The sequence below is a fragment of the Coenobita brevimanus genome, chromosome 40, assembly GCF_032717465.1.
Source record: "Coenobita brevimanus isolate Jiangsu-jjx chromosome 40, ASM3271746v2, whole genome shotgun sequence".
Lineage (NCBI taxonomy): Eukaryota > Metazoa > Arthropoda > Malacostraca > Decapoda > Coenobitidae > Coenobita > Coenobita brevimanus.
In genome coordinates this window covers 61,261,386-61,322,333 of record NC_136993.1, presented here as the reverse complement: position 1 = coordinate 61,322,333, position 60,948 = coordinate 61,261,386, and the positions used below count along the sequence as shown (strand labels likewise).

The 60,948-nt window shown below is 41.1% G+C and overlaps 2 protein-coding genes across 5 annotated transcripts; both read left to right on the top strand.

The window, feature by feature from the left end:
- The first annotated feature begins 228 nt into the window (after positions 1–228).
- Positions 229–49,761, top strand: LOC145397210 (uncharacterized). 4 transcript variants are annotated; one of them, XM_080270404.1, is made up of 6 exons: positions 229–312; positions 4,620–4,717; positions 12,818–12,942; positions 14,172–14,320; positions 14,500–14,535; positions 49,234–49,761. In XM_080270404.1, exons 1-6 carry the CDS (start codon positions 261–263, stop codon positions 49,236–49,238), a joined length of 465 nt encoding a protein of 154 aa, XP_080126530.1. In that variant the 5' UTR covers positions 229–260; the 3' UTR covers positions 49,239–49,761. The 4 variants fall into 4 exon arrangements, with proteins under 4 accessions (XP_080126530.1, XP_080126528.1, XP_080126529.1 ...); XM_080270402.1 differs by lacking the exon at positions 49,234–49,761 and adding an exon at positions 15,049–15,359 and having other exon boundaries at positions 14,500–14,549; XM_080270403.1 differs by lacking the exon at positions 49,234–49,761 and adding an exon at positions 15,049–15,358.
- Positions 34,324–48,494, top strand: LOC145397236 (uncharacterized). The gene is made up of 4 exons (XM_080270431.1): positions 34,324–34,407; positions 38,791–38,888; positions 46,995–47,119; positions 48,347–48,494. Exons 1-4 carry the CDS (start codon positions 34,356–34,358, stop codon positions 48,492–48,494), a joined length of 423 nt encoding a protein of 140 aa, XP_080126557.1. The 5' UTR covers positions 34,324–34,355.
- Positions 49,762–60,948: the final 11,187 nt, after the last annotated feature.

Sequence of the window (60,948 nt, the reverse complement as noted above, 5' to 3'; positions counted from 1 at the left end):
TTGGTTTTTATAATCAGTAAGCTAAATATACCTGGTATCTCATCACGAAAAGTTAACTGCTCAGTGAATTCGCGTGTTAGACAAATTAACGTTCAACCTGCGTTTATTGATAAGGTTATGACTGTCAATGAATATACGTGCTTGAAAAATCAACGTTTAGCCAAAATTTATTAATACTAAAAAAGGAAACCTCCGAGTCTGAAATGAAAAACTCTACAACTCAGAGTTTGGGCGGTCTGATATAAGCAAGTCTGAGGCGGATGGAAGCTCACTTGCCAGCCAGAACGATATCCACTTTGCTCATCCACACAGGTGAGGGTTGAATGTATCCTTGCTTTTATCGGTCTGTTTTCATCTGATGGAACCTCTGGCCCAGCAAACACAAAATGCTTGGGCCATTATTGCTCCTATGCTGGCACTCCGACCTTTAATATTTAGGACAAGTGATGTAAACTCTGGCTTCCGATGTGGTCCGACTTATATCTGATATCCGTTTGCACCGCGGGATGTATCGGTACAATTCGTAATGGGCCAATGATGGAAGCCTTAATCGTGTCTTAATCGGGTGTAAGTAATCGGACCAATTTACAAGCAGGTGTGTCTGGATAGCTTGAAATTAACAGATCTTGAAACTGACTTTTTCTTCCTTTTAATGAATAACATCGTAAACTTTTAGCTTTTCAATGCTTCTTAAAAAATTATAATAATAATCGGGATTCGAACCTTTGTCCTCCGAACGCCTACCGTACTGTACAATCAACACATCCGGCAGGTGAATTAGTGAGTGAAGTCTCTCTTACCCAAGTGTTGCTATCTCAGTATCTCCTTATGTCCCGAATTGCTGCTAAGTGATGGAATGTCTGAAATGAAACAAAAATTAACTGCTTAGGGTGGGGCTCGAACCTGTGCCTCCAACACACCAGATTTGTGCATGATACCACTACGCCACAGACGATCTCCGTAATCAGAAGTGCAACTCTGACCGTTTTATAGACCCCGTTGTATATATTTTGTGTGTCTACCAATGCCCCTTTAATATTAATATTATCAGTTATGATCTAGTAAGCTGAAAACCAGTTCCACAAATACACTATCAAAAAATAAGACTTTTGTTTTATAACAAGACAGTTGCCTGTGGAAAACTCCCGTCTCCGTCGAAATTACGGTATTATATAAAATATATTTAACTTATCAAATATATGAAAATGATCTGTGATGGATGATGTATAATTATATCACTCAGCTGTTAGCTGCTTGACTGGCGTGATCAGCAGTACATAGAATGGGTCAACAATTTATTACCATTCTTGACCCAGTTTTCGAAAAAAGTTATATTTATTTATCAGTCCAGTACTTGTTTTTACATCAATAGGCCCATTATATATATATATATATATATGAAGCTCCCATCATATGCGAATCCTCTGTGGTACAGTGGTAAAGTGTGTGTTATCGTACACTGAAGAACGAGGGTTCGCGTCCCGCCAGGGTGATAAATTTTGGGAGCGTTCTTCAGGCCACATACTGCATTGTTGGACGCAAGGGGTGCTGTGGTTGAACCATTGTCGCATACTATGAAGTCTGCTTACACCCAGTCGGCTTGTGCGGCCCGATTACATTTGGTTCACAGACTACACACACATCCAAAGCCACTCCAACACTACAATTAAACTTACAAGCACTTCTCATCCTACGCAGAAGCCACTTGATAGAGATACATCGGCTGTATCGTCCCCACTTCGGTCAGGATAGGGTGGTCCTGCAGTGGACACTCAAACGGCTGATGAGATGAGATATACATATAAATGGCCTATTGATGTACAACATATATTGGACGGATATATATAAAATAGGGCTATTGATGTACAACATGCATTCATGTATTGGACGATATATATATATATATATATATATATATATATATATATAATATATATATATATATATATATATATATATATATATATATATAACCATTACTGCCAGGAATCCGTCCAGTGTATGGTTGCCGTTTCAGCCCAGTGTCGGGAAAACCTAAGCTTACTAATACCAATTCGGATCACTTCTAAAACAGCTCCAAGCTGGCGCAGGGGGCTGGGCATTGGAGTGACGTCACTAGCACGAAACCCCAGCAGCGCTCCCACTTCTGGGGATTTTGTCCCCAGATTGGAGCTTTTTAGTGCATCTAGGGATAAATCTGGGGAAATGAGCTTTCTGGGGATTTTCTGGGGAATTCTGGTCATGCTTAGTGACAATTTAGGGATTTATGCCTAAAATGATGAATTCATTTCCACTGAAGGGTAGCACATTTATGGGAGGGAGGCGATCGCCCAAGAGTTTAGTGGTCAGCTGTTTTGTGAGCTATATTTTTTATCGAGAATTTTCATTGGCTAATGAAGTCAAACATTTTGACATCTCAGCCAATCACAGTCCATCTCTGTTCTCGGCTCGGCCTCGGTGCCGGTTTGTTTACATTGATCCTCCACATGTTGGACTCCGTCATACGCTGAGTAAGAGCATGATTTATTATTGATATTATTTTGAGTTATCATCAAATATAGCTTCATATCAGTCCTGCATAAAAGTGAATAGAGCTTGTATGTTAAGTGTACTTGTAACAGGATGTCGTGTGGTAATAGGATATCATGAAATAAACCCACGTTAAAATGAAAGGTGTACTGTACAGCCATACACCGTTTCTACCCGGCTTGGGGTCCCTCTCCAGGTAGGCTAGTGACAAACTAAGTACAAAAACAGCGTATATATAATAGGAATGGGTAGATGGGGGGAGTAGAGAGTAAGGGAGGAGTGGTGGCGGCCGTTAGCAGTTGCTTTGAAAGCACACAGTGGATATTATATTTGTATTATTATGTATCTGATGATAGAATGAGCTGAAACGAAAATTACATTCGTTTCCGTATTTTTTTTTTTTTCCGTGAGGTACGGTGCATACAAAAACAAATTATTGGAATGCCTGGGTAATATATCGTGTCGACAGCCCATTCTTCTATCAAAGAAAATGGATTTAGCATCCCATTTTCTTCTATGAACTTAATTTGGTCATCTATAACAAAATGAAACTTTTCATATTTCTTGAGAACATAAAGGGCTTTTTTTTTTTTTCTTTCTTTGTTCTTTAAGGTCAGAAAACAATGCTTTATTTTCTTTTACTTATACCAAAGCTATGTAAACCAAAAGATTACTGTATAATGAAAAATGAATCTCATAAGTATAAACCACCCATTTCGTCTTATGATTTAAAAAAAAAAAATGATTTTCTTAAGTACATTTAAATATATAATTTTAATCTGGGGACTTTTTGTCCAATCTGGGGATTTTTCGGCCCAAGTCTAGGGAATTACTGATCTCCTCTTGTGAGAGCCCTGAACCCCAGTTTAGTGGACTCCTGACCATGGTGGTGAGTGGATGTTAGCACTACTCACCAGATCATGACATTTTCAAACCGAAGAAGTAAGGGAAGGGACTGAAATGTGTGAGGGAAGGTGTGGGGGTGTCAGGGAGGATATGAGGGTGTGAAGGAAGGTGTGGGGTGTGAGGGAGGATATGATAGTGTTAGGGATGGTGTGGAGTGTGAGGGAAGGTGTGGGGGTGTGATGGAAGGTGCAGGAGTGTGAGGGAACCTACTGCAATATTATAGGGTAAAACAAGTCCATGCTTCTTCCCCTTCTTCGTTTTCCCTTATTATTAATGTTTTATTTGAGTCTTCCTTTTTATACATTTTCTGTTACTTAAGCCAACTGACGTCACACACAAGCCACGCCTCCCTATGCCCTGAGGGAAAGTGATCTGAACTGGTATTAATAGACTTAGGGGAAAAGAATGTTATTTATATATCGACCCAACACAAGTTTTACATCAATTGGCCCGATATAAACAGAATATTATGGCCAGTAATCGGTCCAAAGCATGGTTGCCGTTTCAGTCCAGTGCCGAAAAACAACTTTTATTTATATATCGGCCCAACACAAGTTTTACCTCAATTGGCCTGATAAAAACAGAATATTACGGGCAGGAATCGGTCCAGTGTTGTTGATGTTCCGTTATATGCCAGTGGTGGCCTGTCATTTCAGTGTTTGCTGGGGCCAAGCAGTTTGTTATTTTATTTTTATTTATTTTTTTTTTTTTGGGGGGGACTGCTCTTGGTTGTCTTACATTTTTTAGACATTCTGTGATCGAAGGTATGGATTCCAGTGTGGTAAATAGTGTGAGTTTCGATCTTTTATAGTGTGTAAACATAAAGACTTGAAGAGGGAGTCTTTTTTTTTTTTTTTTTTTAAGAATTAAATGTATCTTCAAAGCATCACTTCGAGGAAAAATAGCCAAATGGAAGGCGACATGGAGGCGATTTGTTTGTGGCCACCCCTTGCCCTGATTCTGTAAAGAGTGGCCACAAACAGTCTCCTTGTTATCCTGTTCTGTGTCATTTGGCTGTCCTTGCTCCAACTCACACCTCTCATATAGCTGTCCACTCCATCCTTCCAACTCCTCCTTGGTCTCCCCCTTCTCCTCTCCCCGTCCATCTCATTCACATACAGTACTCTTTTAGTCTGTCTGATTCTCCATTCTCCACCTATTATGCCACCCTTATTTCATTTCAGAGTTGGTCAACAATCAGCACAGCAAAAAGGCAGCCCAAACCGCCAAGATGAAAGTGCTTCTCTGTCTGACCGTCTTGTTGGGAGTATCTCAGGCTGCGGTGAGTCTTGCACACACACACACACACAGACACACACACACACACACACACAAATATAGGCATTACATCACTTGGGCTGTCACAAGCATCACTCACTACAAACGCTCCCATTCTTTCCCATTCGTGTTTTGCAAGCCTGAGGAAAGGTTAATTCTGGCTACCACTCCCCCTCCAAGGCTATAGTCAAGATCTGCAGTGAATCTTCTTATGATTTATTAACAGGTATAGTCAGTGGCGCAGCCACGATTTGTCCAAGGGGTGGGGAGTAACCTGCCCCCTGTGACGAGTAAAATCGTATGGCGTTAGCCAGAGATCCAGAGAAAAATACCAAGTGCGTCTACGTGGCTAAGAGGGTAAAGGAGATAGTTTTTAACCTGTAAGGCCAAAAATGACCTAAATAACAGTGTTTTACTCACTTCTCTGGAGATCATCATAAAAGTCCAGAAAAGGGCCAATTATATCCACTGACCGTCAATGCGTCCAAAAAGGCTGGTGGAAGTGGAAACTGAACTAAAGACGGGACGGGACCCGGTGTAGCACGAATTCCTGACTCCTTGCGTTCATTTTACATGCGCCGAGCGTACGCCGTCGGCTGCCAGACACATGCCAGACGTACAACTCATTCACACTAACTCTGGAGAGGAACTTGTAACTGGCTATTTCGTCTCTCCGTGAATTCGGGCTAGGGAATTTCACCCACGATAATGTCGACTAATTTATATTGCTAAGCCCCATCATTTTTATAATTTTAGAATCTTGATCTCATGTTTAGTCTCTCTTAGTCGTAATGTATGATAGACGTTATTGTACAGTCGTGGTCTTAAACATCTATTTTCCTGTACCCCGTGCTGAGGCTGGCTCACATACAGTATGCTCGGCAAGTCATACTGGAGTAAGAGGGGTTGAGAGGGAGGGGCCAGAGAGAAGGAAAAGTGGGAGGAGGGACGAGTGATGGTTTGGAGGTGAAGTGAGAGTTGGTAGGTGAGAAAGAGATGCAAAGTGATTGCCACATAATTTGTCTATTTTCTTTCATTCAGGGTATCATATGAGGCCCTTATTAACAGAGTTCGTCAAGCACCGAAAATAAAAAATGGAGAAAAACGCAATCAAAGTTTCGCGACTTTCAAAATGCCATATCTCGGTAGCCAGCAAAGATATCTGAGTGATTATTTATTTATTTTTTTGTTTTGTAGCTTTATGTATGTCCTTTAATGTCATTATAATCATACAATGGCATATTGAAAGCTGAAACAGTGATTGCGTTTTTTGTCGACCCCTGTCTCAAACAACACCATACTGTACTAAAATGGTTAATAACACCTACAGTGTTAAGTGATATCGCTATTATTTTCATGTATGTTTAAGTTAAAGACATATACATAAGTGCCAGCATATCATAACTTTGTAAAGAAAACCATATTTCACTGTGGGCAAGGTAAAACCATAGTCAGGATACCAGTACTCCAGGCCGCAATTCCTCCTCATCTTGGCAACATTCTGCTTCCACTTCTCAGGATGGCGGCCTCCCTTCCTCTGGATGGTCCTGCATCATCACTGGTGTAATACCAGGAAATGTTATCCCACCAGGTTGACACCAGTGTAACGGTAGGAATTTCTATTCTCACCGTTATTGTTCATCCAGTGTAATGATAGTGATATTTATATTCTTACCTGTTGTGGGTACGGATCAGTTCATCCGTGGGTATACAAGTGGTACTCGACTTAGTATAACAGTTTATAGTAAATGTTTATGCAAAGAAAGAATTGTGGTAGCGTTTACAGTTTTTGGCCGAGTTTAGATTTAATCAGTACCACGGGTGGTCGTCCTTCCCTCAGCGAAGGAATCTTGAATTGGAAGGGGAGTGAATTTGGCTTGAGGATATAATTTCCTGGATTAGGTACACTAATAAAGAAAAGAAAATGATATATATTTTTACTCTACTTAAATAATTGTTAATTTCCACAAAACATTTTTTTAATTACATAACCCTTTTTAGTATGAGAGAAGATTGTATATGTTACCAAGGTTTTTGGGTGGTCATTCCTCTAACATTATTACCAGACGTAAACAATTTGATACACACGAGGTATGGAGTTGTTGTTCTTTACTTTCCTTTTGACCGTTACTCTTGGACTCAACAATAGCCTCAAGACCGGGACCTTTTTACGGGCATGAATTGTTTGTTCGGGCTGGCATAGCCTCGAACCAATAAGAATGATTATCTGTGTTCATCTTTCATCCATTTAATATATTCTCCTCATGTAATTTTCTCGATTCCCACATCGTCAGTATTATTTACAGTTCATGATCGACAATGTTATATAGTTACTAGAAATACATAATCTCTCGGGCTTGCCTAGCCTCGAGGAATAATTAAAAAAAAAATATATAATTACCAAGAATACCCAATCATTCGGGCTTGTTTAGCCTCGAAGTACAATTCAAATATCACATTAATGCTCACAATTACTAAGTTCCTTTCCACGCTCCTGATTTTTCTAAAACATTAATATTAAAGAAAGAGGACGGTTACTGAATTTGAATTTCACCTTTCCGTTAAAAATCATAACACTTTTAAATTTCTACTCCTTATCTACAAAAAAAGAAGTTCACTTGATAGGATCATTAATACCATATCAACTACTTTCGGTTTGTAAAATAACTCGTGGGTAGTGTGTGTATGTAAGAGTCTACGGGCAATACCACGAGAAGGTCTCGTGCACACTTTGACGTCGCCGGTGTCTGGGGACTGAACGAACGTCCATTAGATACGACGTCTGGGGCTCGAGTGACTACGTTGGGCAGCCACTGCTTAGTCAAATGAGATGGTGTTTTTGAAATATGGAGGGTCTCAATTCTCTTTACAATTTATTTAGCAGTGTACCCATGACGCCAAGACTTTTGATTGAATTGGGGAAAATTTGGGATTTATTCCTCACTAAATTTAGATACTGATTCTATCACTATCTCAATTTGAATCTGAGAGCAGCTCATGCCATCTAGTGACGGCCAAGATAAACGGGACTTTAAATCCTCACAAATGACATTATTTAGGCCTTTTGGACTGTCAATCTTACATATTTGGGTTCTAGCAGCTTCATTAGCAAACATTTCACAACTAGGTTACAGAAAGAATTGTATATTCATCATTATTCTGTTTAAGGTTTAAACTCGGCGCCCGGCAACGACGCACAAAGGAAGGGGATAAGCTGCTCGCATATGTCTTTCATTACTCGGCCAGATGGGGAATTCCCATAGCTCAACATCCACAATTACATCACCCACTGCATAGATACAGAGATACATACATGTAAAAATAAAGTTAACCCTACATTAATCATTAACATATGAATTACTACTTCGAGTAGGAACTTATAAACTAATATTCAGGTTACACCCTATCTAACTTAAAATTACAGTACTACTAAACACATACATGAATGTCAAATGTGTGGCACTACACTGGCACTACTGGTATCCGCCATAATAACGGGGAATGCCGATTTCCCACGAAAATATCGCTCAAAATCAGGGAAGCGAAGCTGTGAGTACATCCAGGGCTGGGTGTTAACACGGAACTGAAGACCGCGCCGTCTCACGCAGTCTGTGATTGGCCGAGAGAAGCCAACACGGTACACAACGCGGCACGCCATTGGCTCGTTCAGCCAGTCATGGCGGCCTTTGACGTCAAGGCGCTTAGCCAAATCTGTGGCTAACAATCAGAACTCTGGGGAGTGGCGAGACGGTAGTGACAGTAAAAAATGTGCCTGTATTGGATTTTCGACCTTATGACCGTTGGTATGGTTAGTCCAGCCTTCTGTCTCGATGATGGAGACTGCCTGCTGAATCATGTCCCACTAGCATAGCAACCATGCCATTCATTGGGGCGACGGTAGCCAAGTGTGTAGAAAAGAAAGGGGGTGAGGTTGCGATACGGACCACCACTACCTTTATAGAAATGCTATTTTCGACCTTCTGCTGGCTGCATAACCAAACTGTGTTTCACAGGATACTAGGATTGTCACTTGGTCATGATGTATTTAAGTAAATTTTGAGAAAAGTGGCACATGACCTACTCTGTGAATAGGGGCCTCATATAAAGAAGTTAATATTCGGTAGATAAAGCTGCATTACACCTTGTATCGCGGCGACAGATAACATGTTTTAGATAGGTGGTGATAGGAAGGGCTGGCTCGTGAGTGAAATATACTGTACTGTATATACTTGACAAATGACAGACTAAACATTAGTGCGGTGCCAGATCTTTTGTGTTTATCCGCATATTTTGACTTTGGATGCAGAATGGAATCTGGATGGCTTTGACTTCTGTAAAGTTTGTGCAAGAAAAGTGCTCTACCCTTTCATGTAATTAATTTTTGGAAGTAAATATCATATACAACCTTTGACATGGCTGTGTCCACAGTGAATATGATCATTTCAGTATACACTTCCTCCATACAGTCACAATTATGTTCACTATTTTACCATCAACCACTCACTTGATGTAGTGCTGCCTACTTCTTCCTTAGCCTCTATCATTCTTTTTCTGTGCCTGCCCTCCTCTCTTCCTATTTCTCCCATCTTTCCTGTCACTACTTAATGCTTTTCTTTCCATTACATGTGACTTTACATTGAGTGACAAGCCAAATGGTTTCCTGTAAGCCAAGAAACCATTTACAACGCTGGGTGGTAACCATATAACTAAACCATACGTGCTCCCTATGTGTCAAGTGGGTTGGTGGAGGGTTAGTGCCCCTCCCTGTAAAACAAATAACTCAGAGTCAAATGGCCACCCCGTATGGGGTTATGGCGTCTGGCAATAGATAGATAGATAGATAGTATATGAAAAGTTTATTTAAAATAATTTTGCATAAAAGGTAAATAAATTTGATGTCTATGGACATAGGATATAATAACGGTATCTCTCATAATCTGTAAGGAGAATTAAACCAAACCCTACCCAAACCCCCATAACATATCTGTGTCAATGTTAACAGACACTGGTCAAGGGAAACTAACTAGGAAAGCCTTAGTAAATAGTTCAGTGACCTCCTGCCTCAATCTCTCGCAGTCTTCGCGTCACTGAGGAAACAATGTTGTTGATGGTTTGCTGGTTTTTTCTGAACTACTCCCACTCACCCTTGGTGTGCTGGAGGAGGCGAGCCGTGTCCTCTCGTTTGTTGGCTTCCATGCGTTGACAATGTGGGCCCACACAATCTCGATGGCTCTGCACTAATATTTGATCTGTCACGTCAGTATATTCCTCTCACGAGCCAGCCCTTGATATCACCACCTATCAAAAGCTTGTTATCTGATGCCGCTATACAAGGTATAATGCAGCTTTATCTACCGAATATTAACTCCCTTACAGTTTATCCTGCCCTGAATGAAAGAAAATAGACAAATTATGTGGCTACCACAGTGCACATCATTCTCTCTTCCATACCTCCCCTCCCTCCCCTCCCTCACTCCACCTCAGCACCATCGCTTGTCCCCTCACTCACCTTCCCTTCTCTCTCTGGCCCCTCCCTCTCACTTCAGTGTGACTTGCCGTACATAAAGGAGCCAGCCTGAGGGACGGGGTACCGGACAATAGGTGATTATTTATGACCACGACTGTACGTGTGGAATTGCGCCAATACAACTGTTGAAACATGGAACTGTATGAAATAATATCACTGATATTTCCATGTTATTTCCACGAATGGGTGGAAACAGTGGTGGTTGCCCATGATGCTAGGCGCTATTTGGAATCTCGACCTCAGAGTCAAAGGGGGGCGGATGGCATCGTGCCCCCCCTCCCCCTGGCTGTGCCACTGGGTATAGTGATGTTTTTGTCATTACTAGCGGTTCTTGTTCAGATCAGAGATAAATTGTATCTAGTTACGTTCTTGATGAATAGATTGAACTCAGACCAACTTCCGTAGTCTGACCTCAGGGCGCGTCCACACGTGTACTCAAACATATGTTGGCAACACAGCTAGCAACATGCTCGGGAACATGTTTGCTGCAGTATTTGGACAGATGTATGCAAACATGTTTCAGTGCAGCTTCGAACACTAGCACCAGAGGTGATGGCATAAGTGTGTCCATACGAGGCAGTTGAGACTTCATGATCTTGCCAACATGATCTGGACGCTGCTGTTCCCAGCATGTTTGCAGCGTGTTCGTTACTGTGTTGCTTACATGTTGCCAACACTTGTTTGAGCACATGTGTGGATGCGCTCTTAGAGGTGAATTCTAGAGTTACTTATATTTATTCATTTTTTCATATATTTATTACCTTGTTCAATTCAGAGATAAACTGGGTCTAGTTACAAGTACACACCATGATGAATAGTTTGAACTGAAAAAATGAACACCATAATTTGACATTACATTTGCATTTTGGAGTTATTTATGTATTTGTTTATTATATTTTATTTACTGAACATAGAGAGTGGAAGTAATGCTAATATAAGTGGCTGGGGAATGGCTGGGAGAAGGAGGGAGGTGAGAAGACAGAAAGAAATCAGTAGGACTGAAGTTGTGGAAGCAATGAAGAAAGACAAATTTGGGAAAGGCCCAGGAATTGATGGAGTGTGTGATGAAATGCTGAAGCATGGGGGAAAGATAGCAGTAGAATGGATGTGGAAGATGTGCAGATTGGCCTGGGAGGAAAGTAGAGTCCCAGAGGATTGGAAATCAGGTATAATTATTCCCTTGTACAAAGGAAAAGGGGATAAAGAAGTGTGTGGTAATCATGTGAGCATTTGTCATCTTAGTGTAATAGTAAAAGTATATGGTAGGATACTTATTGACAGAGTCAGGGAAATAACAGAGGAATTAGTTGGAGAAGAACAAGGAGGCTTTAGGAAGGGAAGAGGTTGTGTAGATCAGATATTCATTCTTAGATCTTTAGTGGAAAAGTTTCTAGAGAAGGGAAAGAAGTTGTATGCGGCTTTCATGGATTTGGAGAAAGCATATGACAGGGTGGATAGACAAGGATTGTGGAAAGTATTAAGAATATATGGAATAGATGGGAAGTTGTCGAATGCTGTGAAGAGTATGTATGATGGTGCTAAGGCTGCAGTGCGTGTGGATGGTGGTGAACCGAGTGAATTTTTCTCTTTGAAGGTTAGGTTGAAACAGGGATGTGTCATGTCTCCATGGTTGTTCAATCTGTACATGGATAGGGTAATAAAAGCGATACAAGGTAGAGCAGTGGATGTTGGAGTGGCCCTAGTGAGAGAGGTTAGTGTTTGGAAACTCCCTGTACTGTTGTTTGCAGATGATACTGTGTTGTTAAGTGAAGACGAAGGGGAGCTGCAAGGCTTGGTGAATGAGTTTGGGAGAGTGTGTAAGAAACGGAATCTAAAGGTGGATATAGGAAAGAGTAAAGTGATGGTCTTTGAGAGAGGTGAAGTCAGTGTATGTACAGTGAGGTTGGATGGTGAGGAAACAGATAATGTGAGTATGTTTAAGTACTTGGGGAGTGTGATGAGTAAGGATGGAAGTTTGGAGGGTGAAGTGCCTTAAAGGGTACAACAAGGAAGAAAGGTTGCTGGTTCCTTGAAGCAGTGGTAAGAAACAGGGAAGTGAGCATGGAAGTAAAAAAATTACATGACAATATTGTGATACCAACTCTAACGTATGGAAGTGAAGCTTGGACGTTGTTGGAAGGATACAAGTCAAGAGTGAGAGCAGTGGAAATGAGTTATTTAAGAGGAGCCTGTGGAGACACATGGAGAAACAGGCTGACAAATGAGGATATAAAGAAGCGTTGTGGTGTGGATGTGGATGTGATAGGAAGCTTTAGGAGGAACACACTGAGGTGGTTTGGCCATGTGGAGAGGATTGAGGGTGAGAGACTGACGAGGAGAGTGTATGTGAGTGAGGTGGAGGGGGGGAGAGGGAGGGGGAGGCCGAGGATGAGATGGAGGGATGGAGTGGAGAGGTATATGAAAGAGGGGGTGTGAGTTGGGAGCAGGGCAGTGAAATGGTGGAGGACAGGGCGATGTGGAGGAGATTTGTTTGAGGCCACGCCGTACGCGATTAAGGCGTCTGGCAATAGATAGACAGATAGATTTACTTCGATAACGCATACTTTTGTGTCGCAGAATCTTATGACAAAGGAACAAGGGAATATCGAGGAGGATGACGACACTCAGCTGCAACTTGAAGAGAGGCAGATCGCCATCTTAAACCCGGACATCATACTCCCACAGAATTGCATCGCCGGACCGTAAGTGACATTAAACTCTTGGTGGCACAGGAAGTGTCGTTGCACATGTTCTTAAGCGATTTATTTTGCATATTAGACATTACTCGTCTTGGATGCTATGACAAAGGGCGAGTGATATTCGGATTCTAGTACATACGTAGCCTACCAGATAAATGTGAGATATTATGGGACTTAGCCAGTGAAGAGCCCTGTCCCGTATTCTCTTCGGTTAAGGAAGCTCCCTAACACCTCTTCCTTAGCGATTTAATTGTGAATACAGCTGGTTAATATCTTTTTATAAGTCATTTATGCAGAGTATGGCGATAGTGGAAGGATTTATATCACAGAAAAGGACGATACGGCGAAATAAACGAAAACAATAAGTCGCTTAGGAAAAGTGTTGAGGAGCTTCCTTGCCCAACGAGAATTTGACCCTTGTGTGTAAAATCTTATGCAGCTAAAGTGAAGCCTCATACAGAGCTTCACTTGCACCTTTCATGTGATTATCCTTAGGGTGGGACTGGCTGACTGGGGAAGGGAATGGAAGGGCAGGTAGGGAGGGTAAAAGACGGGAGGGCAGGCTAGGGGAGGTTAGGGCAGGGGAGGGAAAGGTATTAGAAGGGCAGGGTAGGGGAGAGCAGAGGAGGAGAGGGCAAGGCGGGGGAGGGCAGCGCTTCAGGAGACACTCCCACATCAAAAACTACATCATCAGGTTCAAGGACTCAGTAATTACTCAATCCACTGAGCCAGAGAGCATCGTTTTGGATTTTATTCGAACCATCTCACGATTTCCTTTAACTTATGATGGACATTTGGAAATGGGAGTTTAGATACGGCATTAATATATTTCTTCAGTATGAGACGCCTTTCCTAAGATCAGTAAAATCATCAGTTAGCAGCAAGAATAGACTGAACAGCACATCATCCTGGTTGAGGGGGTTCGCAATTTGTCTTTCAACTCAGCTTGGAAGGTCTGATTGTGCTGGAGCCACTGAGCAGTAGTATCTTTGTGTCTGACCTCCTCCCCCTTAGCTCACAAGCTACAACTAAACTGTCTGAAAGTACGCACTAACTATTCACGCAGGCAACCCAGCATTCCTCTCAGCTCGGCAAATCAGAGTATGATATAGCCAACAGACAATGTCATCTTCATGCCAAATCCCCCACTTCGAAATGCCTTTACTAAGATGAATAAAAAAAAACTCATAACTATGCACATAAGTAATCCAACCTTCCTCTCAACTCTGCAGGGTTACACCGTGTTTCTGGGCAGGTGGGGTGTGCTATCCTCTTTGGTTGAAGCGGAACGTTAATGTGAACTGCTTGTATTCGGCATTGAACGCATCCTGTGGCTCCCCTGGCTGTGTCTGCTACCGTTGTTCACCGTTCCCCCCTATAGGTGAGCACTAACTCCTTAGTCTCTCTCTCTCTCTCTCTCTCTCTCTCTCTCTCTCTCTCTCTCATGCTGTACATAGTTTTTATGTGAGAAGTGTACCTACACGTGTGTATAGATGTATCTCTACCTTAAAAGTATCATCCTCAGTCAGAAAGAAGATAGCCTACTCTTTTTTGCTACAGAATGTCCGCCAGGTCAACTGTGTCCTCTTATAGCTGGTAAGATGTAAGAAGTAAGACCCTCCCCTGTCCTAATGTCCAGGTGGCAGTGACTTGTAAGCACAGTAATCATTTTTCTTCTTTAAGTTGACAAAGAATTCTCCCACACCAATGTGGGAATATAACTAGAAGACTACATTATTTTTAATCGTGCACAATATTGTTGTTTTTCTGGCCCATGGCACATCTAAAATGTAAATTCCGTGGACTGCAGCCTTAAACTGCCCTTCTTCAGTCCACCATCCTCCTTTTGGGAGGATGGGGAAGATGTTAAGGGACATTTGCATAACCAGGCAGTATAGCTACACAGTTTTTCAGGATCTGCCATATTAAACAACCACTAGTGTCTGTCTTTAGAAACCCTTTCACTACTAGGGTACTCTCCTAAGCTGAATGTAAGGTTCTGGAAAAAAAAAAATAATGTCCTCGGGCAGAATGCGTTAATATTATAGTACAAATCAAATGGTAAACTTAATTATCTTTGGTATTAAATTAGACTACCTCTGATTACAGAATGAGAGCTGTTGTCGTTGAAGGCGTGGACACCACGTCACTGGACATCGATACGAACCCAATCACTGAACATGGATAATGGATATGGACCTAATCACTGAACTCAAATACAGACTTCTGACCTCTTCACAGTTGTACTACTCTTCCATAAATGCATAACTGGCACTTCAGGAATTTTTGTTAAATTTTTGAAAAGGAAATTTTATCTAACAGGGCCATTGTTTAACTTTCATTAGTTGCTTTTTGCTTGTATACATCCACGTACCTATAAGTTTCTGTTGGCAATTTCTATAATGTTATCACAGCTATTATTTTCGACCAATATACCATATATTTAAATATTAAAAAAAAAAAAAGCCCATTCACTACAAGTCTGTCTCTCTTAATATTGTTGATAAGCTTTAATCTGATATTATCCAGAAAACCTTTCAGAACATAAGCTAAGTAATTTTCGGTGTAAGATTTTATAGAGCTACAGCAACAGTTATAAGTTTCAGCATTTGATGACGTGTCATTCTTCCAAACCATTACTAATGTTAAAAAAAAGTACATGTAAAGAAACTAAAGGGGAGGGGGGGGGAGACAAAGAGTGGGTTGGTTGAGAACAAAAGAACTAATAAGAATCCTGTGTGGATGAAATTAGCGAGATGCACAGGACATTAAGCACACATGAATCACTAGTCAGTATTTACACATAGTAAAAAAATCTTAAACATTTCCAGCGCAAATATATATTTTTTTTCCTACATCTTAAGTTGGCTATGATGTGAAAGTAAAGCCATAATCATTTAAACTATCTGTAGTACCAGCTCAGTGCAGGCCTTGTTATACCATCACAAGATAAAGTTTGCCTGCTCTTCTACAGCGTGTACTTCACACTTGGAGAATGTCCATTATTTTCTTCCCTAGCACATCATAGGAAAAGAAAATCCATGGGCAGAGAAGCACGCGCGAGAGTCTCAGCTTACTCTTGCACTGACTTTGAGGATTTCCAAACAGCAGAGTAATAGTACTCTTCCTTTAATTTCCCACCGTTTATATGCTAATGGACGCTTGTTTAACTTGGTAGCGACGTGTGAAGTAAAGTTAAAATATACATAACAGCCACTGAAAAGTTATTTTACTCTAGTTACATGGCTTACATCATCTGACTGTGTCTGACTTGTTTCTTCCCAATTTTCATATGCTTACATTTTGACTAACAAGAAATCCTCGAAACTGAAATATGTTGACATGGCTGTCAAGGAATAATGTTCGCAAATAAAAAGTACGACATCATCATTTCTCTGTTTTTCTTAGCAATGCTAATATGAAATAAAAATTACCTAATACGTTCTACTCCATCAAACATCTTGCTTCTGCCCGTCTGACTGCTATGCTGTCGTTGTTGGATTTTTTTTATTTTTTAGAGCACAGGGTACTTGTAGAAAGTGATAGGAGCACAAAGTGTGTGGTAGTGTGTGGTTATTTACATGGATGGTCAAAGTAAATTATCTTAGAGGGAAACGAGGGGATTACGGTTCACTCGGCGTGGAAGGCCACGTCTTCCTTTCCATCCTTCCTCTTCTATCTTAGTTTCATTCATTCTTTCCTCTTCCTTCTGTCTATGGGTAACTCTACACTGAGTGACAAGCAAAGTGGTTTCCTATACACCAGCAAACCATTTACTATGCTGGGTGGTAACCATATAGCCAAATTATGGCGCCTGGTGGTTTAGTGGGCAATTAAGTCGCTCCCTTCAGATCAAGCCGGTGCAGGTTTATATCCAAGGGATGGTTGGGGTTTATTGCCCACGTAATGCCACTCAGGGATGAGAAAGGGTTGTCACTCTCATCTGAAATGTTTGGAACAACTTGCCCAGCCCCGAGCTACTACACTCATGTGGAAACAATGGATTGCATGATGATGATGATGATAAGTATTAACTTCAGTCTGCTTGGTTGACCAGACGGATAAACAGAGAAGCTATCGTCCATGAAGGGCTGGTCCATGCAGTGATCCAGTGTTTCCTTATGCGGGGAAGAGTCTGGAGATTCGGTTCCTAGATGGACGCCACATATGTGTCCCAACACAGTTAACAGGGGCACCATAGTAGTCTTCAAATCACCCTGGTATTTGGTTATTTGGTTACCACCCCAGTGTTGTAAATGGCTTCCAGGGTTTCAGGAAAACATTAGGTTTATCACGCACTGTAAAGACACCTGAACGAAGACGAAAGAGTATTAAAAAGTGACTAGAAGAATGGAAGAAATGGAAAGAGAGGGGGGCAGACACAGAAAGAGAATGATAAAGATGAAGGAAAAGGTAGGCAGCACTACATTAAGTGAGAAAATGATAGTCTCCAATAGCTACCCTAGAAGTGTTTAACAATGATATGTAGATGCGTGAAAGTACCATAACGTATTACGAGCAGTGAAGACAGAACAGATAAATAAATTTGGGCTACAAAGACAAAAGACGCAAGTGATACAAATGAGGGATGCACAGTAACGCCATCCACTAATTAAAAAGACTACTTAGACTGTATAGCCAAAGAGGCAGAACTGATATAACTGGTGGTGGAAAGATATGTGAGTGACGTAGACCTGGTGGGCCAATAAGATAATAGCCTACGGTGAGTGTTTGCGAGAGAGGAAGCGGAGGAAGCAAGAGACCTGAGTAAATGAAAGGAATAAATAGATCCAGTTTCTAAGGAATATGACTTGGGCAATTTCCCTTTTATTTTTTTTTTACCCGACTGACGTTAACAGCTCCACCCTACAGCTTTAACATGCTGTAGGTAACAAAGCCTACATGTCAGAGTTAGGGTATTTAAAGGCATGGCTAATAAGTGTCAGAAGGTACGTATCATTTCATTCAGCACTGTTCTGTGCGTAATCTCTTTTTTCCAATATACTGGTACTTTTCTTCATGCTGGATCTTAGCCACGCATCAATGATAAAATGATAACCAACATCAGATGACGACCAAGTACCAGATGCTCTCTGTTTGCCCACTACTGTGCTGACATCTTTTTATACTTGGTTTAAAACAGATATCACATATATTCTTTACTTATCATCTGCTGACTTGGAATGTGAGAGCTTCCACTTTTAAGAATGAGATCATTGTAATGAAACTTCAGATGACACTGACAGGACAGCTTTTCTTACTAGACATATACCATTTATAAAACCACTGATTGAGCCGGTGCAGGTTTATATCACAGGGATGGTGGGGGTTTATTGCTCACGTAATGCACTTAGGGATGAGTGAGGGTGGTTACTCTCATCTTAAATGTCAGGACTAACTTGCCTAGCCCCAGGCTCCTACGCTCATTATGGGGCAACACAAGGTTATATGATGGATGGATGGACGGATGCTCTAGTAACATTAAGGGAATAACTGTGGACTCAGGCACATCCAGTAATGCACACATAAACTGACCACCAATGATACAAAACTTGTTTATCCAAAAGCTTCATTACACAGCAATTAATTGTAATGGTAAATAGAATGCCATATTATCAAGATATATTTGTAACAAACCTTAATTTTCATTCATAGGTGAAAATAACTCTTAAAATGCAAGTCGCACCCTGAAAGACTTCAGGAACATAAGATGAACAAAATGGAATTCTTTTACTCTACTGGATACCAACTTTACTTCACTGTAAAGTTGGGATGTGAAATTATTTCCATTTAAAAGATGTAATGAATGTTTGAATTATATTTTTCCTGTCATCGAGCATTACTCTCAGCTGTCATTATCTTCTTGATTTCCTTGAAAAAATTAATCGCCATCGTGTGACAATTAGATGTTCTTGGTGTGATTCAATGTGTGCTAACCCATATCACTTCTACTACCAAAATAACTTACACACGGACCACAGTCAAGGTTCATCCTACCAGGGTGAATCAGTATGTGTTTCCTGAGGTCTCGTTTCCTAGCATATAGTTTTTCACACTCAGTATATTTGAAGTTTCTAATTCTACTATGGGTCAACTGGTGCTCATAAAGGAAACTTTTATGAAGAAACGCCACACCACACTCATCACACCTAAAGCCTTTCTGTCCTGACTGTGTACTGAGACTACATTTCTTTGTAAACACTTTCCCACATTCCTCACATCCATAGCTATACTTGAGGGCAGTGTGTTATTACGTGCTCATCCAGGTTATCCTTTCTTGCAGACAGTTTACCACATTGATTGCAATGGAAGCTTTTCTCTCCTATTTGTGTGGCTATGCTTGGACATGTCTCTTTTCCTAGCAAACAGTTTACCAGTCATCACACTTGAATCTCTTGACCCCCTGATGAATTAGTAAGTGCTCATGATGGTAACTTTTACGTAAGAACTCTTTGCCACATTCTTCACGAACAAGCTTTTCTTTCCTGTGTGAGAGAGTGTGTGTCGAGCAAGGCTACTCTTCTGTGAGAATTTTTTCCACACTGATCACAAGAGAATTTATCTTTGCTGAATGTGTTATCATGTGGTCAGTGAGGTTGCTTCTGCATGGAAATAATCTACCATACTCATCACAGTGGAAACATTTCACTCCAGTGTGAACAAATGAATGTATGGTAAGGCTGCTGTTTTTGGTGAAAAGTTTTCCACATTCATGGCAATTATAATGATGCTTCACCTTGGCATGAACCTGAAGGTGCTCAATCAGATTACTCTTGTGAGCAAACCGTCTCCCACACTGATCACATTCAATGTTCTCGCCTTCTGTGTGAAGAAGTGAGCGCCTGTTGTCATTTTACTAATGAATTGTCTTCCACAATGATGATATTCAAATTTCACACAATGAGTCACTCACTTGATGTAGTGCTGCCTACTTCTTCCTTAGCCTTTATCATTCTTTTTCTGTGCCTGCCTTCTTCTCTTCCTATATCTCCCATCTTTCCTGTCACTTCTTATTGCTCTTCTTTCCTTTACAGGTGGCTTTACATTGAGTGACAAGCCAAATGGTTCTCTGTAAGCCAAGAAACCATTTACAACGCTGGGTGGTAACCATATAACCAACCCATACGTGCTCCCTACGTGTCAACAAGTGGGTTGGTGGAGGGTTAGTGCCCCTCCCCGTAAAACCAATAACTCAAAGTCAAATGGCCACCCCGTACGGGATTATGGCGTCTGACAATAGATAGATAGATAGATGGAGTTTCTTCAGCTCCAGCCATCACAGCACTTTACCTTATTGGGTCATACCTTTCATCCCTGAATAAAAAATAATCTTGACATAGGAGGACAATATTAAGAATCTACTTGTCTCATGTCAAGATAATCCAATAACACAAATATAAGGTATGGACACATGACACCAGAACCATAATAATACAAATCCTCATATGGAACTATAACATAGATTTAACCCGCGGCGTCCCGTCGACGTACTTCCACGTCCTCACGTTTTGTCACTGCCAATCCCGTTGACGTACTTCAACGTCCTGCAATTGCAAGGTTCATAATTTCCACAATTTTCAAAATTCGTGCGAGATTTTCGATTCGCCCTCCTACCCAACCCTCCCCTACCTGCCGCCAGGCGGGCAGTGTCCCAGACCCCGCATGACCCGCGCTCGCCCTTGTCTCGGTCACTCACCTGTTAGCAGTGACCCAAGTCAGACATGGCGCGGAAAGGTCTCTCAGACGATGAAATAGCATCCGTCCTGGAGGCCTTCACTGGAGATAGTGATTCTCCACTTGATGATGATGTGGTGGATCGAGATTACGTCCAGCCAGAGGAAGAAATAACAAGCAGTGATGAGGAGGTCCCTTTGCCCCGGAAAAAGTGATATGTGACATATCGTAAGGCAAGGGAAGGCCAACCTGCACCCAAACCACCTGCACAGACCTCTCTCCATCCCCTAGAGAGAGATTCTGATGAGGACGAGGGCGAGGACGAGGACGGCGGCTTAGGACGTGATGTTGCCTCGTGGTTGGGGAAGAAAAAAATCTCACCCCGAGGATCAGAAGGTGGGGCGAGAAGGCAAATAAGGTATGGTCCTAGTGTTTTGTCTGGGAAAGGCGAAAGTGGTGTGGTGGGAGTGCGGGGTGAAAGGGAAAGTGGTGTGGCGGGAGTGCGGGGTGAAAGGGAAAGTGGTGTGAGGGAGGCAGCATGAGCACGTGGTGCACGTAGGCCTAGGGGGGAGGAGGTGGAGCCACTCCCCAGCACGTCTTTCGCCACACAATATTCCCAAACTTCCTCCCCACAGCCCCAGGATGTGGGGAAAGGAAGGAAAGGGAAGGGAAAGGGTAAAGGAAAAGGGAGAGGGAAGAGAAGTGCGAGTGATGAAAGGCGCCGCTTTCCACCTCCCCAACCTCCCCCATCACCACCAATGTTGCATTGTGCCTTCAGCCATGTTTCAGAGAGTACCATAACTTCCTACACTACCGAAACTGTGTGGGATGGCGATATGACGCTCAGTATAATGGTAAGGCCAGTCAGTATTTTCTAAGTCTTATATAAAGTTGAAACGGGTGTAATGTTTGCAGGAAAGTAATGTATAAGTTGAGAAATAGTGTAAGTTGAAAGAAGTGATATCAAAACTACACCCACTGTGTAAATCTGCGAAAATATGACGCTCAGTATAACACTCTGGTCAGTAAATATGTGATAGCAAGAATATAAAGTGGAAACGGGTGTAATGTTAGCAGGAAAGTAACGTATAAGTTGAAAAATAGTGTAAGTTGTAACAAATGATGTCACGAGTACACCCACTGTGTAAATCTGCGAAAATATTATGCTCAGTAGAACATTCTGGTCTGTAAGTATGTGATAGGAATGATATAAAGTGGAAAAGGGTGTAATGTTAGTAGGAAAGTAATTTATAAGTTGAATACTAGTGTAAGATGAAACAAATGATATCGCGATAACACTCACTGTGTAAATATGCGATAATATGACGCTCAGTAGAATAGTAAGGTCTCCTATTAGGTGATAGCCATTATATCAAGTGGAAACATGTGTAATGTTAGTGGAGAAGTATTATATAAGTACAAAAATATGTTGTAAGTTGAAATAATACTCATAGCGACTTCACCCTCTGTGTTATTATGCGCTATTATTACGCTAAATATTTACGTAAGGCCTGAAACTATCTCAAAACAGTTCTCTAAAGTGGAAAAGTGTATAATGTTATTAGGAAAGTATTATGTAAGTTGAAAAAACACAATACGAGTTGAAACAACAGTCACAGCGAGTTCACTCACTACCTAAATAAGCGGTAACATTACGCTAAATGTTATCGTAAGGCCTGTGAATACGTAAAAACAGTTCAATAAAATGTAAAATGGTATAATGTTATTGGAGATGTATTATATAAGTAGATAAAATGATATGTATCATGATTCAGCAATGTTAGCGATTCATCGTGAACAGATTGGCCGATTTCACTCGGTTCGCCCGATGGTACAATGCTTATTTCACCTCTATTTTTGTATAAAATCCAATTTACTCTTGTATCACATGTTTTTATGTTTGTATTAAATACATATCTACTTACTTTCATTGGTTTCCTAATCTTATAATACCATAGAAAACGTGAGAGCCTCAGACCACCTACAGAGAACACGGTACCAGGTGTGATGAAGGTATACCTGTTTAGGCAACTTATGGATCCCGGTGAACACTTTCTTCGTGATTGACCATTGTTTCTGACCAAAAGCGAAAGTTTTAGCAAAAAAAATTTGGGTCCAAAAATAGTCGGGATTGGGGGGTACCAGTGGTGAAAAAGTGGTCGGGACGGGGCGGGTTAAAGAGTAAATATTTGCTGTAGAAATTATGGGTACTAGCGCAATACACATTTTACAGTCAGGGGCACCACACAGACACAGTGACTCAAGCATGAGACAAAGCAGTGAAGAGAAGCCTTTCTTTCCATGATAAAGTTAAATAGGTAATCAACTTTGTCACGACCATGACTTTTTTGTCTTCTGCATCTGCTCCCTTCCTCTTGGAGCCCAGCTTATGGTCTGCACGTGAAGCAAAGTCTGTCATTAACTCCAATCTTCACACCATATATCATACACAATTACAATAACATCCCCTAGTTACTGTCTAGGGGCCTCCACAATTACATCCATGTAAGAAGACTGTTGCAATGTAACCATACTATGTAACTGTAACCATGCTCTGTAACCATACATTGTAACCCTATATGTAACCATACATTCATAATATCTTAAAGTTGCAAACTATAACTAACAGTATATAAGTTAACAGTATTTTTTTTTTTTTTTTTTTTTTATGTGTCCGACTCTGGGCATAGGCTTCACAGCCTGCTATCAAGGCCCAGCAGTCCTCCTACATACCATACACCTCTACATGTCACCACTTCGGCGCTAACACCTACCGTCCATATTGAATACATGCTAGGGCTGTCTCATACAGGACTGGTGTATTGGTATTAGCGGGGGTATTTTTACGACATGTCGGCGGGTCTTCTGGTAGATCAGTAAAGCCTGATTTAATGAAATTCAAATCCTTAAACTGTTCCCTGCCCCAGCCGGTATGTATCTACTAGTGAGTGTCTACGTGGCCAAAAGTGCATCCATCAACTGATTTCATAAACTGCACAGCAAGCCTGCCGGCTGCCGGCTCCCTCACTGCCCTCGCTGGTGGGCAGTTGTCGGGCTGGTATAGAACGGGTTGGACCTGTGTTTTTCTCCTCCAAATAAACTCCCGTTGTAAATACGCCAAGACCTCTGGATTACTCCTAACTAAGGATACGAGAGGGATGGAACAAATTGGTGACAGCGGTGAGTCGGATCTCTTTCACATCGTCTCCGTACAGTATATTCCCAGTGATAGCCCCTTGGCTACACTTCGCTTGTGCCGATGCTTTGTTCCTGCTCCAGTCTACACACCTACCACACACCTCTTCGTTCACCTGCCTTGTGATTGTGTCGCCTACGTATTTCTGGGTGAGATCTTCCAACAGTAGGTCCCTGATGTCTGTGTCTACACCGGTCTTCAGTCCCCATCAGTCTTCACCAACAGCTATACAGCTAAAAACAATCAGTAAACCACTCACTATCGAATCCCAGTTCTCACGCCAGTCCTGTTTTAGAAAATTATATATGATAATTTTACCCCACCACACCCCAACCGCCTAGCTCTCATCCCCCCTCACGCTTTGCTGATCTAGTCCCCCACCCGCCAGCCAGCCCCATACCCACGCCCAGAAACCGCCACACCACACCACCACCTCCATCCCTGGGTCCATGGCCAGCCAATCAGTGCACTCTACGTCATCCCTACCTACTTATATCAACGTGTTTGTGGTGATCATCTGATACTCCAGGTCGCATATGATTGGTCGACTTCACTTGTGACGTCATTCTCCACCCAGCGTCTCGGCTCATCTGTGTGGGAGGGACTACCATTACTGAAGTTGCTACTGAAGTTGCTTTTCCAGCCAACCTAACTTCGCTCCATTCTGCAATGCTTCGGTATTCAGTACATGTAAAAATATAGTTTAATTTCATCTACCCATACCGTGACTTTCTATAGAGATTATTCTACGGATTTTCTCTACAGATTGTGACTCATATTACCATTCTTGTGCTTTCATTCACTGTCTTGCATCTCCTATATTCATCAAGCCTCTCTCCCACTTCATCCGTCACGCTCCTCTCACACTTAAATTTATTCTTCACCCAAACCATTTTCTTTCATATTCGCTTTCATTGTGCATATTCCCCGTTCGTTATCATTGTAAATATTACAGATTCCCTCATCCTCTCACTGTATAGGTAAAATTTTCATTCTCATAACTATTAATTCTATTGTATAGTATTTGAACAGAGGAAGTGATATAGGCTTAAAGTTAAGCAATACAGTATCCAAATTTGCATATTATGGTACACTGGAAGTGCACTCTTCTAATATGACGGCATATTAATAATTAATTAAGAATAATAAAGTAATTGAGTTGTCTTCCAAATGGCAGACACTTTGTAACTTGAGTGTTAATTTTTTTGTTACGTACTGGGTCTTAAAAACATTTCTGAATATGCGATGATGACAAAAACACAGCGTAAATGTGCAATCCCACCGTCAACAGCAGGCACTGAAACAGAGAGGCTCACAGTAAACGCATATAATACCACGGTTATCCCTAAGGAATGTGTCTTTACTAATAGCATAGTTTGCTCTAAAACTGTTTTCTGTAACACTTTTCGCAATTCATCACCATCATCATCATCTCTCCGGGGCCAAGCTGCACCATGCCCACCGATAGAGAGTTAGAGACTGGGACACACACACACGCACACACACACACACACACACACACAATCATGTCAAATACAATGAGATTCATGTTTCAGAAAACGAAAATACTCACATATCGGCAAAGAAACGGTTTTTCCTCTGTATAGAAGGTTAATCAGACAAGCTCTAGAATTCTCAATTAATAACTGAATTGGTCTATTCACAATTTGTTCAAGGGCAGATTACTCAATTAATTCCCTCATTAAAAACATAAAACTATGAAGAATGAGAAAACTGAAATTATCTTTCTTTTAGAAAGTGGGCTAAGATAAACTGATGGGTTTAAAAATTGTAAAAGGATTTAACAATGTTGAAATAGAAATATTGTCCCCAATATCTCCTAAGCATCCCCCTGTAAGTAATGGCCTAAAGTTAGGTTAGTTAATAATACGCATCTATGCAACAATTAACCTATCTAGGGTTAAAGGCAGGTTCATTAACTGCTTGTATGCTGGTGCCACTGTATATCTTTTTCATCACCATCTTAATGTAGATGTTGTCCATCAATAAGATTAACCAGAATATGTAATGAAGGAATGCTATATGAACCACATTATTTCTCCTTTAATATACGGTACTAAAGGGAAAAAAAAAAGATGCACCAGAAAATAAATACACAGTTAAGGTATGCTCATTGTATAAAGTTCTTTGAATATTAGGACGGCAGGAAAACACTTTTAATTTTTGTTTTGCTTTGCAATGCAAGTTTTTCTGTTATTTTCTCCCTGTATCGCTAATGGCTAGGCTATTTATGCTGAACGAAGAGTCTTCATGCTGTTATAATTACTATATGTCTGCTAATTCTGTTTATATTATTAATATCGGACAACCACATTGAACTATAAGGTGTGTGTGGCCTATGTGCCTTATTATCTTAAAGTAATTACTAACAATTCACACAGAGCACAAAACTGTCTAAAATTATTGTGCTTTGGGTTGGCACGGGACGCTGACCTGGTGTTCCTGCTTCTTTGTGTAACACTGTTTACAGAATGTGCATATTTGCAGTAGCCTAATGTAAACAGTTGCTTTTATTTTCAATCACTAGATTCTTATGCCTTCTAGTACCACTTCTGTAATTCTTTTTAACCATATCCAGATGCGACCGATTAGGAAGGACTAGTAATCGAAGTTCTGAATGCGATACTTGAAGCTGCAAAGGAACGAGATCATTGCATTGTCTTTATTACAGATAATTACTTGGTACGAATTTTCTTATTATACTGTAGGTGCATTTGATAATGGTCTCCTGCATTTTAATGCTTCAGTACGAATTTGCAATCCAATATGATATGAGTCAGAGGATAAGAAATTGCTGTTCTAATAATTTACAGTTAGTGGTGTAAGTGAAATGCCAGCGCCAGGGTGTGGGTGTGTTCAAAGTGGCGGCGAGTGGTCAGGATGCTAACGTGACGCACGCACAGCTCTCCCAAGTGGTTGGCCAGGCGGGCTTTGTAAGTTAACGTTCACACTTTACTGCTGAGGAGGGTGGGCCACTCGTCCGTCATCAGTACGGTAATCAAACCTCGATGCGGATTTGGGATCAGATATGAGACTACAAATGACAGTGAAGGAAAAAAAATCGAAACATGCCCCCAAGGGTTAACATATTAATATTTATTGTTGGATTTTCATAACAGATTCAACAACGACTGTCACAACGAATATTCTTTCACGGCATACGGGAAACGAAGATTAAAAAAATACAACTAACCCATTAATTTCCAAGGACAAAAAAAAAAAAAAAAAAATGAAAGATAAATTATTGCGTACGATCATATAAAACCCCTCCCCTACTTCATTTCAGTATATAAAAAGAAGAGGGGCACCCTGCTTTGTTGTGTGCTTTGAAGAATGCCAATGTCGTTTCCAGCATCAGAATCCTTTCATCGAACACCTGGAGATGGGATGAGGTACAGCCCATATTCTTAAAAAATGAAAAAAAAAAAAAAAAATCACGAAAAACGCCCAATATAGTGGGCAAAACATTTACCCTTCATTTAGACCATCAGACTCTTGTCTCCACTCAACACTAGTAAACTTTGTAATTTTTTCCTTTATAGATTTACTTACACATAAACCTTTCAAAGTGGGCCAATCTGTTCAGTCACTCTGAAAAAAGGTCTGACACACCCTTGGTCATGCCCTTCTCCACAAATACACTATCTCATCCAACTTGTGATTTCTGTACGAGAGTGTGAGTCTGAGGAGGGCGCGTCCACTACGTAATATTAGCCAGGGATCCAAGGTGGCTGATACACTTGGTCTAGCCGTCACACCCTGCACGGGCCGACTGCCTCACGCGCCTCTGCCTGACCATCACCTCTCTGCTGGTGAGGCTGGAGAGTGTGGCGTCTTGCCGGTGTGGCTGACAGTGTTAGTGTGGTGGTGGTGGTGGTGAGGGTGACGGTGTTAGTGTGGTGGTGGTGAGGGTGACAGTGTTAGTCTGGTGGTGGTGAGGGTGACGGTGTTAGTGTGGTGATGGTGTGGCTGACGGTGTAAGTGTAGTGATGGTGTGGCTGACGGTGTTAGTGTGGTGCTGGTGTGGCTGGCTGTGTTAGTGTGGTGCTGATGTAGTTCGTCTGTGGTGATGCATGCGTAGTCGTCAAACATCCCAAAATGGATGATAAAAACAGATAATAAAAGGATCAAGAAGAGAGACAATGAAGCAATCACCTATGAAAGGGATTTTACCTATTACAGTGTTTCGTGGAGAGAGAGAGAGAGAGAGAGAGAGAGAGAGAGAGAGAGAGAGAGAGAGAGAGAGAGAGAGAAACGTTTTGCAGACGCTACGCACACTTGCTGAGCCAACATGTACACTGAAGAGCATGAGATTTATAAAACGGCAAATGTCCTGAGGGTAAACTTGGGAAAACTATGGCCCTCTGCTAGTTATTCTTTTTTTAATCATTTCATCATTAGCCATACATGTTACATAATACACATTATAGTCGCGGCGCGCGACTCTGAGGTTGTTATCGTGCCCTGGCAACCTATCATTCAAAAGTGCGTCTAATTTCGTGTATAATACTTATGAGACGCATGTGATTCGTGTATAATATGTTCGTATTTTATAATATTTGTGTATAATATATTCATGCATAATAATATAATTCGTGTATAATATGATACAAAATAGGACGCACATTTTGAATGATAGGTTGCCAGGGTACGATAATGACAGCCTCAGAGTCGTGCGCCGCGACTACAGTATCCTCTTGTATTAACTAGTGCAAACTATAGCCATTGTAAATGACAGAAATCATAAATCAGAGATTAACAAGGTGTATATCCATAGTAAATAATAAAGGAAAAGATGTTGCAGACTAGTTCAGCCACAATGTGATAACTTGTAACACGAGTACTTGAAAAACAAGGGGTCGATCCTTTGTTTTCAGGCCCGTAATATATCTCAGAACAGGCTGTACGGTCGTGGCAATCAACGTTATTCTTTACATACTGTTATGAACGCTAGAAAAGTCTTGTTTATATGCACAAACATTCTGCCACAAAAGCTTGCAGTTTATGTGACGACAAAAATCATAATGCAAGGAAAAATGGTTGAAGGCTGTGTATGTGTGTGTGTGTGTGTGTGTGTGTGTAGAAAGAGGTTTTAGAGAAGAATGGATAATGGGAAACTGAATTTAGCTGTAGCATCGTGAAATGTTAAGGAAAATGTAGGGTAGCAACATTCGGAATTCTCAGGTAGACAGAGGAACGGTCAGAATGGAAATGTTTCAGGGAGAAAATGAAAAGAAGCTCAAAGAAACACAAAGATATGATGAAGGTGTGGTGACAAATGAAATTAAAGGTTAAAACTTTAAAAATTAATTCACATAATGGAATCCAAACCCCCATTTTTTTATGGTGCTTTAGGTAACGCCTGTGGTTATTAGATATGGTTAGTCTGCATTCCACGATACAAGGTGCAGTCAGCAGGTATACAGGAAGGCCACATATGTTGTATCTTCGTATCGTGCGTCGTAAATTAGCGTCGGAAATTGGGAGTTTTCATTCCACTTCTCGATTTTAGGTTTAAACATTTGATCCTGTCTCTCACTGCGATGAAGGATTGCTTTCATTATTGTTAACTTCGGAGGATATCATTGAACCCAAATTATCCTTTTCCAACTGAAGTGTATAAAATTAGTCTCTTAAACCCTGTCGGGAAACTGGCGCTATGTATTTTATTTATTTTGCCACCAGATATTTTTTCACTTCACACACACACACACACACACACACACACACACACACACACAAATATTTCGCTTACTTTAATCTTGATATTTAGCTAAGGAGAGAGACTTCAAACTGACAGAGTCATTTACAGCCTTCATTTAATTCCATCCTACAGTAGTTAACAACTCTGGTTTAACATTATAGTCTGACAGTATAATGGATGAGTGAAAAAGAGGAGCAATCGTATACTTAATGCCATTGTGTCACTGTTGTGACAAGAGGTCTGTATATTTTCATTAAAGCAGAGAGTTTGTGCTTCGTCAGAGCTGATCCCTGATTCGTTTCGTTCATCCATTAATAACAGGAATATAAACCTTAAGTGTTTATAATGTAAGACTTAAACTGCCACGTTAATATGAATTAATGGACGTCCAAAACCACACACAACCTGTGTTAACGATAAACAACCGTATGTCCTAGTAGCACAAGGTCCAACTTGCAGTGCATATGTCACGAACAGCTTACAACAGGATAAAATAGTTGGCAGGTATACCGAAGTACTGTATGTTATTGATTTGTTGGTGCTTAATACAGAGGTGTATGATAATGTTAATATGATCAATACCTGTCGGATCATGTCATCATTATCATTGTTTATGTTGGTTAACAATGGATGGGAGTGGGGGACGACAGGGTATGACAGGAGACAGGAACCCAGAGAGAAGCGTGGTGGAGGTGGGAGTGAGAATGTATGAGAAAAGACATCGCATCTTTCAACACATGCTGTTCACTACGAGTATACTATACTTATAAGAATAGAAGATAAGTATATAGACAATAACACATAATACATTGGTCTTTTTTCATTTTCGTGCCTTTCTCATATGTTGTGGAAAACAGCATAGTATTACACATTAAATGTCTTTATATACTTACCCCTACTGGTTCTGATTGTCTATACCAAAAATCATGACACATTGTAACATCCAGCTTTGGCCGTTCCTCATCTATCCAACAACGTTTACACTGGGTTTGGGGGAGGGGCGGTGGGTGTGGCGTGTTAGATCGCCATGCGCTCACTGGCCGCGACTTCGGCTGCTAGGGGGTGAGAAATTAGTGCTTTCGTACGTATAGAAATCGGAATAAGTTCGTTTCCTTTCTCGTGGACTAAGGCGTTTGTACCACTGCACGGTGAACAGCTATCCCCTCCTACTCCCTTCCTCATAGTCCCATACTCCCACCCAAACCCCCACTTTTCTCTCCCACCCAATAACCCCACCCGGTACCCTCCATAGTCTAGCTCACAGCCAGCTGGGAGTTACTGTACTTCCTGCACCTCTCTAATTATGTGTAGTCCGAACAACTAACAAAGGAAGAGTACAGTATATATATATATATATATATATATATATATATATATATATATATATATATATATATATATATATATCATAAACCAAGTTAGGAAAAGGTATCATAAACCAAGTTAGGAAAAGGTTTACTACATCGTGAGAGAGGGAAAAAATAAATCCGCTGTGATTAAATATTTCGGTAGTAGCCACCTCTTTTACACACACACACACACACACACACACACACACACATACACATACACACACACACACACTACACACACACACACACGTATAGCGTACACTGGTGATCTACGACCATTGGGATATCGCACCTTATCAGTTACGGCGACGTTAATAATTTCTGTTGGTAAGGACAAGGGTGTGGGTGTGGGTGGAGCTGTTGCACAAAACCCAGAGTGGGTCCTTATCTGTTCTTCACACCTGCTGGCATAATTACCTTCCTCATATCATCACCAGCCAGGGTCACGCACAGACACCCTCCCGCTCGCTGCTCTAATTTTCCCTACATCGACCGTGTGCAGTGTTGCCAGTGTAGCCCATTTACCGCTAGATCAAGAAATAATTACCTCTAACTAGCAGAAAATATGACATCGAGTGACATGAATGCTAGCTATTTTCGCGGGAATTAGGCTAACCCTTGTTATCCTTTATTGTAGGGGATGCACCCATTTGTCTATAGAGATTCCAGCATTATATGCCATATAACAATAAAGGCGGTGGCTCAATCGGTAGAGAGGTGGCCTGCAGTCCTAACGGACCCGGGTTCAAATCCAGCTGGAGCAGGGAACAGTTTAAGGACTTTAATTTCATAAAAATCAGACTTTACTGATCTACTAGAAGACCCGCCGACATGTCGTAAAAGTACCCCCGCTAATACCAATACACCAGTCCTCTATGAGACAGCCCTAGCATGTATTCAATATGGACGGTGGGTGTTAGTGCCGAAGTGGTGACATGCAGAGGTGTGCGGTACATAGGAGGGCTACTGGACCTTGAAAGTAGGCTGTGAAGCCTATGGCCAGAGTCGGACACACACAAAAAAAAATCTAGTGATTTAGGGGACTAATCTAGCGGACTATTGTGTGTATGTATTGGTAACGCTGACTTTTTCAACAGCTGATGCCGTCCCACAAGCCCGAATCTCAATACCCCTGTCACTCCTCCCACCTCTGTCAGAGTAACAAATAACTTCCCAGTATATAAGATACGCGGTACGACTTCGTGGGATAAGAGACATGCCGTTCACGCGATATCCAGAACTGCTGCGACCACTGGGATATTGAAATAGATCTCCAGCGCCAGAAATTGCTCTTGGAATAGCCGATACACACTCTATATATATATATATATATATATATATATATATATATATATATATATATATGAGAGAGAGAGAGAGGAAGCGCGGGGGAGATGCACTAATTTAAAGTATAGTATTCGCCAAAAAACAGTGCATATAAGGATGACTACAGAGCTACATACAGATTTAATTACTACTGAAACTCGAAAGGTTCATACCGAAGCATTGTAAAGGGAGTACAGTTATCTCTCCCTCACAAAGATACCGAACCCACCCGCGTTAAGTTGAGTATCCCTATCGTTGGATCAGGCTCGGCAACATGACAAAGTTGCTCTCCGGGGGCAAACAGTTGGACTGAAGCCTCTGGGACTGAAGCCTTTGGGAAAGGAGATGCGTGGAAGATGGCTGTCGAAAGAGATGTTTATGATACTGTTTATTCTATTATTAGTTATTCGGACTACACGTAGTTAGAGAGGTGTAAGAAGTATAGCAACCCCTAGCTGGTTGTGAGCGAAAGTATGGAGGGTACCGGGTGGGGTTATGGGATGATAGAAAATAGTGGGGGGTTTGGGTGGGAGTACGGGACTATGAGGAAGGGAGGAGGGGATAGCTCTCCACCGTGCATTGGTACAAACACCTTAGTCCACGGAAAAGGAACTTATTCCGACGTCTGTTCATATATGACTCGGAGAACATAAACATTTATGATTTTGGTGAAGACTGATAGGAGCTGGGTTACATAAATTGCATAACAGTTCAATCATTCATTCATTCGCTTATACATTAAGACAGTAATCAGAAAAAAAGTAGGTAAAAAGAGAAAACAGGAACAGGATTAACGTAGGTGGGGAGAAAGCACGTGGGAGTCGGACATTAGTAAGATAACCTACGTCACTGACATGAAACACTTGCACACATCCCACCGCCTTGGATGGTTACCTCACTGCCATCTCGTCACCTTAAAAGACGCCTCTAACATCATCATCATCAGCGACAGAAAATAGATACATAGATCGACAGGCAGACAGACAAGGAAAGAGTGGGCATAAGAACGTGTGTATGTGAAAAATAGTTCCCACACACGTATACACCCGCTCATGCCAATCCAAGTGCTTACAGAGGTCAACAAGTGTTCAGCCCGGCAACTCAGATCAAGGTGTGTAGTCTGCCTAAGGAACTAGTTAGCGTCCCGTTATCAAATTAAGCGCGGTGTTTAATCTTAAGAAGCGGTACTGGCACCTGACGAAACCTGTTAATTACACCTGTTCCTCTCCATAAATTTGTTGAGTCACTACTGGAGCAATGACCTTTGGGGAGTTAAGGCAGATGTAGGGAAGGGATGATGGAGAGAGAGAGAGAGAGAGAGAGAGAGAGAGAGAGAAGGAAGGAAGGAAGAAGGAAGGGAAATATTAGAGAAAGCAGGAGTGAGGAGAAGAGAAGGATGAAGGAAGCGTACGTGAGAAAGAGTGGGTATCAACCTTGCCATCTCACACGCAAAGGTAAATATTATTCTTGCTTCAGCTGTGGATACACAAAAAATATTATTAAATCAGTTTATTATGTTTGATAGGGGCGATTAAGAGATATATCTAATGAGGTATCAAAAATTTTACCGTACATTGCAACACTGACGGCAGGCATCAAATTACCCACTACGCTAACCAGCCTTTACCCAATAAATTTTCTGGTCATGTTAATTGCCGAAACCGATATTTAGATATTTTTCTTAAGACCCAGGTATGAATAGTTTATCTGCACTGATTATTTCCACTTACTGCATCTTATGGCGATGCTTGTTGCCGATAGTGACTTTTTTTTATTGCTTCTAATGAGACCTAAATATGTGTGGGATTTTTCTCACGATAAGTTAAATGCTGCCTTTGAATCTTCATATCCGAAAGATTAACGTTCAGCCACTTTTTTTTTTATTGGTTTTTATAATCAGTAAGCTAAATATACCTGGTATCTCATCACGAAAAGTTAACTGCTCAGTGAATTCGCGTGTTAGACAAATTAACGTTCAACCTGCGTTTATTGATAAGGTTATGACTGTCAATGAATATACGTGCTTGAAAAATCAACGTTTAGCCAAAATTTATTAATACTAAAAAAGGAAACCTCCGAGTCTGAAATGAAAAACTCTACAACTCAGAGTTTGGGCGGTCTGATATAAGCAAGTCTGAGGCGGATGGAAGCTCACTTGCCAGCCAGAACGATATCCACTTTGCTCATCCACACAGGTGAGGGTTGAATGTATCCTTGCTTTTATCGGTCTGTTTTCATCTGATGGAACCTCTGGCCCAGCAAACACAAAATGCTTGGGCCATTATTGCTCCTATGCTGGCACTCCGACCTTTAATATTTAGGACAAGTGATGTAAACTCTGGCTTCCGATGTGGTCCGACTTATATCTGATATCCGTTTGCACCGCGGGATGTATCGGTACAATTCGTAATGGGCCAATGATGGAAGCCTTAATCGTGTCTTAATCGGGTGTAAGTAATCGGACCAATTTACAAGCAAGTGTGTCTGGATAGCTTGAAATTAACAGATCTTGAAACTGACTTTTTCTTCCTTTTAATGAATAACATCGTAAACTTTTAGCTTTTCAATGCTTCTTAAAAAATTATAATAATAATCGGGATTCGAACCTTTGTCCTCCGAACGCCTACCGTACTGTACAATCAACACATCCGGCAGGTGAATTAGTGAGTGGAGTCTCTCTTACCCAAGTGTTGCTATCTCAGTATCTCCTTATGTCCCGAATTGCTGCTAAGTGATGGAATGTCTGAAATGAAACAAAAATTAACTGCTTAGGGTGGGGCTCGAACCTGCGCCTCCAACACACCAGATTTGTGCATGATACCACTACGCCACGGACGACCTCCGTAATCAGTAGTGCAACTCTGACCGTTTTATGGACCCCGTTGTATATATTTTGTGTGTCTACCAATGCCCCTTTAATATTAATATTATCAGTTATGATCTAGTAAGCTGAAAACCAGTTCCACAAATACACTACCAAAAAATAAGACTTTTGTTTTATAAAAAGACAGTTGCCTGTGGAAAACTCCCGTCTCCGTCGAAATTACGGTATTATATAAAATATATTTAACTTATCAAATATATGAAAATGATCTGTGATGGATGATGTATAATTATATCACTCAGCTGTTAGCTGCTTGACTGGCGTGATCAGCAGTACATAGAATGGGTCAACAATTTATTACCATTCTTGACCCAGTTTTCGAAAAAAGTTATATTTATTTATCAGTCCAGTACTTGTTTTTACATCAATAGGCCCATTATATATATATATATATATATATGAAGCTCCCATCATATGCGAATCTTCTGTGGTACAGTGGTAAAGTGTGTGTTATCGTACACTGAAGAACGAGGGTTCGCGTCCCGCCAGGGTGACAAATTTTGGGAGCGTTCTTCAGGCCACATACTGCATTGTTGGACGCAAGGGGTGCTGTGGTTGAACCATTGTCGCATACTATGAAGTCTGCTTACACCCAGTCGGCTTGTGCGGCCCGATTACATTTGGTTCACAGACTACACACACATCCAAAGCCACTCCAACACTACAATTAAACTTACAAGCACTTCTCATCCTACGCAGAAGCCACTTGATAGAGATACATCGGCTGTATCGTCCCCACTTCGGTCAGGATAGGGTGGTCCTGCAGTGGACACTCAAACGGCTGATGAGATGAGATATACATATAAATGGCCTATTGATGTACAACATATATTGGACGGATATATATATATATATATAAAATAGGGCTATTGATGTACAACATGCATTCATGTATTGGACGATATATATATATATATATATATATATATATATATATATATATATACTGTATATATATATATATATATATATATATATATATATATATATAACCATTACTGCCAGGAATCCGTCCAGTGTATGGTTGCCGTTTCAGCCCAGTGTCGGGAAAACCTAAGCTTACTAATACCAATTCGGATCACTTCTAAAACAGCTCCAAGCTGGCGCAGGGGGCGGGGCATCGGAGTGACGTCACTGGCACGAAACCCCAGCAGCGCTCCCACTTCTGGGGATTTTGTCCCCAGATTGGAACTTTTTAGTGCATCTAGGGATAAATCTGGGGAAATGAGCTTTCTGGGGATTTTCTGGGGAATTCTGGTCATGCTTAGTGACAATTTAGGGATTTATGCCTAAAATGATTAATTCATTTCCACTGAAGGGTAGCACATTTATGGGAGGGAGGCGATCGCCCAAGAGTTTAGTGGTCAGCTGTTTTGTGAGCTATATTTTTTATCGAGAATTTTCATTGGCTAATGAAGTCAAACATTTTGACATCTCAGCCAATCACAGTCCATCTCTGTTCTCGGCTCGGCCTCGGTGCCGGTTTGTTTACATTGATCCTCCACATGTTGGACTCCGTCATGCGCTGAGTAAGAGCATGATTTATTATTGATATTATTTTGAGTTATCATCAAATATAGCTTCATATCAGTCCTGCATAAAAGTGAATAGAGCTTGTATGTTAAGTGTACTTGTAACAGGATGTCATGTGGTAATAGGATATCATGAAATAAACCCACGTTAAAATGAAAGGTGTACTGTACAGCCATACACCGTTTCTACCCGGCTTGGGGTCCCTCTCCAGGTAGGCTAGTGACAAACTAAGTACAAAAACAGCGTATATATAATAGGAATGGGTAGATGGGGGGAGTAGAGAGTAAGGGAGGAGTGGTGGCGGCCGTTAGCAGTTGCTTTGAAAGCACACAGTGGATATTATATTTGTATTATTATGTATCTGATGATAGAATGAGCTGAAACGAAAATTACATTCGTTTCCGTATTTTTTTTTTTTTCCGTGAGGTACGGTGCATACAAAAACAAATTATTGGAATGCCTGGGTAATATATCGTGTCGACAGCCCATTCTTCTATCAAAGAAAATGGATTTAGCATCCCATTTTCTTCTATGAACTTAATTTGGTCATCTATACCAAAATGAAACTTTTCATATTTCTTGAGAACATAAAGGGCTTTTTTTTTTTCTTTCTTTGTTCTTTAAGGTCAGAAAACAATGCTTTATTTTCTTTTACTTATACCTAAGCTATGTAAACCAAAAGATTACTGTATAATGAAAAATGAATCTCATAAGTATAAACCACCCATTTCGTCTTATGATTAAAAAAAAAAAATGATTTTCTTAAGTACATTTAAATATATAATTTTAATCTGGGGACTTTTTGTCCAATCTGGGGATTTTTCATCCCAAGTCTAGGGAATTACTGATCTCCTCTTGTGAGAGCCCTGAACCCCAGTTTAGTGGACTCCTGACCATGGTGGTGAGTGGATGTTAGCACTACTCACCAGATCATGACATTTTCAAACCGGAGAAGTAAGGGAAGGGACTGAAATGTGTGAGGGAAGGTGTGGGGGTGTCAGGGAGGATATGAGGGTGTGAAGGAAGGTGTGGGGTGTCAGGGAGGATATGATAGTGTTAGGGATGGTGTGGTGTGTGAGGGAAGGTGTGGGGTGTGAGGGAGGATATGATAGTGTTAGGGATGGTGTGGTGTGTGAGGGAAGGTGTGGGGGTGTGATGGAAGGTGCAGGAGTGTGAGGGAACCTACTGCAATATTATAGGGTAAAACAAGTCCATGCTTCTTCCCCTTCTTCGTTTTCCCTTATTATTAATGTTTTATTTGAGTCTTCCTTTTTATACATTTTCTGTTACTTAAGCCAACTGACGTCACACACAAGCCACGCCTCCCTATGCCCTGAGGGAAAGTGATCTGAACTGGTATTAATAGACTTAGGGGAAAAGAATGTTATTTATATATCGACCCAACACAAGTTTTACATAAATTGGCCCGATGTAAACAGAATATTATGGCCAGTAATCGGTCCAACGCATGGTTGCCGTTTCAGTCCAGTGTCGAAAAACAAGTTTTATTTATATATCGGCCCAACACAAGTTTTACCTCAATTGGCCCGATAAAAACAGAATATTACGGGCAGGAATCGGTCCAGTGTTGTTGATGTTCCGTTATATGCCAGTGGTGGCCTGTCATTTCAGTGTTTGCTGGGGCCAAGCAGTTTGTTATTTTATTTTTATTTTTATTTTTTTTTTTGGGGGGGGACTGCTCTTGGTTGTCTTACATTTTTTAGACATTCTGTGATCGAAGGTATGGATTCCAGTGTGGTAAATAGTGTGAGTTTCGATCTTTTATAGTGTGTAAACATAAAGACTTGAAGAGGGAGTCTTTTTTTTTTTTTTTTTTAAAGAATTAAATGTATCTTCAAAGCATCACTTCGAGGAAGAATAGCCAAATGGAAGGCGACATGGAGGCGATTTGTTTGTGGCCACCCCTTGCCCTGATTCTGTAAAGAGTGGCCACAAACAGTCTCCTTGTTATCCTGTTCTGTGTCATTTGGCTGTCCTTGCTCCAACTCACACCTCTCATATAGCTGTCCACTCCATCCTTCCAACTCCTCCTTGGTCTCCCCCTTCTCCTCTCCCCGTCCATCTCATTCACATACAGTACTCTTTTAGTCTGTCTGATTCTCCATTCTCCACCTATTATGCCACCCTTATTTCATTTCAGAGTTGGTCAACAATCAGCACAGCAAAAAGGCAGCCCAAACCGCCAAGATGAAAGTGCTTCTCTGTCTGACCGTCTTGTTGGGAGTATCTCAGGCTGCGGTGAGTCTTGCACACACACACACACAGACACACACACACACACACAAATATAGGCATTACATCACTTGGGCTGTCACAAGCATCACTCACTACAAACGCTCCCATTCTTTCCCATTCGTGTTTTGCCAGCCTGAGGAAAGGTTAATTCTGGCTACCACTCCCCCTCCAAGGCTATAGTCAAGATCTGCAGTGAATCTTCTTATGATTTATTAACAGGTATAGTCAGTGGCGCAGCCACGATTTGTCCAAGGGGTGGGGAGTAACCTGCCCCCTGTGACGAGTAAAATCGTATGGCGTTAGCCAGAGATCCAGAGAAAAATACCAAGTGCGTCTACGTGGCTAAGAGGGTAAAGGAGATAGTTCTTAACCTGTAAGGCCAAAAATGACCTAAATAATAATGTTTTACTCACTTCTCTGGAGATGATTATAAAAGTCCAGAAAAGGGCCAATTATATCCACTGACCGTCAATGCGTCCAAAAAGGCTGGTGGAAGTGGAAACTGAACTAAAGACGGGACGGGACCCGGTGTAGCACGAATTCCTGACTCCTTGCGTTCATTTTGCATGTGCCGAGCGTACGCCGTCGGCTGCCAGACACATGCCAGACGTACAACTCATTCACACTAACTCTGGAGAGGAACTTGTAACTGGCTATTTCGTCTCTCCGTGAATTCGGGCTAGGGAATTTCACCCACGATAATGTCGACTAATATATATTGCTAAGCCCCATCATTTTTATAATTTTAGAATCTTGATCTCATGTTTAGTCTCTCTTAGTCGTAATGTATGATAGACGTTATTGTACAGTCGTGGTCTTAAACATCTATTTTCCTGTACCCCGTGCCTCAGGCTGGCTCACATACAGTATGCTCGGCAAGTCATACTGGAGTAAGAGGGGCTGAGAGGGAGGAGCCAGAGAGAAGGAAAAGTGGGAGGAGGGACGAGTGAAGGTTTGGAGGTGAAGTGAGAGTTGGTAGGTGAGAAAGAGATGCGAAGTGATTGCCACATAATTTGTCTATTTTCTTTCATTCAGGGTATCATATGAGGCCCTTATTAACATGGTTCGTCAAGCACCGAAAATAAAAAATGGAGAAAAACGCAATCAAAGTTTCGCGACTTTCAAAATGCCATATCTCGGTAGCCAGCAAAGATATCTGAGTGATTATTTATTTATTTTGTTTTGTAGCTTTATGTATGTCCTTTAATGTCATTATAATCATACAATGGCATATTGAAAGCTGAAACAGTGATTGCGTTTTTTGTCGACCCCTGTCTCAAACAACACCATACTGTACTAAAATGGTTAATAACACCTACAGTGTTAGTGATATCGCTATTATTTTCATGTATGTTTAAGTTAAAGACATATACATAAGTGCCAGCATATCATAACTTTGTAAAGAAAACCATATTTCACTGTGGGCAAGGTAAAACCATAGTCAGGATACCAGTACTCCAGGCCGCAATTCCTCCTCATCTTGGCAACATTCTGCTTCCACTTCTCAGGATGGCGGCCTCCCTTCCTCTGGATGGTCCTGCATCATCACTGGTGTAATACCAGGAAATGTTATCCCACCAGGTTGACACCAGTGTAACGGTAGGAATTTCTATTCTCACCGTTATTGTTCATCCAGTGTAATGATAGTGATATTTATATTCTTACCTGTTGTGGGTACGGATCAGTTCATCCGTGGGTATACAAGTGGTACTCGACTTAGTATAACAGTTTATAGTAAATGTTTATGCAAAGAAAGAATTGTGGTAGCGTTTACAGTTTTTGGCCGAGTTTAGATTTAATCAGTACCACGGGTGGTCGTCCTTCCCTCAGCGAAGGAATCTTGAATTGGAAGGGGAGTGAATTTGGCTTGAGGATATAATTTCCTGGATTAGGTACACTAATAAAGAAAAGAAAATGATATATATTTTTACTCTACTTAAATAATTCTGTTAATTTCCACAAAACATTTTTTTAATTACATGACCCTTTTTAGTATGAGAGAAGATTGTATATGTTACCAAGGTTTTTGGGTGGTCATTCCTCTAACATTATTACCAGACGTAAACAATTTGATACACACGAGGTATGGAGTTGTTGTTCTTTACTTTCCTTTTGACCGTTACTCTTGGACTCAACAATAGCCTCAAGACCGGGACCTTTTTACGGGCATGAATTGTTTGTTCGGGCTGGCATAGCCTCGAACCAATAAGAATGATTATCTGTGTTCATCTTTCATCCATTTAATATATTCTCCTCATGTAATTTTCTCGATTCCCACATCGTCAGTATTATTTACAGTTCATGATCGACAATGTTATATAGTTACTAGAAATACATAATCTCTCGGGCTTGCCTAGCCTCGAGGAATAATTAAAAAAAAAAGAAATATAATTACCAAGAATACCCAATCATTCGGGCTTGTTTAGCCTCGAAGTACAATTCAAATATCACATTAATGCTCACAATTACTAAGTTCCTTTCCACGCTCCTGATTTTTCTAAAACATTAATATTAAAGAAAGAGGACGGTTACTGAATTTGAATTTCACCTTTCCGTTAAAAATCATAACACTTTTAAATTTCTACTCCTTATCTACAAAAAAAGAAGTTCACTTGATAGGATCATTAATACCATATCAACTACTTTCGGTTTGTAAAATAACTCGTGGGTAGTGTAAGTGTGTATGTAAGAGTCTACGGGCAATACCACGAGAAGGCCTCGTGCACACTTTGACGTCGCCGGTGTCTGGGGACTGAACGAACGTCCATTAGATACGACGTCTGGGGCTCGAGTGACTACGTTGGGCAGCCACTGCTTAGTCAAATGAGATGGTGTTTTTGAAATATGGAGGGTCTCAATTCTCTTTACAATTTATTTAGCAGTGTACACATGACGCCAAGACTTTTGATTGAATTGGGGAAAATTTGGGATTTATTCCTCACTAAATTTAGATACTGATTCTATCACTATCTCAATTTGAATCTGAGAGCAGCTCATGCCATCTAGTGACGGCCAAGATAAACGGGACTTTAAATCCTCACAAATGACATTATTTAGGCCTTTTGGACTGTCAATCTTACATATTTGGGTTCTAGCAGCTTCATTAGCAAACATTTCACAACTAGGTTACAGAAAGAATTGTATATTCATCATTATTCTGTTTAAGGTTTAAACTCGGCGCCCGGCAACGACGCACAAAGGAAGGGGATAAGCTGCTCGCATATGTCTTTCATTACTCGGCCAGATGGGGAATTCCCATAGCTCAACATCCACAATTACATCACCCACTGCATAGATACAGAGATACATACATGTAAAAATAAAGTTAACCCTACACTAATCATTAACATATGAATTACTACTTCGAGTAGGAACTTATAAACTAATATTCAGGTTACACCCTATCTAACTTAAAATTACAGTACTACTAAACACATACATGAATGTCAAATGTGTGGCACTACACTGGCACTACTGGTATCCGCCATAATAACAGGGAATGCCGATTTCCCACGAAAATATCGCTCAAAATCAGGGAAGCGAAGCTGTGAGTACATCCAGGGCTGGGTGTAAACACGGAACTGAAGACCGCGCCGTCTCACGCAGTCTGTGATTGGCCGAGAGAAGCCTACACGGTACACAACGCGGCACGCCATTGGCTCGTTCAGCCAGTCATGGCGGCCTTTGACGTCAAGGCGCTTAGCCAAATCTGTGGCTAACAATCAGAACTCTGGGGAGTGGCGAGACGGTAGTGACAGTAAAAAATGTGCCTGTATTGGATTTTCGACCTTATGACCGTTGGTATGGTTAGTCCAGCCTTCTGTCTCGATGATGGAGACTGCCTGCTGAATCATGTCCCACTAGCATAGCAACCATACCATTCATTGGGGCGACGGTAGCCAAGTGTGTAGAAAAGAAAGGGGGTGAGGTTGCGATACGGACCACCACTACCTTTATAGAAATGCTATTTTCGACCTTCTGCTGGCTGCATAACCAAACTGTGTTCCACAGGATACTAGGATTGTGTCATTTTGGCCATGATGTATTTAACTCAATTTTGAGAAAAGTGGCACATGACCTACTCTGTGAATAGGGGCCTCATATAAAGAAGTTAATATTCGGTAGATAAAGCTGCATTACACCTTGTATCGCGGCGACAGATAACATGCTTTAGGTAGGTGGTGATAGGAAGGGCTGGCTCGTGAGTGAAATATACTGTACTGTATATACTTGACAAATGACAGACTAAACATCAGTGCGGTGCCAGATCTTTTGTGTTTATCCGCATATTTTGACTTTGGATGCAGAATGGAATCTGGGTGGCTTTGACTTCTGTAAAGTTTGTGCAAGAAAAGTGCTCTACCCTTTCATGTAATTAATTTTTGGAAATAAATATCATATACAACCTTTGACATGGCTGTGTTCACAGTGAATATGATCATTTCAGTATACACTTCCTCCATACAGTCACAATTATGTTAACTATTTTACCATCATCCACTCACTTGATGTAGTGCTGCCTACTTCTTCCTTAGCCTTTATCATTCTTTTTCTGTGCCTGCCCTCCTCTTCCTATTTCTCCCATCTTCCCTGTCACTACTTAATGCTTTTCTTTCCATTACAGGTGACTTTACATTGAGTGACAAGCCAAATGGTTTCCTGTAAGCCAAGAAACCATTTGCAACGCTGAGTGGTAACCATATAACTAAACCATACGTGCTGCCTATGTGTCAAGTGGGTTGGTGGAGGGTTAGTGCCCCTCCCTATAAAACAAATAACTCAGAGTCAAATGGCCACCCCGTATGGGATTATGGCGTCTGGCAATAGATAGATAGATAGATAGTATATGAAAAGTTTATTTAAAATAATTTTGCATAAAAGGTAAATAAATTTGATGTCTATGGACATAGGATATAATAAATGTATCTCTTATAATCTGTTAGAAGGAAAATTAAACCAAACCCTACCCAAACCCCCATAACATATCTGTGTCAATGTTAACAGACACTGGTCAAGCGAAACTAACTAGGAAAGCCTTAGTAAATAGTCCAGTGACCTCCTGCCTCAATCTCTCGCAGTCTTCGCGTCACTGAGGAAACAATGTTGTTGATGGTTTGCTGGTTTTTTCTGAACTACTCCCACTCACCCTTGGTGTGCTGGAGGAGGCGAGCCGTGTCCTCCCGTTTGTTGGCTTCCATGCGTTGACAATGTGGGCCCACACAATCTCGATGGCTCTGCACTAATAATTGATCTGTCACGTCAGTATATTCCTCTCACGAGCCAGCCCTTGATATCACCACCTATCAAGAGCTTGTTATCTGATGCCGCTATACAAGGTATAATGCAGCTTTATCTACCGAATATTAACTCCCTTACAGTTTATCCTGCCCTGAATGAAAGAAAATAGACAAATTATGTGGCCACCACAGTGCACATCATTCTCTCTCCCATACCTACCCTCCCTCCCCTCCCTCACTCCACCCCAGCACCACCGCTTGTCCCCTCACTCACCTTCCCTTCTCTCTCTGGCCCCTCCCTCTCACTTCAGTGTGACTTGCCGTGCATAAAGGAGCCAGCCTGAGGGACGGGGTACCGGACGATAGGTGATTATTTATGACCACGACTGTACGTGTGGAATTGCGCCAATACAACTGTTGAAACATGGAACTGTATGAAATAATATCACTGATATTTCCATGTTATTTCCACGAATGGGTGGAAACAGTGGTGGTTGCCCATGATGCTAGGCGCTATTTGGAATCTCGACCTCAGAGTCAAAAGGGGGAAATGGCATCGTGGCCCCCCCCCTCCCCCTGGCTGTGCCACTGGGTAATGTTTTTGTCATTACTAGCGGTTCTTGTTCAGTTCAGAGATAAATTGTATCTAGTTACGTTCTTGATTAATAGATTGAACTCAGACCAACTTCCGTAGTCTGACCTCAGGGCGCGTCCACACGTGTACTCAAACATATGTTGGCAACACAGCTAGCAACATGCTCGGGAACATGTTTGCAGCAGTATTTGTACAGATGTATGCAAACATGTTTCAGTGCAGCTTCGAACGCTATCACCAGAGGTGATGGGATAAGTGTGCCTATACGAGGCAGTTGAGACTTCATGATCTTGCCAACATGATCTGGACGCTGCTGTTCCCAGCATGTTTGCAGCGTGTTCGTTACTGTGTTGCTTACATGTTGCCAACACTTGTTTGAGCACATGTGTGGATGCGCCCTTAGAGGTGAATTCTAGAGTTACTTATATTTATTCATTTTTTCATATATTTATTACCTTGTTCAATTCAGAGATAAACTGGGTCTAGTTACAAGTACACATCATGATGAATAGTTTGAACTGAAAAAATGAACACGATATTTTGATATTACATTTGCATTTTGGAGTTACTCATTTATGTATTTGTTTATTATATTTTATTAACTGAACATAGAGAGTGGAAGTAATGCGAATATAGGTGGCTGGGGAATGGCTGGGAGAAGGAGGGAGGTGAGAAGACAGGAAGAAATCAGTAGGACTGAAGTTGTGGAAGCAATGAAGAAAGACAAATTGGGGAAAGCCCCAGGAATTGATGGAGTCTGTGGTGAAATGCTGAATCATGGGGGAGAGATAGTAGTAGAATGGATGTGGAAGACGTGCAGATTGGCCTGGGAGGAAAGTAGAGTCCCAGAGGATTGGAAATCAGGTATAATTATTCCCTTGTACAAAGGAAAAGGGGAAAAAGAAGTGTGTGGTAATCATAGGGGCATTTGTCATCTTAGTGTAATAGTAAAAGTATATGGTAGGATACTTATTGACAGAGTCAGGAAAATAACAGAGGAATTAGTTGGAGAAGAACAGGGAGGCTTTAGGAAGGGAAGAGGTTGTGTAGATCAGATATTCATTCTTAGATCTTTAGTGGAAAAGTTTCTAGAGAAGGGAAAGAAGTTGTATGCGGCTTTCATGGATTTGGAGAAAGCATATGACAGGGTGGATAGACAAGGATTGTGGAAAGTATTAAGAATATATGGAGTAGATGGGAAGTTGTCGAATGCTGTGAAGAGTATGTATGATGGTGCTAAGGCTGCAGTGCGTGTGGATGGTGGTGAACTGAGTGAATTTTTCTCTTTGAAGGTTAGGTTGAAACAGGTATGTGTCATGTCTCCATGGTTGTTCAATCTGTACATGGATAGGGTAATAAAAGAGATACAAGGTAGAGCAGTGGATGTTGGAGTGGCCCTAGTGAGAAAGGTTAGTGTTTGGAAACTCCTTGTACTGTTGTTTGCAGATGATACTGTGTTGTTAAGTGAAGAAGAAGGAGAGCTGCAAGGCTTGGGGGATGAGTTTGGGAGAGTGTGTAAGAAACGGAATCTAATGGTGGATATAGGAAAGAGTAAAGTGATGGTCTTTGAGAGAGGTGAAGTCAGTGTATGTACAGTGAGGTTGGATGGTGAGGAAACAGATAATGTGAGTACGTTTAAGTACTTGGGGAGTGTGATGAGTAAGGATGGAAGTTTGGAGGGTGAAGTGCCTTAAAGGGTACAACAAGGAAGAAAGGTTGCCGGTTCCTTGAAATGAGTGGTAAGAAACAGGGAAGTGAGCATGGAAGTAAAAAAATTACATGACAATATTGTGATACCAACTCTAACGTATGGAAGTGAAGCTTGGACGTTGTTGGAAGGACACAAGTCAAGAGTGAGAGCAGTGGAAATGAGTTATTTAAGAGAAGCCTGTGGAGTCACATGGAGAAAAAGGCTGACAAATGAGGATATAAAGGAGCGTTGTGGTGTGGATGTGGATGTGATAGGAAGCTTTAGGAGGAGCACACTGAGGTGGTTTGGCCATGTGGAGAGGATGGAGGGTGGGAGACTGACGAGGAGAGTGTATGTGAGTGAGGTGGAGGGGGGGGAGAGGGAGGGGGAGGCCGAGGATGAGATGGAGGGATGAGGTGGAGAGGTATATGAAGGAGGGGGTGTGAGTTGGGAGCAGGGCAGTGAAATCGTGGAGGACAGGGCGATGTGGAAGAGATTTGTTTGTGGCCACCCCGTACGGGATTAAGGCGTCTGGCAATAGATAGATAGATAGATTTACTTCGATAACGCATACTTTTGTGTCGCAGAATCTTATGACAAAGAAACAAGGGAATACCCAGGAGGATGACGGCACTCAGCTGCAACTTGAAGAAAGGCAGGTCGATATCTTAAACCCGGACATCATACTCCCACCGAATTGCATCGCCGGACCGTAAGTGACATTAAGCTCTTGGTGGCACAGGAAGTGTCGTTGCACATGTTCTTAAGCGATTTATTTTGCATATTAGACATTACTCGTCTTGGATGCTATGACAAAGGGCGAGTGATATTCGGATTCTAGTACATACGTAGCCTACCAGATAAATGTGAGATATTATGGGACTTAGCCAGTGAAGAGCCCTGGCCCGTATTCTCGTCGGTTAAGGAAGCTCCCTAACACCTCTTCCTTAGCGATTTAATTTGAATACAGCTGGTTAATATTTTTTTATATGTCATTTATGCAGAGTATGGCGATATTGGAAGGATTTACATCACAGAAAAGGACGGTACGGCGAAATAAATGAAAACAATAAGTCGCTTAGGAAAAGTGTTGGGGAGCTTCCTTACCAACGAGAATTTGACCCTTGTGTGTGAAATCTTATGCAGCTAAAGTGAAGCCTCATACAGAGCTTCACTTGCACCTTTCATGTGATTAGCCTTAGGGTGGGACTGACTGACTAGGGAAGGGAATGGAAGGGCAGGTAGGGAGGGTAAAAGACGGGAGGGCAGGCTAGGGGAGGTTAGGGCAGGGGAGGGAAAGGTATTAGAAGGGCAGGGTAGGGGAGAACAGAGGAGGAGAGGGCAAGGCGGGGGAGGGCAGCACTTCAGGAGACACTCCCACATCAAAAACTACATCATCAGGTTCAAGGACTCAGTAATTACTCAATCCACTGAGCCAGAGAGCATCGTTTTGCATTTTATTCGAACCATCTCACGATTTCCTTTAACTTATGATGGACATTTGGAAATGGGAGTTTAGATACGGCATTAATATATTTCTTCAGTATGAGACGCCTTTCCTAAGATCAGTAAAATCATCAGTTAGCAGCAAGAATAGACTGAACAGCATATCATCCTGGTTGAGGGGGTTCGCAGTTTGTCTTTCAACTCAACTTGAAAGGTTTTATTGTGCTGGAGCCACTGAGCAGTAGTATCATTGTGTCTGAGCCCCTCCCCCTTAGCTCACAAGTCACAACTAAACTGTCTGAAAGTACACACTAACTATTCACGTAGGCAACCCAGCATTCCTCTCAGCTCGGTAAATCAGAGTATGATATAGCCAACAGACAATGTTATCTTCATGCCGAATCCCCCACTTCGAAATGCCTTTACTAAGATGAATAAAAAAAAACTCATAACTATGCACATAAGTAATCCAACCTTCCTCTCAACTCTGCAGGGTTACATTGTGTTCCTGTGTAGGTGGGGTGTGCTATCCTCTTTGGTTTAAGCCGGACGTTAATGATGTGAACTGCTTGTATTCGGCAACGCGAATACCCTGTGGCTCCCCTGGCTGTGTCTGCTACCTTTGTTCGCCCCCCGGATAGGTGAGCACTAACTCCTTAGTGTGTGTGTGTGTGTGTGTGTGTGTCTCTCTCTCTCTCTCTCTCTCTCTCTCTCTCTCTCTCATGCTGTACATAGTTTTTATGTGAGAAGTGTACCTACACGTGTGTATAGATGTATCTCTGCCTTAAAAGTATCATCCTCAGTCAGAAAGAAGATAGCCTACTCTTTCTTGCTACAGAATGTCCGCCAGGTCAACTGTGTCCTCTTAAAGCTGGTAAGAAGTAAGACCCTCCCCTGTCCTAATGTCCAGGTGGCAGTGACTTGTAAGCACAGTAATCATTTTTCTTCTTTAAGATGACAAAGAATTCTCCCACACCAATGTGGGAATATAACTAGAAGACTACATTATTTTTAATCGTGCACAATATTGTTGTTTTTCTGGCCCATGGCACATCTAAAATGTAAATTCAGTGGACTGCAGCCTTAAACTGCCCTTCTTCAGTCCACCATCCTCCTTTTGGGAGGATGGGGAAGATGTTAAGGGACATTTGCATAACCAGGCAGTATAGCTACATAGTTCTTCAGGATCTGCCACATTAAACAACCACTAGTGTCTGTCTTTAGAAACCCTTTCACTACTAGGGTACTCTCCTAAGCTGAATGTAAGGTTCTGGAAAAAAAAAAATAATGTCCTCGGGCAGAATGAGTTAATATTATAGTACAAATCAAATGGTAAACTTAATTATCTTTGGTATTAAATTAGACTACTTCCGATTACAGAATGACAGCTGTTGTCATTGAAGGCTTGGACACCACGTCACTGGACATCGATACGAACCCAATCACTGAACATGGATAATGGATATTGACCTAATCACTAAACTCAAATACAGACTTCTGACCTCTTCACAGTTGTACTACTCTTCCATAAATGCATAACTGGCACTTCAGGAATTTTTGTTAAATTTTTGAAAAAGAAATTTTATCTAACAGGGCCATTGTTTAGCTTTCATTAGTTGCTTTTTGCTTGTATACATCCAGGTACCTATAAGTTTCTGTTGGCAATTTCTATAATGTTATCACAGCTATTATTTTCGACCAATATACCATATATTTAAAAAATTAAAAAAAAAAAAAAAGCCCATTCACTACAAGTCTGTCTCTCTTAATATTGTTGATAAGCTTTAATCTGATATTATCCAGAAAACCATTCAGAACATAAGCTAAGTAATTTTCGGTGTAAGATTTTATAGAGCTACAGCAACAGTTATAAGTTTCAGCATTTGATGGTAAGTCATTCTTCCAAACCATTACTAATGTTAAAAAAAAGTACATGTAAAGAAACTAAAGGGGAGGGGGGGAGACAAAGGGTGGCTTGGTTGAGAACAAAAGAACTAATAAGAATCCTGTGTGGATGAAATTAGCGAGATGCACAGGACATAAAGCACACATGAATCATCAGTCAGTATTTACACTTATAAAAAAATCTTTCAATTTCCAGTGCAAATACTTTTTCCTTTTCCCTACAGTTTCAGTTGGCTATGATGTGAAAGTAAAGCCATAATCATTTAAACTATCTGTAGAACCAGCTCAGTGCAGACCTTGTTATACCATCACAAGATAAAGTTTGCCTGCTCTTCTACAGCGTGTACTTCACACTTAGAGAATGTCTATTATTTTCTTCCCTAGCACATCATAGAAAAACGAAATCCATGGGCAGAGAAGCACGCGCGAGAGTCTCAGCTTACTCTTGCACTGACTTTGAGGATTTCCAAACAGCAGAGTAATAGTACTCTTCCGCTTATTATCCCACCATTTATATGCTAATGGACGCTTGTTTATGTTGGTAGCGATTTGTGAAGTAAATAAGGTAAAAATATGCATACCAGCCACTTAAAAGTTAATTTACACACAGTTGCTTGGCTTACATCATCTGGCTGTGTCTGACTTGTTTCTTCGCAATTTTCAAATACATTATGACTAGCAAGAAATCCTCATAACTGAAATATGTTGGTATGGCTGTCAAGGAATAACATTCGCAAATAAAACGTAAGACACCATCATTTCATTAATTTCTTGGCAATGCTAATATGAAATAAAAATTACCTAATACATTCTACTCCTTCAAGCATCTTGCTTCTGCCCATCTGACTGCTATGCTGTTGTCGTTGGATTTTTTTTGTTTGTTTAAAGAGCACAGGGTACTTGTAGAAAGTGATAGGAGCACAAAGTGTGTGGAAATGTGTGGTTATTTACACTGATGGTCGAAGTAAAATATGGCAGAGGGAAACGAGGGGATTACGGTTTACTTGGCATGGAAGGCCACTTCTTTCTTTCCATCCTTCCTCTGTCTTTCTTTTCTTCATTCTATCCTCTTCCTTCTGTCTACAGGTGAATCTATACTGAGTGACAAGCAAAATGGTTTCCTTTACACCAGGAAACCATTTACAACGCTGGGTGGTAACCATATAGCCAAATTATGAAGCCTGGTGGTTTAGTGGGCAATTAAGTCGCTCTGATCAGATTGAGCTGATGCAGGTTTATATCCAAGGGATAGTTGGGGTTTATTGCCTGCGTAATGCCACTCAGCGATGAGTAAGGCTGGTCACTCTCATCTTTAATATTTGGACCAACTTGCCAAGCCTCGGGCTACTACACTCATGTAGAAACAATGGATTGGATGATGATGATTATGTTGATGATGATGATGATGATGATAAGTATTAAATCAACTTCAGTCTGTCTGGTTGAGGAGACGGATCTACCACACAGAAGCAATCGTCCATGAAGTGCTGGTCCTGCAGTGAACCAATGTTTCCTTGTGCGGGGAACAGTCCAGAGATTTGGTTCCCAGATGGACGCCACATATGTGTCCCAACACATTTAACATGGCACCATGGTAGTTATATGGTTACCACCCCAGTGTTGTAAATGGCTTCCAGGGTTACAGGAAACCATTAGGTTTATCACATGCTGTAAAGCCACCTGAAGGAAGACAGAAAAGTATTACAAAGTGACAAGAAGAATGGGAGAAATGGGATGAGATGGGGGCAGACACAGAAAAAAAAGAAAAGATAATGATGAAGGAAGAAGTAGGCAGCACTACATTAAGTGAGAAAATGATGGTCATCACCACATCTCACCAGGAGTTATGTTTGACAATGGTATGTAGATGCGTGAGAGCCAGAATGAGAACAGTGAAAAGAGAACAATAGATAAATATATCTGGGCTGCAAGACAAGAGAGAAAAAGCAAGTGGTATAAATGAGGGATGCACAGTAACGCCATCCACTAATTAAAGAGAAAAAGACTGCTTAGACTGTATAACCACAGAGGCAAAACTGATATAACTGGTGGTGGAAAGATATGTGAGTGACATAAACCTGGTGGGCCAATAAGATAATAGCCTACGGGAAGTGAATTTTTGCGAGAAAGGAAGTTGAGGAAGCAAGAGACCTGAGTAAATGACGGGAATAAATGATCCAGTTTCTAGGGAATATGACGTGAGCAGTTTCCCTTTTTTTTTTTTAACCCAACTGACGTAACAGGTCAACCCTACAGCTTTAACATGCTGTAGGTAACAAAGCCTACATGTCAGAGTTAGGGCATTGAAAGGCATGGCTAATAAGTGTCAGAAAGTATTTATCATTTCATTCAGCACTGTACTGTATGTAAACTTTTTTTTTTTTTCCAATGTACTGGATCTTAGCCACTCATCAGTGATAAAATGAGATGACGACCGAGTACCAGATGCTCTCTGTTTGCCCACTACAGTGCTGACATCGTTTTATACTTGGTTTAAAACAGATATCACATATACTTTTTACTTACCACCTTAAGACTTGGAATGTGAGAGCTTCCACTTTTAAGAATGAGATTATTGTAATGAAACAAACTTCAGATGACACTGACAGGACAGCTTTTCTCACTAGACATACATCATAAATAAAACCACTGATTGAGCCTGTGCAGGTTTATGCAAGGGATGGTTGGGGTTTATTGCTTACGTAATGCCACTCAGGGATGAGTGAGGCTGGCCACTCTCATGTTAAATGTCAGGACAAAATTGCCTAGTCCCAGGCTCCTACGCTCATCATGGGGCAACACAAGATTAGATGATGGATTGATGGATGCTCTAGTAACATTAAGGGAATAACTGTGGACTCAGCCGTATCCGGTAAAACTGACCTCCTAGTGATACAAAATTTGATTATCCAAAAGGGTCATTACAGAACAATCAGTTTTAATTGTTATTGGAACGGCATATTATCAAGATAATTTTGTAACAAACCTTAATTTTCATTCATAGGTGAAAATAACTCTTAAAACACAAGTTACACCCTGAAAGACTTCAGGAACACATCCACATGAACAAAATGGAATTATTTTACTGCATACCAACTTTACTTCATTATGAAGTTGGGATGTGAAATTATTTCCATTTATAAGATGTAATTAACATTTGAATAATATTTTCCTGCCGTCTAGAACTACTCTCAGCTGTCATTATCGTCTTGATTTCCTTGAAAAAAAAAAAAAAAATCACCAGTGTCTGACAGATGAATGTTCTTGGTGTGATTCAATGTGTGCTGAGCCCTATCACTTCCACTACCAAAATAACTTACACATTGACCACAGTCAAGGTTCATCCTGCCAGGGTGAGTCAGCATGTGTTTCCTGAGGTCCCGTTTCCTAGCATATAGTTTTCCAAACCAAGTACACTTGAAATTTCTAATTCTACTATGGGTCAACTGGTGCTTATCAAGGTAACTCTTACGAAGAAACTCCTGACCACACCCACCACACCTAAAGCCTTTCTGTTCTGAGTGAGAGAGTAAGTGTCTATTGAGACTACATTTCTTTGTAAACACTTTCCCACATTCCTCACATCCATAGCTATGCCTTAGAGTGTGTTATTAAGTGCTCATACAGGTTACTTTCTTGCAAACAGTTTACCACATTCATTGCAATGGAAGTTTTTCTCTCCTGTGTGAGTGTGACTATGCTTGGACATGTCTCTTTTCCTAGCAAACAGTTTCTCACAGTCATCAAACCAGAATCCCTTTACCCCCTGATGAATTAGTAAGTGCTCAAGAAGGTAACTCATACGAAAGAAATCTTTGCCACAGTCCTCGCGAACAAAGCTTTTCTTTTCTGTGTGAGAGTGTGTGTGTCGAGTGAGGCTACTCTTCTGTGAAAATTTTTTCCCACAATGATCTCAAGAGAAATTATCTTTGACCGCTGAATGTGTCACTATGTGGTCAGTGAGGTTGCTTCTGCGCGCAAATAATCTACCACACTCATCACACTGGAAACCTTTCACTCCCGTGTTAATAAATGAATGTATGGTAAGGCTGCTGTTTTCGGTGAAAAGTTTTCCACACTCATGACACTTATAATGACGCTTCACCACGGCATAAATCTGAAGGTGCTCAACCACATTGCTCTTACGAGCAAACCGTCTCCCACATTTATCACGTTCAATGTTCTTGCCTTCTGTGTGAAGAAGTGCTGCCTTTTAAGAGTCTTTTTACTAATGAACTGTTTTCCACAATGATGACATTCAAATTTCACACACTGAGTTTCTTCAGCTCCAGCCATCACAGCATTTTACCTTACTGGCTTATACCTTTCATCCCTGAATAAAAAATAATCTTGACAGAGGAGGACAGTAATAAATATCTATTTGTCTCATGTCAATATTAATGCAATATCACAAATATATGGTACGAACACATGTCACCAGAACGATAATAATACAAATCCTCATATGGAATTATGACTTAGACGTGCTGTGTAAATATTTGCTGTAGAAATTATGGGTACTAGCGCAATACACATTTTACAGTCAGGGGCACCACACAGTCATGAGACAAAGCAGTGAAGAGAAGCCTAGCTTGCCTGAACCATGACTTTTTGTGCCTTCTGCATCAGCTCCCTTCCTCTTGGAGCCCAACTTATGGTCTGCACCTGATATAAAGCCTGTAATAACTCCAGTCTTCACACCATGTATTATCACACACTATGACCATAACATCCCATAGTTAAAATCTAGGGGCCTCCACAATTACCTCCATGTAAGAAGACTGACTGTTACAATGCAGCCTAAAGGAATGTAAAATTTGCTTTTGTCCAGCACAGTGAAACCCTACCAAAGGAAAGGTCTGTTTATTGATGGTGGAACAGGGTTTGCATGATCCTGCGTTTGTATTAGATTCATGACTAGAAATATAAATTGATGATGATGCTGGGGTGACTGCACATTGCTACAGGACTACTTCAGACAGGTACAGTACCAGTATGGGATGACATAAGACAAGGTTCAGTTGGCTGGACAGGTATGAGGTGGCTATTGACAGGTTTAGAGTGGAGTGACTGGATAGGTATGAGGTGAATGGACAGGTATGGAATGATTCTGGACAGGTATGGAGTGAATCAATAAAGGTAACTTCAGACAGGTGTGGGATGTCTTGAGACAGGCATGGCATGGGGTGACTTTGGACAGGTATAGGGTTACTTTGGAGAAGTGTGTTTCCGAATTCAATGGCTCTACCATATACAGCCTGTCCCAGCATTCCAGTGTTGACTTTGGACACCAATGAACTTTACAAAAAAAATTGCAAAACCCTGCAACAACCCAGTATACACATATCGACAAATTGGAAAATATTATATTGTACATGAATAAATAGTAAATACAGCTTTAAAGACACTACACTATGAAAATAAATAATTTTATTCTGTTTGGGACCATTCGTAAATAGATGCCTGGGTCCTTACACTGCCTCCAAGAGAGTGAGAATGAAATATAAAATGGATAAAAATCAAAGCAGTATCAGATGGATAAAAGCAAAACATACTGTATGAGTCTGGGTTCATTCAATGAGATGGGATGGATGTACTGTATATTGAAAACCTGTGAACAGCGTAGAGAGAGTGTTTGGTACAGACTGCAAAAAGATATGTGGTGTTGTAATCACGTCAGTTAATAAGACAAGAACAGTAAGTTGGTATGTGATGACAGAAACAGAAGAGGAAAAAACAAGGAAAAGGTGTACAATATGGGATGGATGCAAGAAAGGAAATTGAATGAAAGAGAAAAAAATACATATTTCTATGCTGCGATCAGTAAGCCTATGGAAATTAGTAAACAGAAAGAAGGTATTTAGATGAACTTAGAATAAAAATATCTCTTATCACAAGAACCTGTCTTAGCAACTAGTGTGAATGCCTACCAAAAAAAAAAAAAAAGTGGGAAAACTGTCATAAGTTAGAAAGGCATTATTTTTCTTTTTTAAGTTAAAATTCTGGGAACAAGGTTAAAAGCAGTTCCATACACCGTTGCTACCTGAACTAATAGGCTATCAATGCATTAGTAAAAATCTAGTAAACATCATACTTGCTCAGTGGCCAGAGAATTTATGTGTCCTAATTTAACTCATCGTAGGAGTGACTCCACGTGCGTATGGGATGACATTCAACAGCAGTTATTCCAATGGCATTCCGCTGTAAAAAAATATTCGGACCTTCTGGGTGTGCCTCTGGACACCAATGAACACACAAAACTGGGCAAATCTGTAACACCTGAAAATACACATAAGTCGGCTACGAAAAGCATTGGTGAAAACTGTTGTGTGTGGTAATTTAACATGACACTGCTTCCAGCAACAATTTAACAGATTTATTACTGTACAACTGACTGCCAAAGGAAGTGATGCAGCTCTCTAAATAAAAATGGGAAGATATAATTTCAGCTTCAAAATCCAATCAGGTGAAATTATATATTTATAATTTTATCTTCAGTGGCATTCATATTGTCTCAGCCAGTAACACTGTATGATGACGAAATTACAAAAGTTTATAAAAAAGGGCCAAATTTCTCGAGCAAAATAAGAAAACATTAATCAGTCATAATCCATGCAAATGTACATGCAGGAGAAACTTATACTAATTAAAAATAAAGTAAGCTTCAAAGAAATATACCGTAGGTGACTGAAATTTACAGTACATAGGCTATTCAACCTGCCAAAATGATTTACAAGAATTAAACAATGCAGTCCAAAGTAAAGGAAATTTGTGAACTCGCATTTGCAACCTAATAATGGTGGTCCATGTTGAATAACTCTTAGTAATTTATGTTAACGATTCACCAAGGCTTCATATTACAGTATTTCTGCAGAAATTTATAATGCAATGTACAGTTGCGGACATATCAAACAGAAACACCCCGTCCACCTGCAAAGGTGGTGTCTTCGCGTCTGGCAACGCTGATAAGAATGGAACTTCACCAGGTTTCGTTTGGTCGCTCGGGCGAACCGAACGTGGTGATCATTGCTGCTGTGAGCAGTTATTGGTGGTATACAAACATTTTCCAGCCTGATAATATAGTGAAAATAACGTTTTGTGTATATGGTAATAAAATAATTTTACATATTCGTATTTCATTCACACGAAACATACAGGTCTCTAAAGTGTGACTTTTGACAAACATCACTAACCATAATATTACAGACGGTCAGAATATAAGCCAGGATGACATATCTGAATTCCCGCACCATTCATAATAATCACAAAATTATTGTGATGACCCCCCTCTTCCCTGACCGCGAACCTGAAAGTGGTACACCTCTTAAATCAAAGTAGTATCATGAGAGATGGCACTACAGGTGGAGGCACGGTGGGACGCCTGTGAGACAGGAGCTAGAGGGAGATGAGTGAAGAGGAGGCAATAATGGGGGGAGGGGGGCTCTACAGGAGACGATTGACGGGGTAGAGGAGAGTGGACAATGGCAGGAAGGTAGGATGGGATGGATAAATGATACGCTGGTAACATGGTGGCAAATCAGCTATAGTTTAACGCTGATTATGGACTTTGATAGTCTGGCCGTTAAACGCTTTGCAGACTTTGACACCTTACGCTGTCTACCAGCATGTTTTGTTATATCGTCTATATGACGACCTACTACCCACGGGGTGGCACACTGCACAAACCCTGCATTATTAATGTATGGTGATGACTATCACATGGTAATATGAATGTTTGATGTCATACTCGTTGTCATAGCTTGGGAGCTATTCTTGTTGTTTACCTAGTAATGGCGACTGTGATATCGAAAGCAGAGGAGAAGGAGGGAAGGATTTTCTCTTGCCACAAAAAATAATAATTAACAGTAGTGATACGTGTCTGAAGTGAAGAAGCGTTGTGGTGTGGATGTGGATGTGATAGAAAGAGTTTGCAGAAATGCGCTGAAGTGGTTTGACCATATGGAGAAGGAGAACGGGCTGACAAGGAAAGTGTATGTGAGTGAGGTGGAGAGGGGGGGGGGGAGATAGAGTGGGAAGTCAAAGAAGAGATTGAGGGATGGAGTGGAGAGTTATATGAGAGAGGGGTGTGTGAGCTGGGAACAGGGCAGTGAAATGGCGGGGGACAGGGCGACATGGAGGAGATTTGTTTGTGGCCACCCCCGGGATTAAGGCGTCTGGCAACACATTTGTGCCTATGGTTCTCGTTAATATCTGTATGGCACCGATATAAACGAAAACGTGATTTACTAGGGGAAGATGGACAGGGTCCCTGAATTTACAGTAGGTGGCGATACTTGGATGGACTAACAGGTGAGTAGAGATGCCTTATCAGCTGTATTACACGATCTTCATGTCGGATTACTGTTAACCCTTTACTGTAACCCTATACTGGTAGAGTAAATTGTGGTATGAAGGACGAGTAGCTGTTAAGAAATCTGATTCACAACCTCAGTATCCAGTTCACTGCTATCCTCCTCGGCCTCTTCCCTACAACTGCGTGCACTCAGACATTGGTACTGACGGGCAGAAGAGATGGCCATAATGACTGCTACACCATGAACAGCGGATCACATATTTATGGATCTTCTTTAATGGACTGCAATATAAACCGTTACTCAGCCAGGGCAACAGTTTCATGTTCGGACACTGCTGATATGTGTGGCTCAGTAGTTGCTCCCCCTGAACAGGGCGATGGTCCTCGTATTCATCTTTATCCTGTCAGTTTCATAGTGTGAACGCTTCTCGGTTGTTAAGCATAACGAAACACACTGCAGATAAACTGTGTCTGCATTTAATACTAGTGATTTCTGTATTTAATGGCATAGTTGGTGCATTATGCACTTGCTCAGACTGACTAGAGGGTTTGTGAGGAATGTTTAGGGCATACGACAGTGGCTCAAAATGAACCTAAACATAACAAATAAACACTGGCATGTGTAGAATCAACAGCCAAACTCGGCATGCAGAAGACGGTAATATAAACCTGGGTTAAGTAAATCCACTTTTATTTTAAATAGGTAAAATACAGATATTAATGAGAACCATAGGTACCATCATTACTATCAGACTGTTTGTATTAATTGGTGTTACATAGGTCTCTCCCTATTCTGTCTGCGATATCAGTCGTCATCCATGATGATACTACGTAATAGGCTACAGGAGTCCGCATACTTTGGTCTGACATGCATTTGACATGGATAAGCTTCATGAAACACAAAACTAAGCCGTAAGAAGTTGAGTATGGATCAAAATCATTATTATAGATGACTTTCGTCAAGATGCAAAAATATTTCCAAAGATCATATGAATACGTGAGACAGTTAATTGCTGTAGCTCAGTACCCATCTCACCCTTGCAATTTCATGTTGCATCACCGCCATCCAAAACTAAACAAACGAACAATTGCCCAACACTACACAGAGTATCTCGGCAACATACCCCCTTCTCCACCCAACAATACAAATCACAGATCACCCAACACTACAAATCACAGACATACAGTGCATAATCACAGCCATTAGCCACCACAGCCATCCAAACCCTTCAGTCCAACAGCATGCTTCGTGAACCACCACCAGACATACACTCCTCATAAACCCTACCCAGAGAGACACGAACACACCTATACTCATTTTTTTTTTTTTTTAACTGGGGCGAAGATGCACTTGACAGGTTGGTGATGATTGGCTGAATGCAACATGTCCGAATAACATCCTCGTATTTCAAATAATTACCAGGTAATGTCACATTACTTGGTAATTATTTGAAATACAGCCATGTTACTCGGATATGTCGCATTCAGCCAGTTATCACCAGCCTGTCAAGTGCATCTTTGTCTAAAAAAAAAAAAAAAAAAAAAAAAAAAACTATAGTCAGACTGCGATGTGGTCACCACTGTTCCCTGCTACGGCATCGACACAAAATACAACTCGCAAACAAGTTACTTTGCCCACACTGCAAGGCAACCCCCCACACCACAACACATTTATTCACCACATGCACATCACTATTGCAACACAGTCTTTCAATATAACCTTAACCAAAGACTTTTGGAAACGACGGGTAGAAGCTTCTGATTTCCATTGGGATCGCAACGAGATGAACCTGGGGTTGCAACAACAACAACTACAACATCCAAACCTCCGCCGACTTTCAAACTCGAATTTGCATTTTCACCACCTTATCAAGATCCATTCTGTCTTCATGACCACACCAACTCTATATGTTATCAACAAGCTTTCTCACACCAACAATTTCTCAGTTCCTATTATTCATTATTTAACCCACTTTACGCACGCCACCCCCTTTCCACCCCCAGGCAGCCGCGTGACTTCACTGACCTGCATACTAGGAGGAACGGACAAGACCTGTTAGTCTTTATATCTTGACTCGATTGAGACAAGCCACGCAGTGGATGAGGACCTGGTCTGCAAATACCACTCGAAGGCAGAACTCGTATGGCTTCCGCTTCCATGACACTGAGGTAAGAAAAGAGGAAAAAAAGTTCTCTCTCTCTCTCTCTCTCTCTCTCTCTCTCTCTCAGCCTCCTTGGGTTATTCCACAGCATACATTACATTTAGCTTTTCATGGTCTAATACGTGGAAGAAAACGATGGTCGTAAGGGTAGCTGGACCATTTTAACCAACACACAACTTTTTGCCCTCAAAGGTGCTTGTTGGCTCAAAGCACGTGGATTCCGGCAACTTCGCCTCCTACATCTAGTTCTCTCTCAACCTCGGGCCATACCTCGCCTCCTACGGCTACATCTCGTGCCACCGGGCGGATGGGGTGGAGGGCAGCTGTATCAACATTCAGAGAGCCACGCCTGAAGACCACATGTTGATTCTACTTGATGTGCAGGTTTATGTTGCACCGTAGAAACATGAATTATTGCCGTACCCATTTTGCTCTAACTGTCCTTATTGAATACCGAGCTGTAACAGGATAACTCTAGATTATGATGTTAGTCACGAAAAAGTGCTATGGAAATATAGTCATAATATTGCCTTTTTTCTGCCATTAAGCTACATTAAATAAGATCCAAAGGACAAAAATCTAGTTCAAATTGAAGTGAAAGGACTACTGGTATAGCAAATTATCCTGGTTTACTGCCTTAGTTAACACCTAGTTATTTGCCCTAGTTTATTGCCCTAATACCACAGCAGAAGATGACATGTTTATTCTAGTTGG

Excerpts from the sequence above, each read along its gene's own strand:
- LOC145397210 (XM_080270402.1), top strand. The coding sequence starts at position 261 with ATGGAAGCTCACTTGCCAGCCAGAACGATATCCACTTTGCTCATCCAC. Across the intron at positions 313-4,619 it reads CACTTTGCTCATCCACACAG|AGTTGGTCAACAATCAGCAC; the intron begins GTGAGGGTTGAA and ends ATTTCATTTCAG. Across the intron at positions 14,321-14,499 it reads TTCACCGTTCCCCCCTATAG|AATGTCCGCCAGGTCAACTG; the intron begins GTGAGCACTAAC and ends TTTTTGCTACAG.
- LOC145397236 (XM_080270431.1), top strand. The coding sequence starts at position 34,356 with ATGGAAGCTCACTTGCCAGCCAGAACGATATCCACTTTGCTCATCCAC. Across the intron at positions 34,408-38,790 it reads CACTTTGCTCATCCACACAG|AGTTGGTCAACAATCAGCAC; the intron begins GTGAGGGTTGAA and ends ATTTCATTTCAG. Across the intron at positions 47,120-48,346 it reads CCGAATTGCATCGCCGGACC|GGTTACATTGTGTTCCTGTG; the intron begins GTAAGTGACATT and ends TCAACTCTGCAG.